This window comes from Callorhinus ursinus, unplaced genomic scaffold (genome assembly GCF_003265705.2).
Source record: "Callorhinus ursinus isolate GAN/ISIS: 27379988/994484 unplaced genomic scaffold, GSC_fseal_2.0 scaffold7, whole genome shotgun sequence".
Classification (NCBI taxonomy): Eukaryota; Metazoa; Chordata; class Mammalia; order Carnivora; family Otariidae; genus Callorhinus; species Callorhinus ursinus.
The window spans coordinates 76,103,996-76,169,386 of record NW_027397069.1 but is presented as its reverse complement, the minus strand read 5'-3'; the positions used below and the strand labels follow the sequence as shown (position 1 = coordinate 76,169,386).

Here is a 65,391-nt window from a genome sequence, read left to right as displayed (position 1 = left end):
ACACTTGACAAAAGCAGCAAGACACCTTGTTTAGAACCTACTCACTGACAGGAACCTACAATAAAGAGAATAGGGTTCAAGACTCATGTTGGGACAGTTGTAAACTCAGTAACTTCAGAGTCAGAAGGGCTCTCAGTTTTTGCTCTAGAACTGCTCCTCTTTCCCAAAATGTTGTTTCCATTAGATTACTCTCATCCTCAAGGTCTCCCTAAGGCACATTGATAAAGTCCAGCTCCTGCACAGTCCCACCTTGAGAGCTGGACCACCTGCTACTCTGAGAGAACCTGTCTTCTCCGGCTACTAGGCTCCTTTCTCTCCCTGGAATACTGCCATTTTCATTCCCATCCCTTCAGTCATTGCAGGAGTCATAAACTTCTTTCCTCCTCTCCTACAGCATGCATCGCCCTACTCCTCCCTAGTTGTCTCAGGTTACACAGCCTTCAAAATCCACTTGCACTTGCCCCCTTCAAGAATCACCCATTATTCCACTGTCTAGAGCTCACTTCTTCCTTGGCTCCTCTGGAATTCTGGTGTCTGTCCACTGACTCAGGGCTGGACCAGATGTAGCCTTTTTTTTTTTTAAAGATCTTATTTATTTGTCAGGGTAGAGCACAAGCAGAAGGAGCAGCAGGCAGAGGGAGAAGCAGGCTCCCCACTGAGCAGGGAGCCTAACACAGGTCTCTATCCCAGGACCTGGGATCATGACCTGAGCTGAAGGCAGATGCTTAACCCACTGAGCCAGCCAGGTATTGTCCTTCAGGTATAGCCTTTGACGTGTCTTTATATTAATATTCTAACCCAGGGTGATGTATCTTACCTCCTTAATCAAGTCAAAAGCTCTTTCAGAGGAAGGCCCTAGTATGGCCCTACACATTTATCACAGGCCTCCAGTAAATATTTCAGAATAAATAAATATTGGAGTATCTGCTTTTGTCTCCCTACCTCTGAAGAATGTGGAAGCTGGTGACCAAGAGAGTATCACCTCGCTCATGAGAGGCAAATTCCTGCAAAGTTAGCTGAGCTTATTTGTATGAATAATATCCTTCATGTCATATGTGTTATATGTCATATATGTTACACACATATATATGGTTTAACTTCCACGATAAAGGTGAAGATGATTCAAATGGGAAGAATCTGTTTCACCCTGAGATTCAAAAACAAATTTAAGAACTTCAGAATGCAGTCAATTTTTTTCAATCATCTAATAAAAGGAAAATGATAATTTTTTGTAAAAGGATCTTAGTACCCAAAATAAGTCACAGAGAATAAATGTTGTAGTAACCTAACATTTGGGGGAGCTACGTTCACAAGGGGAGAAAGCATGCCCTGTGGCATGACCCCACCTAAGCCCCATGCAGGCCTTTTATCTACTTCTGGAATCACCCCTGTTCACTCTGGTCATGATCTTTAACAGCCTCAAGCGGGGCCATTATCGTGGTATTGGTGCTTATTTCTTTTTTTTTTTAAGATTTTATTTATTTGTTTGAGAGAGAGAGAATGAGAGGTAGAGAGCACGAGAGGGAAGAGGTTCAGAGGGAGAAGCAGACTCCCTGCTGAGCAGGGAGCCCGATGTGGGACTCGATCCCGGGACTCCAGGATCATGACCTGAGCCGAAGGCAGTCACTTAACCAACTGAGCCACCCAGGCACCCCGGTGCTTATTTCTGAAAGCAGGTTTCCTTTCTGCACGTTGTTCATCTGCCAATCTCAGGGTATCTTATACGTGAAGAAACAAGGAAACAGCGTAGCGGTGTGCTTGGTTGCAGTTTTGTTTTGTTTTGTTTTGCATCTTCACTCCAGGCGCCCTTGTTGGTGGAGAAATGCAGCCTAGTCAGAGCCTGGCACGATGAGTGAGCACAGGTGTGTGGGGACTGCCCGTGTGCGTGGGACAGGAATCCAGGAGAGGAAGAAGACAGTGGGTAACAGTGGCACCAGCTGATCCAGATGTGAGGCAGGAAGCAAAACTTCCTCTTCCCATTGGCACCTGGATCCCCTTCTCTGGAGTACTGAATCTTCACACTCACACTCTTGAGCCGGCTGGTGGATGTCCCTTCACCCAGGACTCTGCAGCAGGACAGGGGCCTTCAGGGCAGCAAGAGTGATCCATAAACAGAAGGCCCTAACTCTGCCACTCTCTCTGCCTCTCTCCCACCTTTCATGGAGAGTGGAAAGAGATAGGGAAAAATCTGAATAATTAATTCTAAGAAATAAAAATCTTGCCTTTAAACTTTTAAAGCACTCAGGGCCTATACGACTTAGCGCTAAATTCTTTTCTGGCTTGGGTCATTTACTATCGTCTATTCGTTAATTTTGCCTCTCCAACTCATTTGTTAATTTTGCCTCTCCAACTCAAGTGTAGCTTTCTTGAGGGCAGAGAATGACACAATTTTAGCACCATTTCTCCCCAACAGCCCCTATGTCTAGTACAGTTTCACATACATTGTGTGCATTAATCGATTAAAATGAGCTAGGAGTAGTTACAGATGTAATGACAGCCTATCCCAAATATGTAATATTTACCGATGCAAACAGTCCCAGAAGAGATTCTTGGCATGGATAGGCTTTTTTTGAAAGACAGGAAAACCTAGCTTTAAGCAGAAGCTGCTACTAGAGTTTTTGGGCTGAGAAGGTGTCCCTAGTTGTACCCTGGTCTTTATGGCCAGTTCAAGAGAGGTCATAGAATTGGGTGGAATTCAGGGTACACTGCCCAGAATAGGATGGGTGATAGTTCCTGGGGCCAAGAAGAGGTGAGTCTGTGTTTCTGAGGGGAAATTCAGTCCGTAGTTCTATCAGGTGAGGACCACTCCAGGTACCTGCCTCACAGATACCTGGAGGACATTCTCCTCAAGAAATATTGGGATGTCTGGACTCTGGGGCAAGAGGACCAGCAACAGCAAAGCAGTAACTGGAGTTAGGGTGGGTGTGTGTGGAGTGGCCCCATTTGTCCTCTTTGGTAGAAGTCGCAGTCCAGGATACCTGATGGCATCAGAAGCTGCCACGTGGGCCACAGCAGTAGTTGCCAAGACTGGCCCCTGGCAGGAACCAGAAACTCTGCAGGACCAGAGAGGTGCTAGAGTATCTGACAGTGTTCTCTTTTGTCCAATTTGGTAGTAACTAACACTTTCCCAAACTTGACACCAACAAGAATAAACAGCAATCTTCTCTAGCAGGAGTTGTTACAATTTGCTGACTTTAAAATCTGCTATCACCTCTCCATTAGCCCATTCCTTTCCCTATATCACTCTCTCCTATTCCCCTAAATAAGTAAGTGTGAATCTGAGTTTGCTTTTGAAGCTTGAACTAGACTTGAGTTCAGGGTCATTTCTCTAGCCATCCTGCTTCTCTATTCTCTCTGTCCAAAAAGGTAGAGCAGGAGCTCGAAGAGGGGAAGGTGAGCAAGCAGCTACTTGTCCCTGCAAAATCCCTTCTCTTGGATTCCAGCAAACAGTGGGAACATCAGTTGCACGCAAATTTTTTCTCCTTAGCCCTGTCTTCAAATTTTCCTTTGAAGAGCATTCTCCAGGGGAGAAGGAGAGGGAAGAACACAACACAGACTTAGCCAGGGGTCCGCTGTTGCTTAAGTCTGGATTAGAATTTAATGTCCCCTCCAACTCCAAAGAACCTGTGATCTGTATCTGCAAACCAAATGTCACCCGGAATTTCCCTGTCCCTTACCGTTTAGTTAACGAGTAACTCACTGGTGTTGCCCAGCCCCACAGTGGGTGGGTGGGTGGGTGTGTGTGTTGGGGGGAGGTCTGACTTCAAATTCTGCCATTTTGGAAAGAAAAGAAGAAAGGAAGGGCGGAGGACGGAAGGCAAGAAGAAAGGAAGGAAGGGATTTATAGCATTGGCAGGAGATGTCCATCCCATTTAGGGGATGAGGGTGTTTATCCGACCCCAGCCTACAGCTACGGTTCTGCCCACGAGGCAGCCTCATTCCTGAGTCCTCTGACTGCACAGCTTCCTCCCATCTCTCCTCTCCACTCTCCCCCTCCACAATTGTTTCAGAGCTCCAATTTTTATCCGGATCCTGTAAGGTAATTCAGCTACTCCTCAGAGTTCTCTCGGTAATTCCCAAATTCACTCTGACACCACATTGGCCTGTGGAAATCCATCCTCCGATAATAAGGTTGCCTTTTATGGCCAGGACACCTTAGAGAGCAGTTGCTGGTAGGAGCCGCAATTTTCCCGCTCTGCTTTGTACTTTTACGAATTCCTTTATTACCAAAGCAAATTTTAAAAGCAAAGCGGGTGAGGGTCCCACCAAAGCTGGGGTGAGGGCGTGCGATCGTCGGGGGCTCGCCCAGAGGCAGGCTGCGGCGGTTCGCCGGCGCTGCTCTTGGGGACCCCCACGCCCCCGGCCGGGGCCCGAGCCGCGCCCGGCTCCCTGGATGGAGGCCCCGCCGCGGGCTTCCGCGCCCGGGTCCGCGCCTGCGGGATTCCCGCCTCCCGGGGCGTCGTGAGGCCGGGCAACCTGCTCGCGGGTAGGTACGTGGGCGGGGCAGGCGGCATTTAAGTCGGGCACCGCCTCCGCGGGTCAGCGGCTGGAGCTCGGCCGCGGGAGGTGCGCGTGAGGCTCGCGCCGCCGCCGCTCGCCACCGCCGCCCGACCGGACCCCCGCCCCGCGCGCGCCGCCACCCAGAGCCTGGACCCCGAGCCCTCCTGCCGGCCGCACCACCACCGGCGCCATGACCAAGGTGCGTGCGGGCCCCCGGCGCCGACCGGGACCCGTGCGGAGCGGGTGGAAGGCGAGGGGAAAGAGGAACGACTGGCCGTCTTGATTCTGCGCTCCTGACCTCTGCACGGCTCCTCTCCCTTCGCGGAGCTGGCTGGGGTGAAGTCCCGAATCCGGACGCTGTGGGAAGGGGCCCCAGGGGTCCTAGGCCAGCTCCGATGTGGCGCGTGGCGCCGGGCTGGGGGTTATGGCCGCCCTGCCCGGGACTGAGATTCGGTGGGCACGTCCCACCCAAGAAGCGGGACACACGCCGTGTGTCCTGAGGGGAGCAAGGTACTAGGGAGACCCTGGGGCTTGGAGGGGTCTTGTCTCGAGTTGGAGGAGGTAACTTCCCACCTTCCCCAACCCCAGGGTGGGGTCACCCTGAGGAGATGCCGGCAGGGCTGTGCTACCCAGCCTTCCCTCTACGCTAGAGGGGAAGAAAGGAGAGAAAGGGCCTGGGAGTTGCTGTTTGAAGGTGGGGAAGAGAGAACCTCTCCACATCGTGCGACTTACTCTCTCTAGAGGAGAGAATGAAGGGGACTCCCTTCCCTGTAGGTCCCTGACCCACAGAGAGAAACGCTCGACACCTCTTCAGAAAACCCATCTTGGACCAATATTGTACCTCTGCTTTCCTTTCAGAAAACCCTAGAAATTTACTCTGTGGAGCTCAGTGGAACGAAAAACATCGAACAAACAGACAAGGGGAACGGCAAGGAGAAGTACAGAGGCCTGAAGAACTGCCTCGAGCCCAAAAAGAATCACCGTAAGGAGGAGCTTACGAAAGAACTGGATCTGGTCAGTTGATTTGGTCCTTAAGCCAAATGTGTCCACTGCCTTTCCCCCTTGAGAACTTGGAACTTACCTCTTAACAAAAGGAAGATCAATCTCAAGGATTTGAAAATCCCCATGAGATTTGTTTCCTAGTTTAAAATAAATGGTGTGATAATATCTGCCCAGGGGTCAGGCCTTCTGCAGAATTCCTGCATTCTGGTTGTAGGCACTCCCAGGGAGAACTCTGAGTTCCCTCTGATTCCAGTCCCCACAGGCACAGCCCAGACCTCTCTCCTTCCTGGCAGTTTCACTGAGATACCCCTAACCAACTGCCAGTTTTTAGCTGATAAGGGAAAACTATTGGAGCTGGAACCATGCAGGAAGAAAACAAGACCACTAAACCTTGCTAGATTTCTGGCTATGTATGCCCCATGAAAAAGAATAATTTCACTGGTAAGAATATTGGGCTTGGATTCAAAGGACCTTAGGCTCAATTGAGTTCCACTTCAGTGATTGGTAATTGGGAGCAAACTACCTAGCTTCAGTGAAGCTCCATTTTCTTTATGTAAAGTGGGAAATAAACAATTTGCATGGATGAGGGGAAAAGTGAGAAAAGAGTAAGAATATTTTGTAATTTATGCAATTTATAATTAAATTATAATTTATAATTAGTAATTTTGTTATTTATGGAAGCATAATATTATTCCTGTTAAGGAAGAACTTTGGAGTTATTAAAGCTGGCCACCATGGGCAAGATCTGCCTCAGAACTGAAACGTGACAGGTTATGTTTCAGGAATGTCAGGGGGGAAACTTCTACAACAAGCTTTAAGTCTTACTAGATCATCCCTGCAGTTCATTGCAGACTTTAAAACTTATTGTTCGAGCGGACAGTAGTGGTGTGAGTTCGTGTGGGCTAGAGAGCCCATTGTTAAATATTCAGGAATTTGGCAAGTTGATTGATGCTGGGTTAGCATCTTGGAACTTAGTTATGGTGAAAAAATCGGTAAATGCTACAAATCAGAGTTTTTTATTTATTTTACCTGGAGAGCTTGTTAAACATTTAGCAGCACACCACTAGGCATTTGCCCATGTATGTTCTGACAGACATTTAAGAACACAGCCCTGAAATAGGACTGACCTGAATTCAGATCCCAGTTTCATTGACATTCAGTTCCTATTTCAAAAAATGGGAAGTAAAGACAGTGCCTACCTGTTGGAGTTGTTAAAAAGGTTAAATGAAATAAAACTGGAGAAAGACTTAGCACAGAACCAGATAATAATCGTTCTTATTTCCTACGTATCTCTAGCATTTAGGATTGAAGACACATCTAGTCTTCCTTGAAATTGTTACTTATAACATAAATATATCTCCATTCTATCATATGCCTGTTTATTATCAAGAGAATCTCCCTTCTTTGAGCATTTTGTGAAGATGTATAATATAGAAAGATAATTTTCATAGTGTTAGCTAGTGTTCCCCTGCTTCCTGGCTGAGAGAGGACCATGTTTCCTTCTTCTTTCCCAACATTCTCACAAGAATCCTATAATCTGATTTGTGACCGCATACTGGGATGCCCTCTGGCACATTAGAACTTTGACAAGAATGAAAGGATCCCTGGCTGCTGAATGAACAGGCTGATAATGTCCAAAGCCTGAGCCACAGGATGCTGCCCTGAGCTATTCTAGGGCTGGCCAGCAGAGTGCGCCACAGGCACCCACCATACCTCCTGCCCCAGGCTCTCATCCCCAAAGCCAGGGCTGAAGAAGGAAAGATAGTCAGCCTCCTCCTGCCTCACGTACAGGCCCCTTAAAGTCTGAGGTCCAGCCATGCAATCTAATCACCTGTTACTTGTATCTGACCAGAATTTAGCACACTGCACAAAACCGTGTCTTAATCCTTTGAATCCCCAGCCATATCTTTTGATCAATATTGGTACAATGACTAAATGAATAAAGCAGAATCTGGCTGAGGAGAGGACAAAATAATTTTTTAATTGGAAAATCTAATCTCTTAACACAACAGGTAACTTTTTTGCATATACTTAAGAAAAGAGATGGTTCTAGTACCCATCACAGTATAAATCTTTGTTTCAGATGATCAGAGCTTGAAGAATCCTGAGTGCTAGGTTTTCTAGGTGGGGCAAAGAAGGCTTTACTCACCCCTGGGTTTTCAGAGACAGGAAGAGGCTTCTAATCCTGTAGCCCAGTGGCTCTCAAGGGACAGGATAGGAGGTATTTGCCCCCCATGGGACATTTAGTGAGGTATGGAGACATTTCTGCTTATCACTACTCCAGGGAGGGTGCTAGTAGGTGGCATATAGTGGATGGAAGCCCGCCCCCCCCAACAAAGAGTTATTGGCCCAAATGTCAACAATGCCAAGGTTGAGAAACTCTGCTTTAGTCTAATGATTCTATAACAAAATTAGCAAGTGTGGCCCATACTGGTATTTATTTGGCAGTTTTAAATCTGCCAGGGCTTCTCTAACAAGTGAACTCCCTGAGTCTCAAGTACTTGATTAAGGAAAGACTTGCTTCTCTCTACCGGAGACTACCTGCCCAATGAGGGCTCCATGGGTAAGGAGTTGTCAGATGGGTCTGGTCTGGTTTGGTATTGCTCATCACCCTCAACTAATCCCAGAACTCAGGTCTGAACTAAGTATCCAGATCACTAGCACCCGGACAGCAGGCAGGTATGCTAGAACATGCACGTGCCGGAGATCAGATTGAGATGAAATGCATTGCTTTGTTCGTGAGAACTAAAGACAGCTAATATGTAGTAAATGACAAATTAAGTCTGAACTCAAGGGATGGCCAGAAAATGCCCTGGCCGGTAAATCAGAAGAGTAAGCTTCTCCTGTAGCAAGACTCTCTCTTCCCTCAATGCAATAACCACCTGGCACAGAGGGTTTTCTCATTCTCTCCCTCACTCTCTGGCCCCCTCCTATCATCAGTGCTTCTCTCAGTTTTCATGGGCTGGGCAAAGCCTAGGGTTTGAGTATTTTGGAATTATTAATGAACTTTCTTCTTCCTTTCATGGACTTCAGGATGACCACAAACTCAGCATTAAGGAACTGGAAAAGAAATATGGTACAAACATCATTACAGTAAGTCATCAAGGGATTGGGGATTGGGAAGAGAAGCCCTGGACTATGCAAAGGACTGTACAAAGCCACGTGCTTAGGGTGTATGGAAAAGTCGATGGCATCTTTAGGATGAAGCAGCAACTTTGAGGATGCCAGTCACCCACATGCCCAGCATGTGAGAGAGGGCTGGTTGACCTCAAAAGCTGGCATGTCTGAACTAAAGCCTGGAGTCAAGCCCCTCTGCTGAGCTGGACACCTGGCTATAAACATTTCTTTTGATTGTAACTGCAGGAAAGCTGTGGTATCCCCAGAAAGGCTCGGACACTTCCTTATGGTCATGGTCAGAGGTTGCTTTAGATCCCCATGTCCAGGAAGTATAATGGTCTTATCAAAGAGTGGGGAAAACCAATGTTAAAAAGCAACCATCCAGAGTGACAGTCTTATAACCCTGCTGTCCATCTCTTCCTCTGAGAAGGAACAATGACTCCAGGACACACTGGTGTGCTCTCAGGCGTCTGACAAATTCCCCCACCACAGGATTGCTTCCTTGTGTGAATTCAAACTCAAATTAAGTTTCAAAAGTTTTGGTGTTTTGACATCAGGAGATTTGGATACATCTGTTCAAGTCAACAAAAAGACCTACTGTGTGCAACACACAAGACTGGCAGTGAGAGGGCCAAAGAGGGGCAGATGATCCCTGGTCTTAAGGAGTAAGAATTTCAGCAGGGGAGGCAGGGATATAAGAGGAATATAACCTCCAGCCTGTTTGACTTAGATGGCAAAGAGAGGTCTAAATGGTGTGCTGAGTGAGTGACAGATTCTGACCAGAGGAGCCAGAATGGGATCCCTAGATCATGCAGTGTTTGAATCAGGACATAAGAGGAGGATTTGGGTTTAAGTTAGCAGAGTACCCAGGAGACCGGAGAGGACAATCTGGGGTTTCTGGGAGCTAATGTGTGTGGAAAGGGGAGGGAGGGGATAGAAAATGAGACTGAGGAGAGGTAATTTGAGTGAAACCATCAAACACTTCCATATTAAACTAAGGAATAAGGACTATATTAGTTATACACAATTTCTAAGCAGGGAAGTGATTTAAATAAGATTGGCTTTCAAAAGGTATTTCTATAAGAAGATATATACAGATACAGGTAGGTAGGTGGATGGATTTTTTTTTAAGTGGGAGATGGAAAGGTCTAGAAGAATGAGACAACCCAGGAATATAAAATGAGGAACTGAAACAAGGCAGCGGCAGTAAGATGGGAAGGGAAGGGGACAAGGTTTCAGAGAAATAATTGGTAGGACTTTGTTTCACTGGGGTATTTGAACAAATCCCTGATCCCAGTTACCAAGGTAGAGAAGCAAGAAGAGGTGATTTGGTCAGGTGGTCAAGAGGGCCATAGCGGGACACGGGGCTGAGAGATTAGAGAAAACAGCAGGAAGGAGATGGTGATGAATTTTATTTTGACGACAAGTTAGTGACTTCAAATCCAGTTATTCAGCAAATATTTGAGCCTGTATTACAGAACAAGCAGGACACCCTATAAAGGACACGAAAATCAACAAGGATAAACTCTTTTTTTAAAAAAATATTTATTCATTTGTCAGAGACAGAGGGAGAGAGAGCACGAGCAGAGGGAGGGGCAGGCAGAGGGAAAAGCAGACTCCCCACTGAGCAAGGAGCCCGATGCGGGACTTGACCCCAGGACCCTGGGATCATGACCTGAGCCAAAGCAGCCACTTAACCAACTGAGCCACCCAGGCGTCCCAGAGTCTTTTTTTTTTTTTTAATTAAAGATTTATTTTACTTACTTTAGAGACAACGCATGAGTGGGGGGAGGGGCAGAGGGAAAGTGTCGCAAGCTGACTCCACACTGAACGTGGAGCCCAACACAGGGGTCGATCTCACGATCTCAAACAACCATAAAGTAAGGCCTGAGATCATGACCTGACCTGAAATCAAGAGTAGGAAGCTTAACCAACTGAGCCACCCAGGCACCCCAAGGATATAGTCTTTAAGCTGTCCTTTAAGTAGCTTACAACATGATTAGGAAGAAAAAGTAATGACAAGACTTTCTCCATAAAGGATAGTTTGTGGGGAAAAAACCTTATGAGTTACAATACAGGATTTCAAGGGGGGTGGAGGGGCCTCTGTACCCCTGTGGAAGCCATGCTTACCAGGGAGGGCTTCTGGCAAGAAGTGACCACACATGGGCTTCAGAGTTTGGTAGAATTTATAACTCTTAAGATGAACAAGAACTTAGAACTTGGGGTGGATATAGAGAAAAGCAGAAAGACACCAGACTTAAGGATGAAAAATTAGCCAGTGCAATATGTAGAAGTTCCAGAACAGAATATTTTCTAGATAGTTACCACATTGCCCTTAACCTTGGCGATTAGCTTTTGTGTTTCGAATCCTCCTTAGCCAAGTTACTCCTATCTCTAGATGAATCTCCAAGAAACTAAAATGCCTTAGCAGAGTCTAATATAGTGGCTCTGGAGCCAGATTGCCTGGTCCCATTTAGTAAATGGATGATTTAACCTCCATGTGCCTCAAATTTCACATCTGTAAGATGAGGATAATAATTGCACCTTCTTCAAAGGGTTATTTTGAAGAGTAATTAAGCAAATATACAGAGTACATTGCCTGGCTGATATTAAGCATTAATATTAAATATTCTTTTTAAAAAAGTGCGAGTTGGGGGAGGTGAGGCATCATCCACTTTTCCCAGGCCCTTCTTGGGCATGGTAACTCCTACCCACAATCTGCAGAAAAATGACATCCAATCTGAGGGAATAGAAATGTCTAATTCCTGTTTGTTTTTGTCTGGCTTTCTCAGGGTCTCTCTAGCACCCAAGCTGCTGAGCTCCTGGCCCAGAATGGGCCCAATGCCCTCACTCCTCCCAAGGAAACACCGGAGATTATCAAGTTCCTCAAGCAGATGGTGGGGGGGTTCTCCATCCTTCTGTGGATAGGAGCCATCCTGTGCTGGATTGCATTTGGGATCCAGTACTCCATGAATACAACCTCATCCCTAGACAATGTAAGGGGGCCTCCTTCCAGGGTTTGCTAAACTAGTAATGGGAAAACAACCATAAAGTAAGGCCATTAGTGGGCAGAGCAGTGGGCTGTAATCAGGAGTCTACACTGATCAATTACTGTGCAGGTTTGGGAAAATCAGTAATTTCACCAGCTGTAGAATACAAATCATAGCTGACTTTCTGATGTCCCAGAGGCAGCATGAGCATGAATTTTAGAGGGAGAGAGAGACACACTATAAGTTCCTGAGGGGACAAAAAAGATCTATATCCATGTGAAATATTTTGGGTTTCTCTCTCCTCAAAGCTAATTGTGTCCCTTTAACATGGGGAGCATCTATGCCTGCTGATACCAGTACCAAAACCAAAAAACTGACCTGGCCAGCATGATGCTGAGAGAAAGAAGCCAGATGCAAAAGGCCACATACTGTATGATTCCATTGATAAGAAATGTCCAGAACAGGCACACCCTAGAGACAGAAAGATCAGAGGCGGTTAGGGCTGGGGGCAGGGGTGGGGAATGACAGCCACTGGGCAGTAGCCGTCTTATTGGGATGACGGAAATGTCCTAAAACTGGCTTGTAGTGATTGTTGCAAAATTGTGTAAATTCATCAAAAATCATTGAATTATACACTTTAAGTGGGTAAATTTTGTGACCTGTAAATGACACCAGAATACCACTGCCATGTCTCTCACCTTCCCGTGGAGAGCTCAAGCCCTAGGACCTGGCTCATTCCTGATGCCTGTTCTTCTGATAGATGCTTCTTCTCCTTACCCAGGTATACTTGGGCTGCGTGCTTGCCTTGGTCGTTATTTTAACAGGTATCTTTGCTTACTACCAAGAGGCAAAAAGCACCAACGTCATGGCCACCTTCAATAAGATGATCCCACAGGTGAGTGGCAGCCATCTCTCTCTGGTCTCCACATGACTTCAGATGAGGAAGCATCAGATAACGAGGAGAATGGGGCGGGCAGAGGGTCAGTGCTCCACCCATTGCTGTCTGAGAAGTCTTAGGCAATCTTTCTGAAGCCCCATTTCCTCACAGAGTTTTGAGATAATCAGGGAAGTAAGATACAGGAATATGCTTAGTCAAGAGCAAAACAGGACAGAAACATCAGTCATCACACAACATCTTCTATTACTCCTCTTGAGCTTTGGTGAACTGTTCAAACAAAAGTAATTCAGGTGCATCCAAAAGTGAGTTGTAGAAGTTTGGGAGTAGTCCCTGGTAGCCAAGGAGGTCAACCTACAATTCTTTATCTGTGACCATTTTTACACCCATTTTGGAGTCTCTCTGCATGTTGCCCCAAACTACTGTCAGTGAGGGATGCCCACTGCTCCTGTCCTCCCACAGGACCCCACGTTAGGAGTTCTCTAGGGAGACCACACACCACTGTCAGCACAGTGGGAAAACCACACTGCCCCTGGCCCACAGAGCTGCCAGCTGGAGAAGGTTCTGGATGGAATCGTCCATGCTAAGAAGTGGGAGATCTGCCTTCCACTCTGTAAAGTCTTCCTGACCTGAGCAAGAGTATTAAACCCTTTGGCTCAGCCATCGGGGTTCTTCCTGGACATCCCAGCCAAGATCATTCATCCTTAATTGTCCCTCTCTCTGTCATGCTTGGGGCTGTCAGTTTGCTATATCTGCCCACAGCAGCGTTTTCTCGTTCCAAGAATATCTCTAAGAGTTCCTCCTCAAGAAAAGATAGTTCTTAGTGTCTTCAGGCCCCAAGTAAAAGTCTTTTGTTGCATTTTTGCCATTCTGACAGCTGTGTCTTCCAGTGCCTCCATTCTGGAGATGTGGGGAGATGAGGATGGAGGAGAGTTGGCATCATTCCAGGATCTGAGGCATCTGTCACTGTTTTCTTTTGCAGCAAGCTCTTGTCATTCGAGATTCAGAGAAGAAGACAATCCCTGCAGAGCAGCTGGTGGTGGGAGACATAGTGGAGATTAAAGGAGGAGACCGGATCCCTGCAGACATCAGGTTGTTGTCTGTTCAGGGCTGTAAGGTAAGTGCCACAGGGCACCCCAAATATCATACTGATAACTAGCTGCCATTCTGTTGTCTTTCTAGATCTCAGTGTGACTGGGGCAGGGAACAAGATGCCTAGTCTTGAACTTTTTCCAAAATTTCTTCTAGGTAGATAACTCATCTCTCACTGGAGAATCTGAACCCCAGCCCCGCTCCTCTGAGTTTACCCATGATAGTCCCCTGGAAACAAAGAACATTGGCTTCTATTCTACAACCTGTCTGGAAGGTAAGTCTGCCTGGTTCCCATGACTACATGCACCACCCGTATCACCTCTCCCCCACAGGCTTAATGTTCGAATCTCTTTACCATCTCTTGCTACAAAGCTTTTCAAGGACAAAACATGGAACTGAAGAGCCCAGAGAACTTTGTAATGTTGTGTGCTAATTGATCATGTAAACCAGCAAAGAGAAGACTATAAGCAGGCTATGGTCCCTTCATAGCTGAGGATCCCCAGAATAAAATGTGTACTTCACCTGTAGGCACAGCGACTGGCATGGTCATCAACACAGGTGACCGCACCGTCATTGGTCAGATCGCCTCCCTGGCTTCAGGAGTCGGAAATGAGAAGACACCCATTGCCATTGAGATCCAGCACTTTGTTCATATTGTGGCAGGAGTGGCCGTCTCCATTGGCATCCTTTTCTTCATCATCGCAGTGTCCCTGAAGTATCAGGTCCTGGACTCCATCATCTTCCTCATTGGCATCATTGTGGCCAATGTGCCTGAGGGTCTCCTGGCCACTGTCACTGTGAGTCCATGCTGCTAGGTGGCCTGTCCCCTGACCCCATTAACACATGGCATTCTGCTGTGCTGGGTGTGCGCCCACCATAAACTGCGAGTCTCCTCCATCTTCAGAACAACACTCCCTCCCTGTCAGGGGACACCATGGGACATTCTTTTTTTTTTTTTTAAAGATTTTATTTATTTATTTGACAGAGAGAGATACAGCGAGAGAGGGAACACAAGCAGGGGAGTGGGAGAGGGAGAAGCAGGCTTCCCCGCGGAGCAGGGAGCCCGATGCGGGGCTCGATCCCAGGACCCTGGGATCATGACCTGAGCCGAAGGCACACACTTAACGACTGAGCCACCCAGGTGCCCCTACCATGGGACATTCTGAGGAAACTGTTTTTTAGAGAGACAAATGGAATTGTGATATTGTTAACATTTTTAACACTGTCCTAGGAAACTTTATATTTTCATTTTTAGGAGCTCTATCTGCAAGTTCATATTATCTTTCTCCTTAAGAGCTCGATAAGATAAAAAAAAAAAAGATCTAGATAAGATGCAAACCACCACTTACAGATTTTCAGGAAGGCTGACACCTTCTCTACATTTTCATATTTCTTAAAAAGAAAAAAGAATCCTTGGCAATTTCTACAACTGAGGAACTTGGGCACATTGTTCACCTCCTACATTTAATAGAAGGATTATGGCATATATATATAGGGCTTTATGTGGTTTATCAGCCACTGGGTCAGCTTTACCGCATCTGTAACTCTACCTCTGTCCTGAAATCAGTCCGGCTCCAGCTGCTTCTATGTTATGGAGCCTGAGTTCAAAATGATGATTTTTCTCAAAGCTTCTTCCTCTCTCTCTCTCTCCTGTCCAGGTGACTCTGTCTCTGACAGCTAAACGGCTGGCCAAGAAGAACTGCTTGGTGAAGAACCTGGAAGCAGTGGAGACCCTCGGCTCCACCTCTATCATTTGCTCGGACAAGACTGGGACTCTGACCCAGAACAGGATGACTGTGGCTCATTTGTGGTTCGACAATCAGATCTTCATAGCTGACACCAGTGAAGACCATTCAAGTAAGTCTTCTGGAACATTCAGGGTGGCCCGAAGCTATGGACTCGAGCAGAGGGGGCTGAGCAGAACATGGCAGCACTGGTGTGCCAACCAATCAGAGGATTGGTTGACTAGTATGGATATTAGGTCCAGGACCCATAGCATCCACTGTTCTGTTTTCCAGACCAAGTCTTTGATCAAAGCTCTGGAACCTGGGCCTCCTTATCAAAGATAATAACATTGTGTAACAGAGCTGAGTTCAGACCAGGACAAGAAAGCGTCCCCATCATGAAGGTAAAGCTTCAGTATATACTCGGTCTTAAATCATAGCCAGTTTGAAGTCACTTCCTCTGTTCTGATTTGGTACTTGATTTAAATCTCTCCAACTGAGTGAAGTTTGTACTAGTAAGAGCAAGTCTGATTCACAAGACCTGCAGAAAATTTTCTTCACCCTAACTTGCTTTGAGAAATCACCGAGATGTCTAAAAGTCCTCACAACAGTGATTTAGGTCTATTGAGAATTCTGTCTCATTCCTGAAAATGAATGTACCTTTAAGTTACTTTCCTTTACAAGCAAGTAGATATAATCAAAGTTCCTTTATTACATAAATGCCATTCACTGAAGTTTAAAATATAATTGGAAGGAAATAGAAGGCTTGACCTTAGAACGTATTCCTCTTGGCAGCAGATGCGGTGCTAAGGGGCCCTGGAATGTTAGCATATACAAAAACAAACTTTCCTTTCTCCCCCTCCCTCCTCCCCTTCCTCTCTCTTCTCCCCCTGTCCTCTCCTTCTGAGTGAGTCACTCAGTCTATCTTCTCCTGGCTTTTCTATTTGCCATCTGTTTCCTTCATTGACTCTTTCTTTCTTATACTTTTTGTTTGGTTGCTTTTCTTTGTCAGACAGCTCATCAATTCTCTTCTTGGCCCATCAGTTCTCTGTCCATATCTTTCAAATCCTTATCTCCAGTTCTGATTTTTCACCCAAACTCCATGGATCTCCGATTAGCTGTGTGCTCCCACTTGAAAGTTTTGCCATGTTAGACTCTGAACAAATTACACTTGCCACCTTCCACTTGTACCCAACCTGGCTCTAAATCACTATCTTGTCCCTTTTCTATTTTTCTATGACATAACCATTTTAATTTATCATCCAGTCCAAAATTTTTGGAAGTCATCTTTAACTTTCTTCGTTCCCAATATCTAGTGAATCACCAAATCCTGTTATTCTTGCTTCAAATAAATATATAATTTTACTTTTCTGTTATCGTCAGTACCTTACATCTAATTAATTATACCAACCTCTTGATTGGCCTCCATGATTCCAGTTTATCCCTCCCCCCAGTCTTTCTTGCATACCAGTAATTTTCCTTAAATACTTCTTTAGATGAACTGCTTCACCTAACTTTGCTCAAAAACTTTCCATGCATCTGTTTTCTGCTGCTTGAGTTTTGGACCTTGCCTGACTTTCAGGGCCCTCTGAATCTGTCTGCATCCTCCATATCCACCTGTACACTCAGCACTTACAATGGAACTCTTCCACTTCATGCCTTCATTCATGGCAGTCTGATTTCCAGAAGGCTTTCTTTTGTTCCTTTGTCTGCCAGTTATCCACCCGTCTTTCAAGACTAGTTCATAGCTGGTTTTTTCATGGAACCCTCCAGGTCTCACAGAGCTCAAACTGTTTTGAATTTCCCTAATGCCAGTAAGCAGCACCATTCAGTTTAACACCTCCACCATGGTTCAGTCAGTGGCTCATTGTGATGCAATCGTTTATTAGATACTGAGCTTAGTCAGGTCGTCTGCTGGCTCATTGAAAATAAGCACAAAAGAACCAGATTATGTGCTACAAATATTTGTTTTCTCTTGATTCTCAGAGAGTTGTGGTTGGAGATGCCTCAGAAACTGCTCTTTTGAAGTTCTCAGAGGTCATTTTGGGTGATGTGATGGAAATTAGAAAAAGAAACCACAAAGTAGCTGAAATCCCTTTTAACTCGACCAATAAATTTCAGGTGAGTTTTTCCTCACAACTAAATCTTTGTTATCATAGGAATGGCATTTCTACCTGTAAGTGTCCTTTGGTTAGTATGTATTTTGAATGATATTTGACTTCAAAAATAGCCTTCAGGGATGGAGGGCCTGGGCATCTGGTAAGCCCAGAACAGGTTTTCCTTGCTGGCCTCTTTCCTTTGCCAGAAATAGGTAGAGAAAAAAGAAAAGTGAAGATCTTGTTAGGGCCTGGCTGTCCCTATGAATGATTGATCTATATTATACCCACCCCCCGACACACATATGCCACCTCCACCCCCACCCGGTAACTTGCACAGGTCAGGGGCAAAAGCCACATCCTACAGGATAAATGAAAAGTGGGGGATGAGGGAAAACTAACATTTACTGCTCCCTTAGTGTGTATCTGGTTCTTTCATTTAATCCTCACGATAAGCCTGAGGTAGGATTAATTAATCTCAATTTCTAGGTGAGGAAGCAGGTCCCTAGGAAATGTTGATGTGACCAGAGTTCCCAAGCACCTAAGTGGCACAACCAATTTTCACATATATTTTCAACTCCCAAGGCCATGCTTTTTCTACCACCACACAGAACAGTTTAGTTTGGGCCTTGTGAGTAAACCTTGCCCTTTGTGAACACCAATGAATAGTTTCTCAGATGACTGTTACCAGCCACAGTGCTTTCCAGTTCTGCCCCATATGCAGTTGACAGGGACCTCCTTTCTACCCATTGCTCAGGAAGAAAATGGCCACCATTGCCTATCTGTCTTCCCTCATTCCAGGCTGGCCAATGGTCAACTAGTTCCATCCTCCTCAGGGTGGGACAAATGACAATTTGTAGCCCAGTTTACTGCTGCAGGTGGCACTTCCCATAGACTCCAAAGCCCTGAGAGCAGGGCCTTGTGACTTGGTCTTTGCATAACAGGAAAGTATATAAATAAGATAACCATGTTTGTGTAAAAGTTTCTGGTGTTTACCCACACATTTTGTTTGGATGGCATTTAGGATTGGGAAATAACTGTGTTGCAAACATCTCTGTGGATAACAAGCCAATGAAGAATTGTAGTTAGCCAAATAGACAACTAAAAAATGTATGAAGTAAAATATTAAAGCCAGTAAATCAGGTCTCTTGTTCAAAACAGACGTGAAAATAGAATGAGTAATGATCCTAAAATAACAATAGTAATGATAGTTATTATATGCTAATTTCTACATGTATAGAATCACTCAATTCTCTCAACTCTACAAGGTAGGGAATGAGGAAATTGAGGTACAGGGCATTATCGCACAGCTAGTAAGGGCCAGAGCCAGGATTCAAGCAGACCCAGGGAGTCTGTGCTCTTAAGGAGTAGATCCAATTGTCTTCTAATCAGGAACAAGACTCAGAATCCTGCTGCGGCCCCATCTACTCTAGTAAAGACTTTCCTCATCATGTGAGAAATGAGAAGAAGCAGGTTCCATGAGGCCTCATATACTAAATGTTGAAGGGGAAACTAGGCTACCCAGAGTTGGGACTAGACAAGAGGACCTGTGTGGGTTCCTGCAGAAGAGGTCAAAGGGCCTCTTTGGAGGCTGTTAGTGCCATTTTATATCTACACATGAGCAACACTCAAAAAAGAGTCTTTGATGTTGTGACCTTGGAAGGTCTCTGGGGTATCATTCAACCAAAGGAAACAAAGTAGAAAGTCTATGTCTTACTGATTTTAGAATAGCAATTCCCCAAACTGAGACCAGCCCATAAAAATATTTCCAATAGTTTGTGGCAAACTGGAAAATTAGGACAGTATTTTATAAAGTTCTATATAAGGATGAATGTATTTAATTTAAAAGATTATCCTTTGTATGCTACCTGACTAAGGCAGGGACTCTGGAGCCTACTAGCCTGAATTCAAATCCCAGCTCAGCCACCTATTAGGGCACAACCTTGTTCTTGCCAGTTAACCCCTCTGTGCCTCAGTTTCCTTCCTTGTAAAAGGTGATAATAATAGTACCCATAGCCGTAGGGTAGTTTCGAGAATTAAATGAGTCAATGTGTGAAGCACTTAGAAGAGTACAGAGTATAAAAGTGTTTATTGTTTCTACTTTTTAAATGTTAAAATATCCTATCTTCGAGAAGAGGATAGTGATAATAGATGGGAGGTTTTACTTTGGTTTTGGTTAGTTAGTTGGGTTTTTTTTAATGTGTTTACTTGGCCATTAAAAACAATAACAACAACAACAACAAAACTATGCTTGCCCTCTACTTTTTTATTTTTTATTGTGCTCCTCTCTGGTATCCAGAAGGCTAAGAACTACTGATTTAGAATCAACTGATAGGCCCAAAATGGTAGGGTTTTGTTTTTGGGGTTTTTTTTTTTGTAACTTACTCATTCTCTTTCAAACACTCCAGCTTCCTGAAATTCCTTTCGAAGGCTTAGGAGAATACCTGGTATATAACAGCTTCCATAAGACTTAGACATTTTATGTAACTGGTTTTTTTTTTTCAGATTTTTTCTGATTACCTTATTAGGATGAATCTGGAAATAGAATCAGTAGGTGAGAGAATGTTGATATTAAAATTGTGTTACTTAACTGTCCTGAAAGCCTGTACGTGAGAGTGTCTACTTCCTCCACCCCTACCATTTTCCTTCACCTCCAGGCAGTAAAACTGGATTAATTTGGAGCTGAAGAGGCATAGAAACTCCTGCTGCCCTCATGCCTGCCTGAGTTCAGAATAGCTGGGGACCCAAAGTCTGCTACCCATGATAGGGAGGTAGAGACAAGAAGCAAGAAGAGGTGGCTCACAGTCCCCTGACCCCTATGGGTACCACCGGAGATCTGGTTCAATACACAAGACTTCACAGGGCAACAACCACATCTGGCCTCCCTAAAGCAACTAGTTTCTGTTTGAAAGATGAGATCTACTTATTTTGGATTCAAATTCAGGGTGCCGCTCTGAGCAGGACCAAGTCTAGATCTCTGCATGTTACTTGACCACAAAATAAAAAGGATAGAACATGCCTGTAGTGAACACTCCTTTTCATGCTAAGGATAAATAGCCTAATGAGAGAAAGGGATGTCTTTAATCTTCTTGTCATGTTGCTACTTAAGAGATCTGTCCAGTTCAGGCCCTTATAAGTAAAGATGGTGTCATTATTCAATGGCAGGGAATACATAACACACTCAATTCCTTCCCTCCCAGCTCTCCATACACAAAACGGATGACCCCAATGACAAGCGCTTCCTCATGGTGATGAAAGGGGCCCCTGAGAGGATCTTAGAGAAGTGCAGCACCATCATGGTCAACGGCCAGGAGCAGCCTCTGGACAAGAACACAGCCGAGGCCTTCCACACAGCATACATGGAGTTGGGAGGCCTGGGGGAGCGCGTGCTGGGTGAGCTCTTGGTGGCAGAACCCTTACCTGTCACCTGTTGGGTGTGAGGCTCTATGCCAGGTCAAGGCACAAGAGGAGACAGGCTTATTATTTAGTTGAGTAGCTATGCATCTACATGAATCATAGAAAGAAGAAAATGATAAACATACGAGAATATTATATGGTAGTACTGAGGAAGGTGGGGTAGCTTCCAGATAAAGAAAATCTGGGAAGATTTTATGGAAGGAGTTACATTTTAAACTGGGCCTTGCACAACAATTCTTGAAGGGAGGTGAGGTAAAATATTTGAAGTAGAGGGAACAACATAGGCCAAAGCACAGAGTTAGAAATGGTTGGGGTGTGTGCCCACATTATGAGTGAGCCAGTCTGTGTAGAGTGTTGCAGATGGATAAGATGGCATAGTCCTAGGGGATGGGTAGGAAAGATAGATTGGAGGGCATGATATAGAGTGCCTTATGTGGGTGAGAAACTGGGGTTTCATTCCACAATCAGAGAGAGTCACAGAAGGCTTTGGGATGAGTGAACCAATCAGAATTAGAGTTTAATTCTTGGCAGGAGCAGGAAGAGGAGAGGCATGGGTCTCAGGAGGAGGTGGCTGCCCTTGTTCAGGTAAAAGAGGGTGGGAATTTGATCCAAGGCACTAGGAAGGTGATGGAGGGGGCAGACACAAGAGACTTCATGGAGGCAGAACTGGTAAGACTTAGCAACTAGTTAGAGGAGAAAAATAAGTTTAAAATAATGTTGAAGTTTCTCACTTGTTTATCAGGGAGAAAACACTGCCAGTAATAGAGACAGGGGTTGTCAGAGGTGGAAGGAACCATAGAAATAGAACAACTGGTAGGAACCTAATTGGGGTAACTTAAGTGGTATCACAGGGTATATTCTGTCCTGAGAATCTGGGTTGACAGAATGGCACCTGTGAACTATAGACTATGAATTCAAGGTAACAGAAGTTCACAGTTGATGATAAGGCTCATTAAACGTCATAAAAGTTCTTGCCAATAGAGATGGAATCTGTGGAATGTGTGTTTCTAAAGGATATTTGAGCTTGTAAAGCAAATGAAATAATTAAATGAGGTGATAATGCTATAAGCATGCCTTAAATAGCCCACAGCACCAGGTAGTGTTTCCAATGCAGGATTGATACCCATCTGACAAGAATCGCTCTAGGAACCTTGTGTTTGACCTCTCAGACCCTGTGCTTTACTGAAATGTGTGAGGCATTGGGGCATGCTGAGAATAAATTTGATATAAAAGCTGATGAGAAAGTCACATGATCTTAGGAGTCCCACCAGACACAGGAATCCCTTCTACCTTAACCTGTGAGAAGCAGATGCCTTCTGAGTACAAAAGGTTCTCCATTCCTAATGGCCTTTCTCTCACACTTACCTTGATTAAAGACCGAGCTTCATACCATTCCCCTGGTGCCCCAGATTCTTTCCCCAGTTTATGCAGTAGCATGTGCTGTTTTCTCTGCCTCAAATGGCCATCCCATCCCTAACCCTCCCTTCTCCCTGGAAAACTTCTAACTCCTCTCTCAAGAGTCAACGCACATGTGACCTCCTTGGGGGAGTCTTTCCTAATTCCCCAGGTGGCTGTTCTCTATAACACTCGCTATGGTGTGTTTGTTTGTTTGTTTGTTGTTTTTTAAAGATTTTATTTATTTATTTGACAGATAGAGACACAGTGAGAGAGGGAACACAAGCAGAGGGTGTGGGAGATGGAGAAGCAGGCTCCCCGCTGAGCAGGGAGCCTGATGTGTGGCTTGATCCCAGAACCCTGGGATCATGACCTGAGCGGAAGGCAGACGCTTAACGACTGAGTCACCCAGGCACCCTCACTATGCTTTTTTATGCTTTACCTCTTTATGTCTCTGCCCCCACACTAAACTGAGACATCTTCAGAAGCAAAGGCCACCCCCTCTTGGTTTCTGTATCCCTAAAACATACCAGAAAATCCAGTGGGCACACAGTAAATTACTTTTGGATGAAATATGTCCTTCCTAATTACAGCATGCATTTTGGAATTGAAAGAATAAAATGATTCTGGTATACTCTCAAGTATTAGTAAAATAGTAAAGGAGTGTGTGAAAATGTTCCTCCTTTTCTTTTGTTATTTCTTATCCTAATTTCATTGACTCCCAAATTCATGTGCATTCCAGGTTTCTGTCATCTCTACCTGCCAGCAGACGAGTTTCCAGAAACTTATACATTTGATGTAGACACCATGAACTTTCCCACATCTAACCTCTGTTTTGTGGGGCTCTTATCTATGATCGATCCCCCTCGCTCCACTGTACCTGACGCAGTCACCAAATGTCGGAGTGCAGGGATCAAGGTGGGACCTATTTTCCTGACTTAAGAAGTCCTCCATTTATGTTGTCTAAGAATGTTTGCCATCAGAGATAGTATTTAAGTCTCAAAATAAATATCATAATCCCCCACTCCCTTTTTATCTCAACTTTCACTATACTAAGATTCTAGTAACTGTCCCAATCAAGGCAAAATGTTGTGTCAGTGTGGAGCAAACCACAATAGTGACTGCAGTGAGAAGGCCATGAATTGACTTTATCTTGCCCTAGATTATGATGGACAATAAAAGTTTTTATTACTTAATCTTAAGGTTCAGCCTCCAAAATCCATTTATCTTCATATTATCAAAGCCAAAATATTAGTTCCATTACCATGTTAATATCAAGACTGTTGAAGCAACATGAGGCTGTCTCAAGTACACATCCCCTAGCCCTTTCACAAGTTAAGGTAACATCCAAGGGAAAGGGCCTCCTCTAATGTCAGAGAAGGAAAAGTAAGAAGCTCAGAAGCAAGGATAGATCCAATGAGATCAGTGTGTTCTTCAGAGACAGTTTTGTCTTTGATCTAAAGATCAAGAACTGCCCATAAGGGCAAACCACTATAATCACTAATCACATTCTACTAGGTCATGGTAGAGTAGGTGATACTGTCTGGCCAGCCGAGTTTCTCATTGTCCACATGCCTTTCTCATTGTTTGTGTTCTAGGTTATTATGGTTACAGGTGATCATCCAATCACAGCCAAAGCTATTGCCAAGAGTGTGGGTATCATTTCAGCCAACAGTGAGACAGTGGAAGACATTGCAAAACGCCTCCACATTGCTGTGGAGCAAGTTAACAAGCGGTAAGCACAGAACCAATGTAGCCAAAACTCAAGTTCTTACCCAAGTCCTTATCCTTGTTAGTTCTAAAGAGCTGTGCTATCTGGAGCAAATCCCCTTTTTGCCAGACACTCTATCAGGGTAATGCTAGGCTGTATTGGCACCATGAAAATTACCCGTGATGTATTCCTTACATGAAATTTAAAAACCCAGTGGAGTAGATCTGAAAACTTCAGTGCCACATCTAGAGTGAGAAAAACTGAAACAAAATTTATATGAATTTACTTACCATTGATCCAGTTGTATAATCAGGAATATTAAGAACCCTCTGTGTCTGGTGCACTCCCTTAGTGCTTATTTTGAGTATTTATTCAGATGCTTCATAACGCGTAGCTACGTGGACATATGGTAGCAAATAGAATGAAAGCTTCCTAACGAAAGATTTAGTTTTTCCTTCTGTCTCCTAATTCTTGTAATCATGACTGTCCTTTAGTCCATCACCCATTCATTCACTCATGTATTAACTCTTTCAACAATTGTTTTTTTTCTTGTTGTTTTAAAGATTTTATTTATTCATTTATTTATTTATTTGAGAGAGAGAGAGAGTGAGCACAAGCAGAGGGACAGGAAGAAGCAGACTCTCTGCTGAGCAGGGAACCCGATGTGGGGCTCAATCCCAGAACCCTGGGATCATGGCCTGAGCTGAAGGCAGACACTTAACCAACTGAGTCACACCAGTGCCCCTCAACAATTAATTGTTGAGTGCCAACAATATACCAGGCACTGTCCTAGACACTGGAACTGTAGTAGCAAACAGACTAGACACTATCCCTGCCCTTGGGGAGCTTTCCATCTAGGGCAGAGGGAGAGAAAATTAAAGTTCCTTGTGATGTGGTAAGTACAGTGATGTGATAAGTACAGTGAAGGACACACAGAGGACAAGGGTTCAAGCAGTGGGAGGAGTCCAGAGTCACCTGGACTGTTGACAATTTAAATGATCAAAGACTCCAGAGTCTCAGTGTAAAAATAAATGTCACTGGCTTTATTATAATTTCATATTATAATAATGGGGAAGGGAGAGACCAGTGAACCTCTTCTAGTTTACCCAAGCATTTATACCTTTTAGAATACAGAGCTGTCAGTTAATAAATTATTACCTGGGCAACAATTACCAGTTAAGACTACCACAAAGAATTGTAGCCTCTGGGCACAATAACAATATCTGAAGTCTAAGAGTATTCCACCATTCCTTTGTGTAAACAGCATTCATCCGACAAAAGCTTTTTGGAGCTTTTCTTAATTTGTTTTATTTATTTATTTATTTAAATTCAATTAGCCAATATAGTACATCATCAGGTTTTGATATAATGTTCAATGATTCATTAGTTGTGTATAACAGCCAGTGCTCATCACATCACACGCCCTCCTTAATGCCAAAAATAATAGGATTATACATGTCCATGCAACTCTCCTCACTGAACAGGAGATGGGATAAATTTGTTAATGCTTTTAGCTATCCACTTTATCAACTGTACCTTTATGATCATACAGTAACTGTACTTTTGCAGCTGTAGGGAGAAAGGACAAACCCTTTTCTTTTTATCTTACTTTTATATATATATATTTTTTTTTACCAGAACATAAGAACACCTATAGTTTGAGTCAAGTGCTAGGATTCTGGTATTTAGCACCAACAGGAAAACACAGACCTAAAAAAGCTCAAAACAAACATGTATAGAAAAAGGCCTGCAGTGTTTTGTGAGTAGGGGTATAAGCTATGATTTGAAAGCTAAAATGTGGAGTGTTAGCCAAGGGAAGGTGAGGTGAGAGATGCCTGTTCCTGGCAAAGGGGAAAGACGGGTGAAGGCCCAAGGGCACTGGAGGAGGTGGGAGGCTCAGGGCTGGGAGTCCCACGGGCTGCAGGGGGAGAGCCAAAGGGGAGGTGAAGCTGCAGCTGGCCTTGCAGACCAGGTGAGGGGCTCTGGGGTCTGCTTCAAGCGCACTGGAAAGCCTCTGAAATGTTTTAGCAGGGAACAACACAATCAGATCTGCATCATTAATAGTTTCTAGAACCTTACTTTCATCAGCAGCAGACAATAGTTTTCCTCAAAGAGGACCTCAATAAATTGTTCTCCCTACACGGCTCATTGCGCAGTAGACACTATAAATCTGAAATAAGCAACAACACAGAATTGTTACCCATGTGTGTTGGCATAAGCTGAATTCAAGGACCCAAAACATTTGAACAGGAAGTTTTTTTACCCTCTTTTTACTCCTTAAGTAAAACATTGCCCCACAGGTGTTCCCACCCATTCCTACAAGCAAAAGGCTATTTGGCTTATTACTATTGTATGATATCAGAAAATGGGCCTTACTGTTTTGCCTCAGTTTACTCTCTTGAAATGGAGACCAAAGTGTCCCCAGAACTTATAACCCCTATCATCCCACTAGAGTATTAATATCAAGGACATTGGGTTCCTGGTAAAGTCAAAGAGGTGTCAGCCCACTTCCTGCCCAGAGCAGTGTTTCAGCCTAAGATCCCACCTTTGGCCTCACTCAGTTCCTTCTTGCCATTCTAGGGACGCTAAAGCTGCGGTGGTGACTGGCATGGAGCTGAAGGACATGAGCCCAGAACAGCTGGATGAGCTTTTAACCAACTACCCAGAGATTGTCTTTGCCCGGACATCCCCCCAGCAGAAGCTGATCATCGTGGAGGGCTGTCAAAGGCAGGTGGGTGGACAGCAGCACCCAGAGAAACTTCCAGGTCTGTCACCGTCCTGTGGGGAAATGCAGGGCTCAGATCTGGATCCCAGATCAGGGCTATGATACTTTTTAAACCTCTTCAGAGACAATTCTTCATCACTTTACATTTCTACCCTCTCAGGGGGCTGACCCTCCACCCTCCTTTGAGATCTTCCTGCATGCAGGGCTTTCTGACAATGAAACATTTGGTCCTGTGGTAGGTGTGCAAATAGAAAGATTTGAAAATGTAAGATACAGAAGAAAAAATGTAAAGACACAAGATATAAAAGATCCACTTTAGCCTGCCACACACAATGGTTTTAATTACGGAACACATCTTGTTTGGAGTTTGCTGTTCTTGCTTCTGGGATTTCCGGGCTTTATCTTTTCCCCAAAACAGACCGTTCATTTCAGCTCCAGTTGGTCCTACATTCTCCAGAAGAAAGGAGACTATGTTGATTTTGTCCTACCTGTGACCCCTTAGATCTGCTGACGCCCATTTTCTCATGTGTTCCCATAGAATGCAGTTGTCGCTGTGACAGGGGATGGTGTTAACGACTCTCCAGCTCTAAAGAAGGCAGATATTGGGATTGCCATGGGGATAGCAGGTTCTGACGCAGCCAAAAATGCAGCTGACATGATCTTGCTGGATGACAACTTTGCATCCATAGTCACAGGGGTGGAGGAAGGTGAGTGAGGTCTCAAGTGGCCTTACCAAGACAGCAGTCACCTGGGGGATCAAAAGCAAGTCCTATGAGAGCAACATCTTTGCCTAGGTCGCCTGATCTTCGACAACCTAAAGAAGACTATCGCTTACACCCTGACCAAGAACATTGCTGAGCTGTGCCCCTTTCTGATCTACATCATTGTTGGGCTTCCCCTGCCCATTGGCACCATTACTATCTTGTTCATCGACTTGGGCACAGACATAGTAAGTAGCACTAAAGGGAACAGGATCTGATAACTGCCCCAAGTGATGGCAACTTCAGGGGCATTACCTGCAAGGGCAAGGAGATGGACTAAATCAGTGCTCCTCAAACTTTGATGTGATGGGGCCAGAAGGTCTACATTTCTAACATGCTCTTAAGTGATACCAATTCTGCTGGTCCACCAGCTGCACTTCAAAGCAAAGGACTAAAGAGATCTGTCAAATGTTTGGAAGTTAAAACCACTTCATTTCCTATAAGAGCTTTTCAAGACATGAGCTCTTTACCCTCCCCCCAAAATAGGCCATTGGTCAGTTTCAGCTCATATGCCTCCCTTCCCTCTTAAGAAGATAGAGCTATCACTAAATAGCCCCTGTAATGCCGGGGCCCAGTGTCCAATGTGATAACCCATAACTGCTCCTTGTCAAGTAAAAGAATCTGATCTGGAAGCGCCTCACCTACACGCAGTTAGAAGTAGCAGGTATTAACACGTGATCAAGCCTCACATTGACCTACAATAATGTCACGTAAACCCTCCCCTCTTCTGGTATGTGTCCATTTAAGAAATTATGACAGTTACCCACATGGCTCCAGCTTACATAGGCAAAGGGGGAAAAAGGCAACGGAGCAAGCTGAATTCACAATGAGAATGCAGCAAATGGCGCCTCCTACCCTCTTGTTTGGTACAATACCCAGGCAGTCAACACATTGCGGAAAGACTAAAGATATCTTTGCCTTAGAGGGGAACCAGGCTCCTCATGCTTTACAGTCAGATCATTTTCCAGGCTCTTTCAATTCACTTCTTTTTCTCCACTGCAGTGCTTCTTGCATCACCTGGGAACTTGTTAGAAACGAAGATTCTCTGGCCCCAGCTCAGACCTTGGGAGAGACTGGAGGTGGGAGGTGGGGCCCAGAGATCTGACCTTTAACAGGCCTTCCAGATGGGAGGACCTGTGAGAGAACCGCTGTGATCCAATGGCATGCCTAAGGAGGAGAGGATGGTAGGGAAAATCTGCCCCAGAGGAGAAAAGTTTTTATAGCTAGCATCTTTAGAACTGCCAGCACATGGTGATAAAAAAGCAGACTGATTTTAAAGTCAACCGTTTTTAAATTCTCTAGAAACAATGAACCCCCATTGCCTACACCCTGGACAGACCGGTTCCACAACCCTACCACCACCGCAGACTGCCAGCCCCACTGCCCACTCTGAGGCCCCCTGGCGCCATTATCACTCTCTTGGTATGGCACAGTGTTTCAGGGCTAGGCCTCACGGACTGTCTCCCCTTCTAGATCCCCTCCATTGCCTTGGCTTATGAGAAAGCTGAAAGTGACATTATGAACAGGAAGCCTCGCCACAAGAAGAAGGACAGACTGGTGAACCAGCAGCTTGCCATGTACTCTTACCTGCACATTGGTACGACGAAGGCATCGCTGACCTGTCAGACAAGTGACCACCCTGAGAATTAATTCCAGTCAGGAACTGTTTTTCCTTGTGGGGCAGGCTTGGAATGGGAGGAGGAACCGAAAGGAAAGTGAGCACAGGCGCAATTCCAAAGTCATGTATAGAACCCCTGCCCTTATTTCTTTTGTGCTTTTAGGCCTCATGCAAGCTGTGGGAGCTTTCGTTGTGTATTTCACTGTGTATGCACAGGAGGGCTTTAAACCCAGCGTTCTCATTAACATCCGGGTGGAATGGGAAAATAGCAATGTGAATGACTTGGAAGACAGCTATGGACAACAGTGGGTAAGGAAAGGAGTCCTGCAAAGTCCGGCTTCTCCCCTCCTTTCACTCTCTTGCCCAGACTGATGCAGAACTTTCATTTCCCTGGACAGCCTTCATGAGACAGAGAAGGTGAAAGTTTTCTCAGTTAATAGGGCCTGTGGGCCCCTTTGTAACATTGGTTTGGCCTTTGCCAGGACTCAGCCTCCTCTCTTGAATTAGATACCTTGAGCTCGCTTTCTTACATTGGCTTTGCAATTGGTATGGAAGAATAACCAGTCCAACAATACCCACAGTGGAGCCAAATCAATTAAGTTAGCATCTTTCCCTCCTCAACCGAGTAAAGAAAACAAAGTTTCTTTCCAAACACAAGGAGGTGATCCTCTGTCAATCTTGGTGAGGTGGGAAGAGAGTAAAACTTTACAGAACTACGTTGATATTGTCCTAAAGTTTTCCCTCTGGGGTTTCATGGTCTCCTTTTTGTCTGTTGACAGACATTGTACCAGAGGAAATACTTAGAATGGATGGGCTATACGGCTTTTTTTGTTGGCATCATGGTCCAGCAAATAGCAGATCTAATCATCAGGAAAACCCGGAGGAACTCCATCTTCCAACAGGGTCTCTTCAGGTACTGCCCACATCCAACCTCATAGTTCAACCCTGGGCCTTCGATGCAGGAATGATGAGGGTTAGGCCTATAATACATGAGGGCCTTGACTCCACTGGATGTGTGGTCCTGTAGCCATGTGAATTCAGAATCTGTTTGCTTTTATGTTTCTTGCAGAAATAAAGTCATCTGGGTGGGGATTGCCTCACAGATTATCATTGCATTAATCCTCTCCTATGGGCTTGGAAGTGTCACAGCCCTGAGTTTCACAATGCTCCGGTGAGTTCCCCTTCAACAGTGGACAGGAAAGAGCCAGCCGTGTTCTGAGCTGTCACAACCTAAGTAAACATTTAGAATTCCAGCGGGTTCTTTCCCCTCCAGGCTTTCAAATGAGACAAAACCAAATCAGTTCTATCTTAGTCTGTCTTAGATTTTGACCTGCTAATTTTCCCAGAAGAGGAAATGGGTTTTCTAAACTTCACCATCCCATCTCCACCTTTAGCCAATAGGCCACTTCAAAGGCAGATGTTGCTTCTACCAGTCGCAGTCCAGTTTAAATAAGAAGCTTTCCAGTTTTATGTTGTATGACACAATGGATGTGTTGTTCTTTCCAGTAGGGCAGAGAAAACGACCAAGAAGCTCTTTGCCCATTGGCAGGGGGCTTGGCCCTTTCTTTGGATGCATTCAGACTTACCTTCCTCCCTTCTGCTTCCAGGCCTCAGTATTGGTTTGTGGCTGTGCCATTTGCCATTCTAATTTGGGTGTATGATGAGGTGCGGAAACTTTTCATCAGACTCTACCCTGGAAGTAAGTAGTAATATGATTTTTGAGACTCTGTTTATCTACTTCAACAGACTCCTGATTTCTCAGTAACTTTTTTCTACCTCTACAGGCTGGTGGGATAAGAACATGTATTATTAAGACCACCCGACTTCCCAAGCCTCCCAGTTGCACATTGGGGATGTTCTTCATCTTCTGGCTGCATCTGGGAGACTGCTGCAGTAGGGACTTACCAAAATGCAGAAAGAGAAGGCAGAAAACAGTATGAAAGATACCCACCGGGGTTTTGTACTTTCAAGCAGATATTCAACTGTTTATATATGATTTGCTTCTCTATATCCATCTCCATGTTCAAAAATATGTGAATTTCAAGGGAAGAATGACATGTTTATATGTATATAAAGTTCACTCACATTAAATAGTCTTAGGTAATCCGGCCACCTGCTCAGATCTTCCTGCTAGATAAGATGGCTCAAACCTCCATTCCATACCCTATTAAAAGTCCAATGACCTTCCTAGATTCTGTGAATTCCCAGAGAGCTTATAATTTCATAGTCACCTTGCTTAAAAAAGGTTAATTCAGCTGAAGGTTTGCAAGAGATAGAAGTGATGGCAGGTTTACATCACAGCAACATGGACAACCTCAGTTTTGACTCTCAAATATCCTTCTTAACGGTCCCCAGTCATGCAGCTGCATCCCTGCTCACCCCACCCCTCACCACCTCACCAGTCCTTTGGCGCCCTCCCTCCTCCCAGCTGGACTCCTCCCTCCCTCCCACGTTGCTCTCCACCCCGCCACCAACTCCCAAAACTGAGCTCCACGTTGATTTTGCACATTCCAGCTCCAGATGCTCTCCCATCCCAAAGAGGTTTTCATTTACCAGGATTCAGCCTCAATAGAGAAGCATTGGGGTTTAAAACAATAATATTTATTTCATGTAAAATGGTTGCAAAGCACTCTCCGGCTCTAATTTTATGCCAGTTATGTTTCATGCTTTAACTTCGCTTTATTCACATGTGACACATACATCCATGTTGACAGCCCCTAGGGGACCTCACTTGTAAGTAAAAGATGTTTTATAAAACCCAGTCTAATTGTTGTATTTTAATTTGAGTTTTTCTAGAATGCAGAGCATAGGGCACAAAAAAATGAGATGTGATTTCAATTTTTTTTTTTTTTTTGCTTCTTTCAGTCATTTTGCTTTATGGAAGGTCTAAAGATAAAGGATTTACCTTCTGAACTCCCCTCACCAACACCCCTGCTCTGTATCCTGAATCTGATGTGCCTACATTTTTAAGTTAGTATTTCTGGGGGAGGATACACCTTTCACCAGCAGCACTGAGGAAAGCAGTTTTCATAGCAGTTGACTTGACAGAACCTAAAAATTGTATTTGGTTAAATTTTCCCATTCTCTGGTCTACCCTATCACCTCTCCTCCACTGTGTCTTTAGACAAGGACATTCTGCTGCTGATGGCTCTAGGCTGGTGTCTCTGGGACAGGAAGAGGGAGCCACAGAGTCACAGTTCTGTGGCATTTTCTCAGGGGTCACACTGAGAAGCATGAAAGAGGTCAGGGGCCACCATTGTAACTTTATGTGAATAGATTATGATGTACAATGTGTACTGTATGTGTGTATTTAAGTGAACCGTATTGGGTCCTCAAGGTCTTGCATCTCTATTTTCAACCACAATTATCACTGGGCTAATCTCACATCAGTAGTAGCAATGAACTGGAAACCCTTTCCAGGCAGCAACATCATGGCCTTCTCATTCCAGTCTTGACAAGGCAGCTAATGCTTTCTAAACTTCAACTAAGAATAATTTGTCCTCACTCTGTTTCCTGCCAGGCTGTCTGAGTGCTCCTGGCTGTGACGGTTGGTAGCTCTTGGTCCTGCCACAGCCACCCAGGAAGAGCTATAAATATAACACAAACCTCTATGGGACTTAACTTGAGGTTGAAAGGAGTAATATTTGAAATAGAAGTCTCCTCACAGAAGGAGTCCTGTCTGGAATAACTCTCATATTGTACATACCTACTCTTATAAAAGTTGACACTCAAATATAGTAAAATGAACACATAACTAATTTAAGGAATCCCAGAAATGAGACTCATATATCAAGCAGCTTTATTAAATTGTAGACAGAATAAGGCAATAAAGTGCCATATCAGAGAAATGTGTTTTTTGGAGGGACTACTTCATTGACCTGCTAAGGAAGGTCTAGATACGTTTTAGAAACAATAATAAAGTTAACTTTAATTGGTGTGGCACAGTAACCCAGGGATATGAGGATGAGGCTGGATTTACTGAGTCTTTATTTTCATATTTCTGTTTTGTTTTTTTTTAAAGATTTATTTACTTGAGAGAGAGAGAGCATGAGCAGCGGGAGAGGGAGAAGTAGGCTCCCCCATGAGCAGAGAGCCCAATGCGGGGCTTGATCCCAGGACCCTGGGATCATGACGTGAGCCAAAGGCAGATGCTTAACCAACTGAGCCACCCAGGTGTCCCAAGTCTTTATTTTTTTAAATAATCTATGTTTGGAGCATTTTTAAGCCTCTTGATACACATAACCAAGTTTATTTTCAGATAAGCTGTATCAATTTACATTCCTGCTAGCAATAATAAAGTGAGTATTTATTTTGCCTGTCATAAAAGATATGAAGGATCAGTCAACTACAAGAGATTTTTATTCATTCAGCGAAGATGTATGGAGTGTCTGTCATGCAGTCTGATCATACAGCAGAGAACGAGACAGAATCATGAAGCTGATGCTCCAATGGAGGGGCAGAAAAAAATATAAATGGCAAAAAGGCTTTAAAAGACATAATGAAGCTTAGATAGTAACCTGTAGGATGGGGAGGTGTGGTGAGCCTACTTTAAATAAGTGGTCAGGAAAATCCTTTCTGAGGAGGTGAGTGAGAAGCAGCAGTCACTGTCACCAGCAGAGAGAAGAAAATCCCAGAAGAGGGGGCACAGTGAGGTGTGACAGGGACAGGGACAGCAACAGGAAGACTGGTTCATCAGGGAAGAATGGATGCAAGAAGATGAGTTAGGCAAGGAAAGCTATGATTTAGACTAGGCAGGTAGTGACAGGTATGAGAACACCTGAATGTGAAGCACCTGGCTCCTGTGAGTGTGTGTGTACCTTTAAGTAGATAAACAGACCTCCATGGAAGAATTTTGTAAGGGAGGTTACCTGTAGATGCTCCAAATCAGGCCACTAGAAAGGCCACCAACTTCCCTGGCTGACTCCATGATTATCAAGATGGGGGAAAGGAAAGATATTGAGGCAAGGATCTTCCTCCCAGGAGACTTCTTAAGCAGAACAAGATACACATTTAAATGCACATATGCTAGCAATGTCCACAATAGCCAAACTGTGGAAAGAGCCAAGATGTCCATCGACAGATGAATGAATAAAGAAGAGGTGTATATATACACAATGGAATATTATGCAGCCATCAAAAGGAATGAGATCTTGCCATTTGCAACGACGTGGATGGAACTGGAGGGTGTTATGCTGAGTGAAATAAGTCAATCAGAGAAAGACATGTATCATATGACCTCACTGATATGAGGAATTCTTAATCTCAGGAAAACAAACTGAGGGTTGCTAGAGTGGTAGGGGGTAGGAGGGATGGGGTGGCTGGGTGATAGACATTGGGGAGGGTATGTGCTATGGCGAGTGCTATGAATTGTGCAAGACTGTTGAATCACAGATCTGTACCTCTGAAACAAATAATGCAATATATGTTAAAAAAAAAAAAAAGATAGCAGGAAGGGAAGAATGAAGGGGGGGGAATCAGAGGGGGAGACGAACCATGAGAGACGATGTACATATGCTAGTTTCTCCTGACTCTACCTTTATAAAGAGTATAAGGTCTCCACATTCATTCATTCTGCCATCATCACTCTACTTGTGGAGTTTAATGTTGCTTAACAGGACAATAACAACCGCTGAAATTTATTAAATATCTATTATGTCTGGGCACTGTGATATCTTCCTAAAAGCATTATCTTATTAATGGTCGTGACGACCAGACCAGTGAATAGTGCCAACTTCACATTACAAACAAGGCAACGGAGACTCAGGTTAAGTGACTTGCCCAGCACTGTGATTTCTTCTGTTCTACTAAGTAGCTCAATTTTAGAATCTGAAGTGATGGAGGGAGAATTTGTGCTTCCATGGAAAACACCCTTGAGGTGTTATCTGAAGTTATCAAGAACTGACAGCAATTCAAAATATTCCTTGTCTATAGATATGTAAATGAATCCCATCCCATGAGGGACAGTCCTGCTTCCTCTGGAAAAGCCAGGTTTATTCCTTTTGCATAATCTTCTGACATTCCTTGACTACAAATAAACGTGTTTTTTTGTCCTTTGAACCAGTTCTAAAAACCAGTCCCCTCATCTAAATAATGGGCCAATAAAATCTTTAACCCTTGTTCATTCTATAGTTGTGGAAGAGCCATGATTTTACCTTTTCTTTGAAAAATACCCTTTCACAATGAAAAGAGAGGAAGAAAGCCACCATTCACTCCTCTCAGGGGCTTGTAGCCTTGGTGCAGTTCACATCTACCAACTGCAGGTGGGCTAATCTCACCCAGCCAGCTACCTACCCAAACAAGCTCCAGGGCCTGTCTTCCGTTTTCCACTTTCCCTTCACTGATGCTGTTTTTTCTGCTTCAGACCAGATCTCTGGGCAGGCTCCTTCCTCCCCTCTGACATACCAGAACCAACTCGGGATTTTATCTTCTTGGTCTAGAGGCTCTAAGATAAAGTTCAGTGGAAATTTAAGACAAAAGCGATTCATTTTAAAGGGATAGAAGCTCCCCTCTACAGAGTTGTTATAAAGATAAATTGAGATACTGTGGAGAAAAGCACTCTGTAAGCCTGAAAGTACAAGAATTTTTTAGGGTTTTTTTCCCTTTTTTGCATTTTATAGTTATACCATGGAATTTCTCCCTCTTGCTTTCATTTTTCAACAAAATCAAGCACCTGCTAGGTAGACAGCGGCAGGCTAAACGAAGTGAGGAGACTGGGATTGATCAGTGTGGTGCTAGCCTCAGAGGAGCGCTTACTACAGCAGGAAGGGCGTGTCCGTATATAAGCTGTGGCTCGAGGGCAGGGTTTGGCGCAGGCCCCAGAGGTGCGGTGTTGTAAGTGTCAGGAGACTGCCCTCAGCAGGCCCACTGAGTCAGGAGGTGGGATTTCAATGGCAGAAATGAGGGAAAGCACCACAGCAAGGGAAAGGAGGGGGCAGGGGCAAGAGATGTGTCCCAGTGTGTCACAATGTGTCCCGGAAGCCGACTCCCTTGAAGGTAGGTTTTAAGCTACCTGAGTGTAGTAACGGGAGGGTGAAGAGACACCTATCTCCTGGCCCCTGTGAGCCTGGGTCCAGTATTCAACCTGACCACACCCCTGGGGGACTGCAGTATCTGTGACCAAACCCCCAAGAGACAGAAATAAGATTGCCTATGAGAGTAAAACTCAAATGATTTAACACATCCAGAGCCAAAACAGAGATGGCAGAATTACCCTAAATAAGACCCGTGCCAAAGACTGTCAGTCAGAAAGCAGCTGTCCACAACAGAGATAAAGAAAAGGAACACTGAAGCCTAGTTGATATGTCCACTCGTGCCTGTCAAGGGGAAAGAGCCTGGTTCCACTGAGCCATGTGATGGCATCCCTGGCAGGTCTAGTCCTAACATGGGGCCGGGCATGTCAGACCCACATCAGGTCACAAAGCCACATCCGCTTCCTCTAATTCCATTTTCACCTGTTGACATTCTGACTTGTGATGCAACCAGAGGAGGAAGGCCTGCCTGGGGAATATGAAGACCTCATGCCCCAGGCAGTTATTTCATAATGTAAATTCATTAAACCAGCACCTGGTTTATATACTTGAGCCTCTAGGATATCAGTCATGGTGGAATGAGATTCTGAAGCCATCAACTCCCCAGAGAAGTCTAAAGGGCCATTGCCCCTGACAGATCTCTGATCATCCCCTTTAATGTCTAGTGTGGGAAAGCCTGGGCTGGTCCTAGAGGAGAGTAGAAGGTAAGTCAGGTAGGCAGACTGTGGAGCCCTTGAGTGCCTAGCTCAGCAGTCAGGACTTCATTCAACAGGCAATGAAGGATGAAGAAGGCTGAGCTCTTGGGGGTCATAAGGATTAAATAAGCCCATCCATGTAAAGCACCTAGAAGAGTTCCTAGCACCTACTAGCAGCTCAAATGGTATTGGTTATTCTCATTAGAACTTCACAAGTCCTTATTGGTCTACAAGGCCCTATGCAGTGTGCCTTTGACCTCTATGTTGTGAGCTGTTCATTAGGCCTTGATCTGGCCCCATCAGGATGCCAAATGGTCACCCAGCTCAGAGCCTTTGTGCTAGCTGCTCACTCTACTGGAAATGCCTTCTCCCAAACACCCCGAGGCTTCTTTCCCTCCCACCCTCTGAGATCTGCCTGATGACTATAAACAGCCCAACACTCCTCTCCCCTTTCCATGCTTCATCTTTCTCCATAGCAGTCCTCAGCATCTGACATGCTCCATGTTTCATATGCTGATCTGTTTGATTGCCTGTCTCCCCATGGACAAGCCCTGGGATATAACCTCCTGGAGGGCTGGAACTTGGTCTCCTTGGTTTGCTGCTAAGGCCTAGAAGAGTGCCTGGCACATAGTACATGCTTAATAAATATTTGATGAATGGATGATTGGAGGAGCTTGGAACAGACTATCAACAAGGGAATAAGTCAAGAAAACAGACTTAGAAACAGAAGCATGAAAAGACCTATATTCAGGGGCGCCTGGGTGGCTCAGTTGGTTAAGCAACTGCCTTCGGCTCAGGTCATGATCCTGGAGTCCCAGGATCGAGTCCCGCATCGGGCTCCCTGCTCAGCAGGGAGTCTGCTTCTCCCTCTGACCCTCTTCCCTCTCATGCTCCCTCTCATGCTCTCTCTCATGCTCCCTCTCTCAAATAAATAAATAAAATCTTAAAAAAAAAAAAGAAAAGAAAAGACCTATATTCAGAAGGTAGGGAAAAAAGGAGAGGGACTCAGAAGGTAGGGAGAAAGGGGATTGTTCATAGTGGAAAAGCATCCCTGGCTATGGAGTCAGATAGAGCTAGTATAGATACTCCCTGCCATTTATTACATTACTGTGGCATTCTCTGAGTCTTCATTTGTCATCTCTAGAATAGGGATGATACCTGCCTCATGGGGCACGATACCTATGAGGCCCTCAATATCTTTCAGTTGCTGTTCTTCCCTTTTTCACTTTACAGTCACCATATGTAGATCTATTTTTTCATTAACATTCACATACATATGGGGCGCCTGGGTGGCTCAGTCAGTTAAGCATCTGCCTTCGGCTCAGGTCATGATCCCAGGGTCCTGGGATCGAGCCCCACGTCCGGCTCCCTGCTCCTCGGGGAGCCCACTTCTCCCTCTCCCTCTGCCTGCGGCTCCTGCTTGTGTTCTCTGTGTGTGTGTGTGTGTGTGTGTGTCAAACAAAATCTTTAAAAAAAACGCTCACATACATATATAATTTTAATAAATGGGGTCATATGTATATTATATTTTTATATGTAATCTTTTTTCTTTTTCTCATCTTAACCATTTTTTTTAATATAGTTGACACACGATGTTACATAGTTTCAGGTGTACAACTTAGTGATTTGACAAGTTTATTCATTTTGCTATGTTCACCACAAGTATAGCTACCCTCTGCCCCATTACATGATTATTACATCATTGACCATATTCATTATGCTCTGCTTTTTATTCCTGTGACTTACTTATTCCATAACTGGAGGCCTGTATCTCCCACTCTCCTTTACTCATCTTGCCCAACCCCTTTCCCCCCTACCCTCTGGCAACCATCAGTTTGTTCTCTGTATTTATAGTTCCGATTCTTCTTTTTGTTTATTCACTTTTTTAGATTCCATTTATGAGTGGTTACATGGTATTTGTCTTTCTCGGTCTGACTTATTTCACTTAGCATAATACCCTCTAGGTCCATCCATGTTGTCTCATATGGCAAGATCTCATCATTTTTATGGCCGTGTAATATTCTATTGTGTATATATACCACATTTTCTTTATCCATTTCTCTATTGAAAGACACTTAGGTTGTTTCCATGTCTTTGCTATTGTACATAATGCTGCAATAAACATAGGGTGCATTTATCTTTTTGAATTAGTGTTTTCATTTTCCCTGGGTACCCAGTAGTGGAATTATTGGATCATATGGCATTTCTGTTTTTAATTTTTTAAGTACCTCCATACTGTTCTCCACAGTGGCTGCACCAATTCCCATGCCCACCAACTGTGCACAAGGGTTCCTTTTTTTCCACATCCTCACCAATACTTGTTGTTTCATGTGTTTTTTATTTTAACCACTATAACAGGCATAAGGTGATTTCTCATTGTTGTTTTGATTTCATTTCCCTGATAATTAGTGATGTTGAGCATCCTTTCATGTATCTGTTGGTCATCTGTAAGTGTCTTCTTTGGAAAAATGTCTACTCAGGTCCTCTGCCCTGAGTAGATCAACAATCAGATTGTTTCGGGTTTTTGGTGTTGAATTGTATAGTTCTTTATGTATTTTAGATACTAACCCCTTATCAGCTATGTCATTGCAAATATCTTCTCCCATTCAGTAGGTTGTCTTTTTGTTTTTGATGGTTTCCTTTGCTGTGTAAAAGTTTATTTTTGCTTTCATTCCCCTTCCCTTAGGAGACATATCCTAAAAAATGTTGCTATGGTTGATGTCAGAGAAATTACTGTCTGTGTTTTCTTCTAGGATTTTTATGGTTTCAGGTCTCACATTTAGGTCTTTAATCCATTTGAGTCTATTTTTGCATATTTTGTATATTGTATGCAATCTTTTTTCTTTTTTGCTTACTTCTCCCTTCCCCCCACTCCAGGTAGCCTATATTACCAAAATGGTATGCAGTCTTCCTTACTTTTATCCATGCTTATATAACCATAAATAAAAGGTAGTAATAATACATTAACTTGAAAGCACTCAGAATGGAGTAAAAGTTAACTTTGCAAATTTGTAGAAAGTAGCAAATAGAGGTAATGCCCTAATTTCTGCATTCACTCAAATTCTTGGCCTTTGAGAAAATCCTCCTGTAGGCTATCCCAGGGGTGGCAGTCTGCACATGCTTTCCTTCAAGAGAACAGAAAACAGGTTGATCCAACTGCTCAACCAGTAGGGATAGTGTCTTCAAGTTCTTTTGGGGGGGGGGGGGTAAGGGGAGAGGTAATTAACATACATTGTTACATTAGTGTCAGATGTACTGTCCTCTAGTTCTTTTATATTCCTCATAGAGCTTATTCTACTTTTAGACAAATAACAGGCTCTCAAAACTCATCAAATAGTGAACAAATCAGAAAAGGAACTGACTGAGCCCAGGCTGGGGTGTGTTAATTGATTGATAGAGTAATAAGTAGTCATTAATGGCCATTATAGTTTGTAAGTTGAGCACACAGAGAAATAATCTCTCTCTTCCTCATTCTCAAACTTTATGTAAAAAGTAGTCTCCCTTAGAAGGATATAAACTCCAAAATTTTACTTCCAGGTAAGACCCCTTTTTTTCCCTTCAGAGAAAGTATTCATAATATATCCTTTCATTTATAGTTTTATGAAAGTTTCCATTGAACATGTAAAGAAAGTGGAAAAATTCTAAGTTGCTATGAATGTTTGGTATTTTTCCCACTCTGTTAAAAATCTACTTTCTCTTCCAAGTGAAATGGAAGAAGGAAGGCAGTTTGTAATAGAGCTAATAGATATAGGCCCTGGAGTCAACCTACTTGGGCATCATCAAAGCCTACCAACCAAAGAGCATCAGGAACACACCTTCAGGCAAACAAGCAAGGTTGAGTCAACTTGCTGCTTCAAAGGAAAGAGCACACCAAGAAAATCATGGGGCTCCCAGTGGAGTAGTACTTGGAGGGTATCATTTTAGGATCTGGTTCATCCTGGGAGATTCTGAGGAAGATCTGGGGGAGCAAGAGTCAGTTTTGATTGGGTGCCATCAAGAAGCAAGGGCAAACTGGTGTTTGGGTATCTTGGTAATTTTTATCTAGGAGATGGGAGAATTAAAGAGGGCTAAAGCCATCATGAATAAAGAAACTCACATTAGCTGGAAGAAAGGAATATTTAGTTCTTTCTAGTTGCAGAGCATCCTTGTCTCTTTCTAGGATCAGACATGAACCAAGTAGTTGTATTTCCATCCTGTTCCACCCTAGCCACAGAGTGGATGTATCTGAGTCTTGCTTAGAGTCTGTGAAAATTGTTCATGCTTAGTTGGGAACATTGTGGCCTAGCTGTCAGCTGCCAGGACTGTTTCCTTACCTGAATTGATTTAGCTGTAAAGGCTTGTACAAATAACTTTCTCTCTCTGTACTTTGGTTTTCTCCTCTGTAAAATTTATCTTACCAAATATTGTCGTAAAATTGGAAGAGTTAATACACATTAAGTGATAAGTGTTGTTCATTATACATAGTAAGCACTCAAGAATTGGTAGCTACTATTATCAATGTCATTCTCATGATGATCATTACAACTTTCCATTAGCTTAGAGATGACTTTTCTGAAGGAAAATGTTTCCAAGCTGGCATGCTCACTCATGTGAGCATGCACATACACACACACACAACTAGAGGTAGGATTTTTCCAATGCTGCTTTCTCAAGAAGCTGCTAAAAAGACAGTGTTGGTTTAGATCTGTTAAAAAAAAGTCCTTCAGCAACCTTGACAAGAGTTACATTAAACATAAAGTTCAACCCTGAAGCAAGGGGAAGAAGGCCAGGGAGGCCTTTCTGGACCCTGAAATCCTCTAATGATCTTTGCAAAGTACAAGTTTCCCCAAATTAACATGATCTGAATCTAATAAGAACAATAATAAGCACTAATGCAAATCACTACAGACTTAGTCACCTAAAAATATCCTACGATCTTCTGTATTAGGAGGGTAACCATAAAATTTATCACTCAAACTGGGACACTTATGAAAATAAAATGAGGCACTATTAATAATTGTGCTAAGATAAGAGGCATAAACCAGGATGTCCTCAGCTAACTGGGATACATGGTCACCCTGTGCATTAGGTGGTGTGACCTGGCAGAGAAAGCACAGGTCTAGGGTCAGACCCTCCATCCAAACATATTCATGGACAACTCATTTAACCATTCTATACTGCAATTCTTTCAAATGTAAGGGAGCAATGATGATAATCTCTCTTCATCTCAAAAGGAAAGAGATATTAATATTTATTTAAACCATATCTCATCAAGTGTGTGATAATGTGTTTCTAGTGTTATTAAACATTTTCTATAGGGGGTCTGAGAATCTAGCCTCTTAAATTCTTGAAAACAAGGACTTACGCTCAGAACCAGCAACCTTGCCCTCCTTAGCAGTTGGGGTCAAATAAGGACAGAATGTAGGGTTTTCTCAGGAGAAAGGACCTCCTCTAACCACCAAATGTTCAAACAGCTTCCATGGGGGCAAGTCCAGAAAGCTGCTCCAATCTTCAGATACTAAAACCAAATACTCAGACTATCTCCAGAATGGTTAGGTCCTCAATATGTGTCCTGTTTTCACCACCTAAAAGCGACAGCTTTGAGACAACAGGGCAAATTTGTACTGTCTAGCCTTTTTTTTTTTTCTAAGATTTATTTATTTGAGAGAGAGAAATAGAGCACAAGCAGGGGGAGGAGCAGAGGGAGAGAGACAAGACTCTGAGCTGAGTGCAAGCCTAATGCAGAGCTCACTCTCACAACCCTGAGATCAGAACCTAAGCTGAAATCAAGAGCTGAAATCAACTGACTGAGCCACCCAGGTGCCCCGATCTTGCCCTTTTGATTCATCTGATTCTCCAGAAAGTAGCAGCCATTCTATTTATATATTATTCAGTTAGATCTTTCATAAGCAGTAATTGACTATTTCACATAGTGCATTATTAGAGAGAGTGTGTTGCAGCCACTCTGATTAAACAGAATGGACCCCACCCAAAATTTGGTGATATCAAATTACACACACGAAGAGGGTATGGAAAGGTTTATTACTCACATAATGAGACTTTCTGTTCCCAAGCAGGTCCACAATGGCTGTGAGAGCAGAGAAAGGAAAGTGTCTTGGGCTTGTACTGTGGTACGGGTGGGGATGGGTTGAGGATTCCAAAAGAGAGACTATCCAGGCTTTCTTATTATCTTTTTCAAATCTGGGACAGAAAGAAGAGAGATAAGTGATGCTTAAAAGCTGTCAGCAAACATCAAAAAGGAGTCTGACTCCTTACTACAGGGGATATGTCTGAGTCAAGTCAGCTCAGTGGGACAAGGAGGACAAGCATAAAGGAACAACAGGGACTCATCGGATCAAGGACTCTTACCCAAGTAAACAAAGAACTCTTAAAACTCAACAATAAGAAAGCAATGTAATTTAAAAAATGGGCCAAAGACCTTGACAGAAGGACGCCTGGGTGGCTCTGTCAGTTAAGCATCTGCCTTCAGCTCAGGTCATGAGCCCATGGTCCTGGGATCAAGTCCCACATCGGGCTCCTTGCTCAGCAGGGACCCTGCTTCTCCCTCTGCCTGCCTGCCACTCTCCCTGCTTGTGCTGTCTTTCTCGCTCTCTCTTTCTCTCTCTCTCTCTCCCTTTCTCTGACAAATAAATAAAATCTTTTTAAAAAAGACTTTGATTCATTGTTTTTGTATAACACCCAGTGCTCCGTGCAGTACATGCCCTCCTTATCACTACATCAAAAACTAATGATGTATTGTATGGTGACTAACATAACATAATTAAATTAAATTAAATTTTAAAAAAAGACCTTAACAGACACCTCACCAAAGAAGATACACAGATGGCAAATAAACATATGAAAAGATGCTCCATATAACATGTCATTAGGGAAATGCAAATTAAAACAACAATAAGATAACCACTATGTACCTATTAGAATTGCTAAATTCCAAAACACTGACAACACCAAATCCTAGTGAGGATTTGAGCAACAGGAACTCTAATTCATTGCTGGTGGGAATGCAAAATGTTACAGCCACTTTGGAAGACAGTTTGGCAGTTTCTCAAAAATTAAACATACCCTTACTATATGATTCAGCAATCATGCTCTTTGGTATTTACCCAAAGAAGGTAAAAACTTACGTCCACACAAAAACCTGCATATGTCTATTTATAGCAACTTTATTCATAATTGCCAAAATTTGGAAATAACCAAGATGTCCTTCAGTAGATGAATGGATAAATAAACTGTGGTACCTTCAGACAATTGAATATTATTCAGTGGTAATAAAAAATGAGCTATCAACCTCAGCCACAGCATGTAGACATGTCGCCAAAGGCAAGGGAAACAAAGGCAAAAATGAACTATGGGGACTTCATCAAGATAAAAAGCTTTTGCACAGCAAAGCAAACAGTCAACAAAACCAAAAGACAACCAACAGAATGGGAGAAGATATTTGCAAATGACATATCAGATAAAGGGCTAGTATCCAAAATCTATAAAGAACTTACCAAACTCAACACTCAAAGAACAAATAATCCAATCAAGAAATGGGCAGAAGACATGGACAGACATTTCTCCAAAGAAGACATCCAAATGGCCAACAAACACATGAAAAAATGCTCAACATCACCCAGGATCAGGGAAATACAAATCAAAACCACAATGAGATACCACCTTACACCAGTCAGAATGGCTAAAATTAAAACAAGTCAGGAAACAGATGTTGGTGAGGATGCAGAGAAAGGAGAACCCTCCTACACTGTTGGTGGGAATGCAAGCTGGTGCAGCCACTCCAGAAAACAGTATGGAGCTTCCTCAAAAAGCTAAAAATAGAGCTACCCTACAACCCAGCAATTGCACTACTGGGTGTTTATCCCAAAGATACAAATGTAGTGATCCGAAGGGGTCCCTGTACCCCAATGTTTAAACAGTGTTGTCCAAAATAGCCAAACTATGGAAAGAGCCCAGATGTCCATTGACAGATGAACGGATAAAGAAGATGTAGTATATACATATATACAATGGAATACTATTCTGTCATTAAAAAAAATGACATCTTGCCATTTGCAGTGATGTGGCTGGAACTAGAGGGTATTATCCTAAATGAAATAAGTCAATCAGAGAAAGACAATTATCATATGATCTCACTCCTATGTGGAATTTAAGAAACAAAACAGAGGATCATAGGGGAAGAGAGGAAAAAATAAAACAAGACAAAACTAGAGAAGGAGACAAACCGTAAGAGACTCTTAATCATAGGAAACAAACTGAGGGTTGCTGGAGGGGAGCAGTGTGGGGGGAAGGGGTAACTGGGTGATAGACATTAAGGAGGGCACGTGATGTAATGAGCATTGAGTATTATATAAAACTGATGAATCACTGACCTCTACCTCTGAAACTAATAATACATTATATGTTAACTAATTGAATTTAAATTTTAAGAAGTATATTAAAAAAAAGAATACCAGGAGTTCTAAAAAAGAAAGAGATGAGCTATCAAGCCATGAAGAGATAGAAGAAACTTAAGTACATATTACTAAGTGAAAGAAGCCAATCTGAGATTACATACTGTATGATTCCAACCGTATGACATTCTGGAAAAGGCAAAACTATGGAGACAGTTAAATGATCCATGGTTGCTAGTGAATGAGGAGGGGGAAGAGATGAATAGGCAAAGTGCAGAGAATTTTTAAGGACAGTGAAAATATTCTATGATATAATGATGGATATATATCATTGTCCATTTGTCCAAACCCATTGAATATATAACATCGAGAGTAAATCCTATGGTTAACTATGGACTTTGCATGATAGTAATGTGTCAATGTAGGTTCATTCTTGGTTAAAAAGAAAAAAATGTACCATTCTGGTGAATGATGTTGATAATGGAGGAAGCTATGCATGTGCGGGAGGAGGTTGTATATGGGGTATCTTTCTCTTTCTCTCAATTTGATTGTAAGCCTAAACCTACTTTCAAAAAGAAAAGGAAAGAAGCAATATTGGAGACAACACAGTTGTAGAAGCCCTACATGGTGCTGAAAACTGTGCTAGGCACTGACTACAGGACTTTATTTAGTGCTTATTGTCTGTCAGACACTGTTCTAAGCACTTTTATATATGTTAACTCAATTAATCCTAACAACAATCTTGAGAGGGAGGTACTATTATCATCCCACTTTGTAGAAGGGAAAACTGAAGCAGAGAGAGTAAGTACATTGCCCAGGTACACATAATTAGCTTTAAGTAGCAGAGCCAAGAATCAGACCCAATCAGTCTGACTCCACAGTTTGTGCTCTTAGCCACTGTGTGATACTGTCTCTCATAAATGAGGGATCAGTCAATGTCTGTGAAACCCAAAGATATTTATTTCAGTTCCTTCTACTTGAAGCGAATACTTTCCATAGTGATTTTTTTTTAAAGATTTTATTTATTTATTTGAGAGAGAGAGAGAGAATGAGAGATAGAGAGCACGAGAGGGAAGAGGGTCAGAGGGAGAAGCAGACTTCCTGCTGAGCAGGGAGCCCGATGCGGGACTCGATCCCAGGACTCCAGGATCATGACCTGAGCTGAAGGCAGTCGCTTAACCAACTGAGCCACCCAGGTGCCCAGTCATTTTTATGTATTAACATAAAAAATAAAACCTCAAAAATACGTGACTAGTCCTACATAATTTTTACAATTCCATTTAGTTTTGTAGCATCAGTGGGAATTAAATGGGAGGCGTAGGTTTACTACTATATTTCTATTTTGTAGGAAGGAAAACCATGGTTCTGAGAAGTTAGGTCTAGACTACATATAAAGCACTGCAGCCAGACCTCTCCAGGACCCTTTGTGCTTCACCTGGACCAACCTCTGAAAGGTAATTTCAGGTTCATCGAAAGAGCAGAACTGGCAAACTTATGAATTGATGGAGAGCCCATTTGCCATGTCTCACTCATGCGATGTGAATACTAATACAGTCTGGCCGTGGGATTTTAGGAAATGAAGTGTAATGAGAAGCCTGCTGTAGTATCCAACACACATTCATCTTTACAAGTGAATGCCACCCTTGGTCACAGCCCTGGATTCTTTCCACTCCTGAACATCTCTAGGAACATGGAAGGTCAAGTGTTATTTAAGAAGAGCATTAATATCTGATGCTTGTTAATAGTGAACTGTCTACAAAGCCCTTTCACACTTAACTCTCATCATAAGTCTGAGAAATGATCTGGGCATTTTACAGGTGAAGGGAGTGAATCTCAAAAAGATTCCCTTGCCTAATGTCGCAAAGATAATCAAGGACAGAACTGAGTTTATCTGCCTTCTGGCATGGAATAGTTCTCAGGACCCTAGTGAAATCCTCATTCAAAATTCTTGAAAGTTGGAGGAACTAAAACAGAAACTCTGAGCAGGTTGGGAGTCAATGAGAGTCCATCTTAGTTCGTATGCCTACTGGATCCCTCTGTGTGTAAGGCACTGTGGGAGCCTTCTGCATGCATTATCTTGGTGAACCCTGTAAGCAGCTCTACATTGTAGGGACTATTATCATGTCCATTTTGCAGATGAGGAAAAAGAGGCTTGGAAAGGTAACATAACTTGCTCCAAGATCACATGGATAATAAGTGTCCATAGCGGTGGGGTGGGCCAAGATGGCAGAGGAGCAGGAGACCTGGATTTCGTCCGGGCCTGGAATTCAGCTAGATAGGGATCAAACCATTCTGAACACCTACGAACTCAACAGGAGATCAAAGAAAAGAATAGCAGCAACTCTCTGAACAGAAAAGCGACCACTTTCTGGAAGGTAGGATGTACGGAGAAGTAAATCCTAGGCGATATTCAGGAAGATAGGCAGCGGGGGAGGGGGCCTCCATCAGCTGCTTCTGGCAAGTGATAGAGCCATGGAGCACAAAACTGGCACTTTTAGAAGTCAGCTCCACTGAGGGACGTCGTTCCAGTGGCTAAGTGGGGGGTGGAACCTCGCTGGGACAGTGTGGTCTCAGGACGCTCAGGGTCACAGAATGACTGGGGGGTGCCTGAGTGAGGCAGAGCTCCCAGGTATTGGAGCAGGGAAGCCAGCTGCAGAGACGGAGCTGAGGCGCGGGCTCTCAGCTCGGGGTTGCCATAAACCATGATCCACGGCACAGTCGGGCCACTGCTCCTCCAGCAGGGACCCAACAAGCAGCAGATCCGGGGAGACTTCCCTTCCTCCCCCAGGAGGAGTGGCACGGGAGCGCACCACAGGGATCTGCTGGGTTTGGAGACTCCACGGGGTCAGGTGCCAGAGATAGAAATGCTCGGTCACAGGCCAGGTGAGCTCGGAGTGCGGCTGGAGACGGGGAGACAGGAGTGATTAACTGCTTTTCTCTGGGGGTGCACTGAGGAATGGGGCCCCAAATTCTCAGCTCCTACGGAGCGGAGATTGGGAGGTCGCCATTTTCACTCTCGTCCTCCACAGCTTGCAGGGAACAAAATCTCCGGAGAGCAAACCCGAGCAGATTACTTAGCCTGGACCCGGCAAGGGTGGGGCAATTCCGCCTCCAGCAAAGACATTTGGGAATCATGGCAACAGGCCCCTCCCCCAGAAGATCAGCAAGAAAAGCCCGCCAAGACCAAGTTTACCGATCAATGAGAATGGCAGAACTCCAGCGCTAGGGGAATATTGCACATAGAATTCATGGCTTTTTTACCACGATACTTTAGTCTTTCAAAGTTAATTTTTTTTTGAATTTTTCTTTTTCCCTTTTTCAACCAACATCTTATCAATCCCTTTTTTAAAACATATTTTTTATTTTTTATTTTTAGAGTCATGTTCTATCCCTTCATAGTAGTTACCCTTATTTTTGGCATATATATATATATATATATATATATAAAGTTGTTCTCTCTTTAACATTTTGAGATACAGTTTCTTCTAACAGATCAAAATATACCCTAAATCTCTAGTGTATGGCTTTGTTCTAGTCTTCTGCCTGATCACATTCTCTCCCTTTTTTTTTTAAACCCTCTTCTTTCTTTTTTCAACCAACTTCTTATCTTATCAATTCCTTTTATAAAATCTTTTATAATTTTCATCTTTACACTCATAGTCCATCCCTTCATCGTATTAACCCTTATTTTTGTACATATATAACTTTTTCTTTCTTTAAAATTTTGGGAGGCACTTTCTTCTAACGGACCAAAATACACCCAAAATGTAGTGTGTGGAACTGATCTATGCACCAGCCTGATCATATTTGATCATATTCTGGGTTTTTTGTTTTGTTTTTGTTTGTTTTATCTTTTTCTTTTTCTTTTTTCTTTCTTTCCCTTTCTTTTCCCCCGGTTTCAGGTCTTTTCTGATTTGTTTAGTGTATATTTTCTGGGGATGTTGTTACCCTGTTAGCATTTTGATCTCTCATTCATCTATTCTTTTTTTTTAAAGATTTTTATTTATTTATTTGTCAGAGAGAGAGAGAGAGAGAGAGAGCACAAGCGGAGGAGCTGTAGAGGGAGAGGGAGAAGCAGGCTCCTCACTGAGAAAGGAGCCTGATGTGGGACTCGATCCCAGGACCCTGGGATCATGACCTGAGCTGAAGGTAGACGCTTAACGACTGAGCCACCCAGGCGTCCCTCTCATTCATCTATTCTCCTCTGGACAAAATGACAAGACGGAAAAAATCACCTCAACAAAAAGAACAAGAGGCAGTACCGACTGCCAGGGACCTAATCAATACAGACATTAGTAAGATGTCAGAACTAGAGTTCAGAATGATGATTTTAAAGATACTAGCTGGGCTTGAAAAAAGCATGGAAGGTATTACAGAAATCCTTTCTGGAGAAATAAAAGAACGAAAATCTAACCAAGTCGAAATCAAAAAGGCTATTAATGAGGTGCAATAAAAAATGGAGGCTCTAACTGCTAGGATAAATGAAGCAGAAGAGAGAATTATAGATATAGAAGACCAAATGATGGAAAATAAAGAAGCTGAGAAAAAGAGATAAACAACTCCTGGATCACGAGAGCAGAATTCGAGAGATAAGTACTTGATACCATAAGATGAAACAACATTAGAATAATTGGGATCCCAGAAGAAGAAGAAAGAGAGCTACAGGCAGAAGGTATATTGGAGCAAATTATAGCAGAGAACTTCCCTAATATGGGGAAGGAAACAGGCATCAAAATCCAGGAGGCACAGAGAATCCATCTCAAAATCAATAAAAATAGGTCAATACCCCAACATCTAATAGTAAAACATACAAGTCTCAGAGACAAAGAGAAAATCCTGAAAGCAGCTCGGGAGAAGAGATATGTAACCTACAATGGTAGAAACATTAGATGGGCAACAGACCTATCCACAGAGACCTGGCAGGCCAGAAAGGACTGGCATGATATATTCAGAGCACTAAACGAGAAAAATGTGCAGCCAAGAATACTATATCCAGCTAGGCTGTCACTGAAAATAGAAGGAGAGATAAAAAGCTTCCAGGACAAACAAAAACTAAAGGAATTTGCGAACATGAAACCAGCCTTACAAGAAATATTGAAAGGGGTCCTCTAAGCAAAGAGAGAGCCTAAAAGCAAAATAGACCTGAAAGGAACACAGACAATATACAGTAACAGTCACCTTACAGGCAATACAATGACACTAAATTCCTATCTTTCAATAGTTACCCTGAATGTAAATGGGCTATATGCCCCAATCAAAAGACACAGGCTATCAGGTTGGATAAAAAAACAAGACCCATTGATATGCTGTCTGCAAGAGACTCATTTCAGACTCAAAGACACTCCAGATTGAAAGTGAGGGGGTGGAAAATCACTTACCATGCTAATGGACACCAAAAGAAAGCTGGGGTGGCAATCCTTATATCAGACACATTAGATTTTAAACCAAAGACTGTAATAAGAGATGAGGAAGGACACTATATCCTACTTAAAGGGTCTATCCAACAAGAAAATCTAACAGTTATAAATATCTAGGCCCCTAGCATGGGAGCAGGCAATTATATAAGCCAATTAATAACAAAAGCAAAGAAACACATCGACAACAGTACAATAATAGTGGGGGACTTTAACACCCCCCTCACTGAAATGGACAGATCATCTAAGCAAAAGATCAATAAGGAAATAAAGACTTTAAATGACACACTGGACCAAATGGACTTCACAGACATATTCAGAACATTCCATCCCAAAGCAATGGAATACACATTCTTCTCTAGTGCCCATGGAACATCCTCCAAAATAGATCATATCCTAGGTCACAAATCAGGTCTCAACCGGTACCAAAAGATTGAGATCATTCCCTGCATATTTTCAGATGACAATGCTATGAAACTAGAATTCAATCACAAGAGGAAAGTTGGAAAGAACTCAAGTACATGGAGGCTAAAGAGCATGCTACTAAAGAATGAATGGGTCAACCAGGAAATTAAAGAAGAATTAAACAAATTCATGGAAACAAATGAAAATGAAAACACAACTGTTCAAAATCTTTGGCATGCAGCATAGGCAGTCCTAAGAGGAAAGTATATAGCAATACAAGCCTTTCTCAAGAAACAAGAAAGGTCTCAAATACACAACCTAACCCTACACCTAAAGGAGCTGGAGAAAGAACAGCAAATAAAGCCTAAACCCAGCAGGAGAAGAGAAATCATAAAGATCAGAGCAGAAATCAATGAACTAGAAACCAAAAGAACAGTAGAACAGATCAACGAAACTAGGAGCTGGTTCTTTGAAAGAATTAACAAGATTGATAAACCCCTGGCCAGACTTATCAAGAAGAAAAGAGAAATGACCCAAATCAACAAAATCATGAATGAAAGAGGAGAGATCACAACCAACACCAAAGAAATACAAACAATTATAAGAACATATTATGAGCAACTCTATGCCAGCAAATTAGATAATCTGGAAGAAATGGATGCTTTCCTAGAGATGTATCAACTACCAAAACTGAGCCAGGAAGAAATAAAAAACCTGAACAGACCTATAACCACTAAGGAAATTGAAGCAGTCATCAAAAATCTCCCAACAAACAAAAGCCCAGGGCCAGATGGCTTCCCAGGGGAATTCTACCAAACATTTAAAGAAGAATTAATACCTATTCTTCTGAAACTGTTCCAAAAAATAGAAATGGAAGGAAAACTTCCAAACTCGTTTTATGAGGCCACCATTACCTTGATCCCAAAACCAGACAAAGACCCCATTAAAAAGGAGAATTACAGACCAATATCCTTGATGAACATGGATGCAAAAATTCTCACCAAAATATTAGCCAATAGGATACAACAGTACATTAAAAGGATTATTCACCATGACCAAGTGAGATTTATCCCTGCTCTGCAAGGTTGGTTCAAACCGCAAATGAATCAATGTGATAGAATGCATTAATAAAAGAAAGAACAAGAATCAGATGATCCTCTCAATAGATGCAGAAAAAGCATTTGACAAAGTACAGCATCCTTTCTTGATTAAAACTCTTCAGAGTATAGGGATAGAAGGTACATACCTCAATATCATAAAAGCCATCTATGCAAAACCCACAGCAAATATCATTCTCATTGGGGAAAAACTGAGAGCTTTCTCCCTAAGGTCAGGAACACGGCAGGGATGTCCACTATCACCACTGCTATTCAACATAGTGTTAGAAGTCCTAGCCACAGTAATCAGACAACAAAAAGAAATCAAAGGCATCCAAATCGGCAAAGAGGAAGTCAAACTCTCACTCTTTGCAGATGATAATACTTTATGTGGAAAACCCAAAAGACTCCACCCCAAAACTGCTAGAACTCATACAGGAATTCAGTAAAGTGGCAGGATATAAAATCAATGCACAGAAATCAGTGGCATTCCTATACACCAACAACAAGACAGAAGAGAGATAAATTAAGGAGTCGATCCCATTTACAATTGCACCCAAAACCATAAGATACCTAGGACTAAATCTAACCAAAGAGGCAAAGAGTCTGTACTCAGAAAACTATAAACTATTCATGAAAGAAATTGAGGAAGACACAAAGAAATGGAAAAACGTTCCATGCTTATGGATTGGAAGAGCAAATATTGTGAAGATGTCAATGCTACCTAGAGCAATCTACACATTCAATGCAATCCCCATCAAAATACCATCCACTTTTTTCAAAGAAATGGAATCCTAAAATTTGTATGGAACCAGAAAAGACCCCGAATAGCCAGAGGAGTGTTGAAAAAGAAAAGCAAAATGGCAGCATCACAATTCCAGACGTCAAGCTCTATTACAAAGCTGTCATCATCAAGACAGTATGGTACTGGCACAAAAACAGACACATAGATCAATGGAACAGAATAGAGAGCCCCGAAATGGACCCTCAACTCTATGGTCAACTAGTCTTTGACAAGGCAGGAAAGAATGTCCAATGGAAAAAAGACAGTCTCTTCAACAAATGGTGTTGGGAATATTGGACAGCCACATGCAGAAGAATGAAACTGGACCATTTCCTTCCACCACACACAAAAATAGACTCAAAATGGTTGAAAGACCTCAATGTGAGACAGGAGTCCATCAAAATCCTAAAGGAGAACACAGGCAGCAACCTCTGTGACCTCAGCCACAGCAACTTCTTCCTAGAAACATCACCAAAGGCAAAGGAAGCAAGGGCAAAAATGAACTATTGGGACCTCATCAAGATAAAAACCTTTTGCACAGCAAAAGAAACAGTCAACAAAACCAAAAGACAACTGACAGAATGGGAGAAGATATTTGCAAATGACATATCAGATAAAGGGCTAGTATCCAAAATCTATAAAGAACTTCTTAAACTCAACACCCAAAGAACAGATGATCCAATCAAGAAATGGGCAGAAAACATGAACAGACATTTTTTCCAAGAAGACATCCAAATGGCCACAGACACAGGAAAAAGTGCTCAGCATCGCTCGGCATCAGGGAAATCCAAATCAAAACCTCAATGAGATACCACCTCACACCAGTCAGAATGGCTAAAATGAACAAGTCAGGAAATGACAGATGTTGGCGGGGATGTGGAACCCGCCTAGACTGTTGGTGGGAATGCAAGCTGGGGCAGCCACTCTGGAAAACAGTATGGAGGTTCCTCAAAAAGTTGAAAATAGAGCTACCATATGATCCAGCAATCGCACTACTGGGTATTTACCCCAAAGATACAAATGTAGGGATCCAAAGGGGTACGTGCACCCCAATGTTTATAGCAGCAATGTCCACAATAGCCGAACTGTGGAAAGAGCCAAGATGTCCATCGGATGAATGGATAAAGAAGATGTGGTGTATATATATACAATATAATATTATGCAGCCATCAAAAGGAATGAATTCTTGCCATTTGCAATGACGTGGATGGAACTGGAGGGTGTTATGCTGAGCGAAATAAGTCAATCAGAGAAAGACATGTATCATATGACCTCACTGATATGAGGAATTCTTAATCAGGAAACAAACTGAGGGTTGCTGGAGTGGCGGTGGGTGGGATGGGGTGGCTGGGTGATAGACATTGGGGAGTGTATGTGCTATGGTGAACGCTGTGAATTGTGTAAGACTGTTGAATCACAGATCTGTACCTCTGAAATAAATAATACATTATATGTTAAAAATATATATATAGCAGGAGGGGAAGAATGAAGGGGGGGAATTCGGCGAGGGAAACAAACCATGAGAGAGTATGGACTCTGAAAAACAAACTGAGGGTTCTAGAGGGGAGGGAGGTGGGGGGATGGGTTAGCCTGGTGATGGGTTAAAGAGGGCACATTCTGCAAGGAGCACTGGGTGTTATATGCAAACAATGAATCATGGAACACTACATCAAAAATCAATGATGTAATGTATGGTGATTAACATAACATAATAATAATAAAAAAAATAAGTGTCCATAGAGTCCTTTGGCCAACTTAAGCCTTCCTACTATACTGCTCTGCCTGTGTGGTATAACAGGCCCATTTCCTTGGTAAGTAATATCCTGGGTAGAAGAATCCCCAGGCTATGAGCATAATAGCTCCTTATTCTGGAGCTAAAAATAAGAACTGAAGCTCTTCTACCCATTGCTACCAACTCCTCCCCACAACATAAAAGAGAGAGAAAGCAGTTGGATCCTATCATTCTCCTGCTTAACAAAATTCATAGTTTTAGCATAGCCTACAACGCTGTAACTGATCTGCCTTTGTCCACCTCTCCAGCTTCATTTTGTACCATCTTCCTCACCTACCACCGCTAACAGGAAGGGTGTCAACAGCACCTTGCAGGGGATAATAAGGGGACCATCTTTAGGAAAATGCAATCTGCCTCAGAAAAGCAAGACTAGGGGCACCTAGGTGGCTCAGTCGGTTAAGCATCTGCCTTCGGTTCAGGTCATGATCTCAGGGTCCTGAGATGGAGCCCTCAGCAGGCTCCCTGCTCAGCAGGGAGCCTGCTTCTCCCTCTGCCTGCCACTCCCCCTGCTTGTGCTCTCTCTCTTTCTCTGTCAAAGAAATAAATAAAATCCTTAAAAAAAAAAAAGGCATACATGCACCCTGATGTTCATAGCAGCATTATTTACAATACCCAAATTATGGAAGCAGCCCAAGTGTTTATTGACTGATGAATGCATAAAGAAGATGTGGTATACATGTATATAATGGAATATTATTCAGCCATAAAAAAAGAATGAAATCTTGCCATCTGCAACAACATGGATGGAGCTAGAGAGTATAACGCTAAGCAAAATCAGTCAGCCAGAGAAAGACAAATACCATATGATATCACTCATATGTAGAATTTAAGAAACAAAACAAATGAGCAAAAGAAAAAAAAGACAAGGCAGGAGACAGACTCTTAACTATAGATAACAAATTGATGGTTACCAGAGAGGAGATGGGTGGGGGATGGGTTAAATAGGTGATGGGGATTAAGAAGTACACTTGTTGTTAAGCATCTGCCTTCGGCTCAGGTCATGATCCTAGGGTCCTGGGATCGAGCCCCGCATCAGGCTCCCTGCTCAGCGGGAAGCCTACTTCTCCCTCTCCCACTCTCCTGCTTGTGTTCCCTCTCTTGCTGTATCTCTCTCTATCAAATAAATAAAATCTTAAAAAAAAAATACACTTGTTGTGATGAGCACCAGGTGATGTATGGAATTGTTGAATCATATTGTACACCTGAAACTAATATAACAACACTACAGAGATCTTGGTGATGGTAGGAATCCACCCTCTGGATTCAGCCCTGGTGGGGAATGTTTGAAGGAAGCATTGAGGATTTGAGAGCAGCTTTATGTAAAAACACAATGGATGAATTATGACATTTAATATACTGTTTTCACTAAAATGAGATAGACCAGTGATCTGGCCTATAGGAATGAGTCCACTGGTTTCCAAAAACTTCTGTCAATTCTGATGTTTTATTTGCCCTTAAGACAAAAGGTGGGGGCAGGCACCTGGGTGGCTCAGTCGTTAAGCATCTGCCTTCGGCTCAGGTCATGATCCCAGGGTCCTGGGATAGAGCTCCGCATCAGGCTCCCTGCTCGGCGGGAAGCCTGCTTCTCCCTCTCCCACTCCCCTTGCTTGTGTTCCCTTTCTCACTGTCTCACTGTCTCTCTCTCTCTCTCTGTCAAACAAATAAATAAAATCTTAAAAAAAAAAAAGATAAAAGGTGAGGGGGTTAGAGGAGATAAAAGGAGGACCTCTAAGAGGAAACAGGAGAATTAAATTTCCTGGCAAGAAAAGGGTGATAAATGTGACCATATTGTGACTCAGGCTATACCACCACACACCCCCCCACTGCCATTCTTCCATAATTCTATAATCCTCCTTTACCACAGTGAGCTTAAACACACCCTCATTTATTTCTTCATCTCCTCTCTGAAGCCATCATCGAAACAGATGCCATGTGTTAGAATCATACCCAGTGTTGTGAACCACATTAAAGATATATCTGACTCAAGTACAGGGAGTAAGGATGGCATTTAGAACACAAAATGGCAGACATAAAATACCACAACAAGACAACATGAGACTGAAGAAGTGTCTCTGCTTCTAGAGCTTTGTATGAAATGTTTTTATTCTTGTATATTATCTGAGAGGAGGGATGGAGAGCCTTCCATCCATGAGAAATGGACAGGTGAGGGTTTGGAAAGGTGGAGAACAGAGGCTGCAGAAGTGTGCCTACCCACCCCTCTGGCCAGGGCTCCTGAGGAAAGGTTCAAGGGGCAAGATTGCCTTAGAGCTAACAGTATAGCATACACAATCAGCAACTATTAGGGTCTGAAACAACAGGTCATATTTTCTATTGAAAGTTATCTGCAAATGCAGTTCCCTTCATCTACTTCACCACAGAGTAGACGCAGAGTCTGAGCTTGGACTGACCGTCCCTTGGAGATTTTCTAATCGTAACAATTTGCATCAATGTAAACAAACAAAATCACTGTGAACATGGGTGTTGCTACTCCCTCAGTGTCTATAGCTTTATGTTTCCAAGAGAGAAAAAAAACAGATGTAGATAGCAGGCAATGTAGGTTTTGGAATGGAAGGAACTAGGGAAATGTACATAAACCACTGAGGAGTCAGAAGAAATTTCAGCTATATAAAGCGGTCTATCTCTCAGTGAGCTTCACCTAGACCTCCTAAATCAGAACCTCTAGGGCTTGGGCCTCTGCATTCCCATAATCTCTCCAAAGGATTCTTAAGCAAAGTCTGAGAATTACCAGATAACCTCTGCAGTGTCTAGCCCACACCCAACTCAGTCAGAAAAGCAGTCACTTGCCCTGACAAATGCAGATGGAGAATTCTCCCAATTAATGAGTCCTGAATAGAGCATAGGAGAAACAATGGCAGATACTAACACCCTGCTGCCCTATAAGAAGGTTTACAGGGGTACATTTCCTCAGGCCCTGCAGGTTACTCTCCCAACTTTTAGGACCCCAGAGCTCTTCTTGGAGTTATTTCTGCAGTTCCCATCTTGTCCACTAACAGCCAAGTTGAAGTTTGCTGATCCCTACAAAAGGTCCCCAAATCTGGCCTGGAGCAGCAACTGTTATCTCTCCATTAATCCAAAATTTCCTCTCCATCCAAGCCATCTCTGTTACAATTCCCCAAAGTAAAGTCTTCTGGAAGTAGATATGGAATTTGGTATAATAAAATATAGGAGCATAGTCCAGAAATCAGAACACCAGGACTCTAACTCTACCCAAGAAAGTCAGGGCGGTTCTGAGCCTTGGCTTCCCCATCCCAAATGAGGAGGGGTCTGCAGCAATTTCTAAAGGTCATTCCTGGGCGCCTGGGTGGCTCAGTTGGTTGGGCGACTGCCTTCGGCTCAGGTCATGATTCCGGAGTCCCAGGATTGAGTCCCACATCGGGCTCCCTGCTCAGCGGGGGGTCTGCTTCTCCCTCTGACCCTCTTCCCTCTCGTGCTCTCTATCTCTCATTCTCTCTCTCTCAAATAAATAAATAAAATCTATAAAAAAAAAAAAAAAAAAAAAGGTCAATCCTGCTCCCCTGCCCTGAACTTTATAAGAAAAAAGCCAGTCACTTCCTGGAAAAAATACCCAAAGTCAGCTGGGTATTCTGCCTCCTTCAAACAACGTATAGAAGACAACTTATACATTTTCACTGTCCGCCTCTGCTAGCAGTGTTTTAGAACAGAAAAGTCAGTGGCAACATAGCAGAAGACCTGAAAACTACCTCCAAAAAGTAAGGAAGGAAACAAATTGCGAATACTGTTTGTTATGGGCCTGGCGCCATCTAGTGCATTTTGAGATTATGTCAAGCTGGTTATTGCTATGTTGGTGCATTCTCCCTGCAAACATCTTGTGTTCTGACACCACGTAAGCATTTACTACTATATTTCTATTGAGCACATATTTGTGTTTGACGCTCTGTGAATGTTGTATAATAAATTATTATTATTTTAAAGAATTTATTTATTTGAGAGAGAAAGCACCAACGGGGGGGTAGTAGAGGGAGAGGGAGAAGCAGACTCCCCGCTGAGCAGGGAGCCCAATGTAGGACTTGATCTCAGGACCCTGGGATCATGACCTGAGCTAGAGATGGATGCCAGCCAGGCCAGGCACTTTTTTTTTTTTTTGGTGCAGCAAAGCAAAGTTTATTGAGTGATAGTAAAGTGATAGTACAAAGCTCCCAAAGAGGGAGGGGACCCACGAGGGTTGCCCAAATGTTTTATAATGAATTATTTTAATGACTATCTGATACTTTCAGATAGTCTAGAAGAAAAATGTTAAATCCAATGTTTTAATGAAACAAAAGTAGAGTCAAAGTCAAAATATACTTGATAATTATAAAAATCATAATAAAATGTGGAATATCTATCTCTATATCTGTGTTCTGAGATGGCACTATACCAATGGTGTATTCGTAGAGATACACATGTAAAGAGTAAATCAAGGTTCATGACCCTGCCCATCCAAATTACTGGGATCTCGGGCACTTGAATGGCTCAGTCGGTTAAACGACTGCCTTCAGCTCAGGTAATGATCCCAGGGTCCTGGGATCGAGTCCCACATCAGGCTCCTTGCTCAGCAGGGAGCTTGCTTCTTCCTCTCCCTCTGCTACTCCCCCTACTTGTGCTCTCTTGCTCTCTCTCTGTCAAATAAATAAAAATAAAATCTTAAAAAAAACAAATTACTGGGATCTCATGTTTCCTTTGCATCTCATTTTCTCCCATTCCTATGCAAATACCAACAACAAAGCTGAATTTTAAAATAGAAGAGAAGGTAATAAAGCTTATGGAAGATAATGAATAAAATGAATGTTTAGCTTGAGGAAAGATTTTTAAATAATACTCAAAATTGCATATCTTAATGGACATTTCATAGTAAAATAAGACACTTTTGGACAATAAGAGATATCATACACGCAAACAATGAATCATGGAACACTACATCAAAAACTAATGATGTGGGGCGCCTGGGTGGCTCAGTCGGTTAAGCGTCTGCCTTCGGCTCAGGTCATAATCTCAGGGTCCTGGGATCGAGCCCCGCATTGGGCTCCCTGCTCAGCGGGAAGCCTGCTTCTCCCTCTCCGACTCCCCCTGCTTGTGTTCCCTCTCTGTCTCTGTCAAATAAATAAATAAAATCTTAAAAAAAAAACTAATGATGTAACGTATGGTGATTAACATAATAAAATAAAATTTAAAAAAAGAGAGATATCATAGAGTAAAAACAAAACAAAACAATAACAACAAAAAATAAAACAAGTCATAACCTAGAAAAGGATATTTGCTTTGGAATCTAGAATAAAGAATTGCTAGAAATCAATTAAGAGACAACCCAAAAGGCAAAAAAAGAATATGAAAGTCTAAATGACCTACACATGAAAACTCATTACTCACTAGTCATTAGAGAAATGTAAATTAAGGCTACAAAAAGATATCGTGCTACAGCCATTGAATTAGCAAAAAAATAAAACAGCTGCTAATCCAAGCATTTACACAGTAGGTTCATACTTTGATGGTGGGAATGAACAGGTAGGCTAAAAGACAAAGAATTTTGTTTATCTTGTATACCTTTGGGTGGAGAAACTATATCCCCAGGTTACCTAGAATACATATGTGCTTTCAGGTAGGCATGGGATTAGAAATGTGCTATCAGAGTAGTCTAGGAAGCCAACACATTAAATTAAAGTGGTCCTAGATTCATCGTGCCTTGGGATGCCTAAAGGAAGCAAAAATGAAATGTGAAGAAATGTATCCTTAATACAGGCCTCACAAGATTCTCACAGATAAACACTTTCAAACATGAGCTTAAAATCCAAAATTACAAAACACATGAAGAAACACATCACCATGAATAAGAATCAGTAAAAATAAATTGCATATTTATATCCCTCAAGAATATCAGGTAAAGGAATTCTGGGGTTATATGACAAAATAATTGTGCTTAAAATATTGAAGTAATAAAAGATGGAATGAAAAAACATGAGAAAGGAACACAATACTATCCAAAAAGATCAGGGATATTTTGAAATTAAAAACAAAAAGAATATCTAGAATTGAACTAAATAGGCACTAAAATTTAGAACTCAGCAGTCATGTTAAATAGCAGATTAGATTCAGCTGAAGAGAGAATTGATTAGCTGGGATAGATATATGAAAAAAGTTCCCAGAATGCAGCACAGAGAGATAAAGAAATGGAAAATATGAAAGAGAAGTTAAGAAAGGTATAGAATGAAAAGACCCTATTTACTATCTAATAGGAGTTCCAAAAAAAAAAAAAAAATAACAAGGAAGAACTAATATACAAAGAGTTTATAAATGGTCAAAAATTTTCCAGGCCAGTAAGATAAGAATACTTAGACTGAGGAATTGCAATCAATCCCAAGCAGAGTAAATATATATCTACACTTTGATATTATAATAAATATATAAAATGTCAGAGGCACCTAGAGGGCTCAGTCAGTTGAGCATCCAACTCTTGATTTCAACACAGGTCATAATCTCAGGGTCGTGTAATTGAGCCCAGCATCTGGCTCCATGCTTGGCAGGGAGTCTGCTTGAGATTCTCGACCTCTGCACCACCCCCCTGCCTGCCCCGACTTGCATGCTCTCTCTCTTGCTCTCTCTAAAATAAATGAATAGGTCTTTACTAAAAATAAATACAAATAAACATAAATATATAGAATGCCAAAGAAAAACAACTTACCCATAAAAAATGATAGATTTAGAGAAAACTTCTCAATAGCAACAATAGGAGTCAGAAATCAGTATGTTATCTCCAAAGACTGAGAAAAAATAACTGGCAACTTAGGATTTTATGTTACTAAATAACATTCAAGAATAAAGATGAAATAAAAATATATTTTCATCCAAATAAAAACTGAAAGCATTTGCCAGTAACATATCCCCACTATAGACATTTCTTCAGGGTGTCCTTGAAGAAGAAAAATTATCCTAGAAGGAAAGTATGAAGAAGAAGAATTAAAGAATTGACCAAATGTGAAAAAATGGCCAAAATAACGTGATAAAACTAGATTATTTGGATAAAATCAGATTGTTAAAGTGGTTGGAGGATACATGGACATTCATAATTTTATTCTTTATTCCTTTTTGTGGGACTAAAATATTTTATAACAATTTTTTTAATAGTTAAGGGTAGAGAGTTCCAGGTGAAGGTCCTGTGAGTGCAGAGTTTGACCTACTTATAGAACTGAAAAAGGCCAATGTATCTGGGACATAGTGAGAAGTGGTACAAAATGAAGCTAGAGAGGCAAGCAGAAGCCAAATCACAAAGGCCTCAGAGGCCATGTTAAGGATTTGTCATAGTCAATGAGAAGCCATTAAAGGAATCCAAACAAAGGATTAATCTAAATTAAATGTTAAAAAAATAATTCTGCCTGCTGTATTTGAGAGGTCATGGTAAGTACTAAGACCTAAACATATATCATTGTATTTCTCACTGGTCCTGATTTACCCAAAATTTATTCAACTTCTGAGATTACCAAAGGCAAAATTTTCTCCAGCACATCTGGTAACATTCAGAGATGATTCCTCTGTACTACACCATGTTAGATTCATAGTATGACTCATTAAGAACCCCTATGCAATGAGATTATTATTATTCAAATTACAGTACAGATATCCATAGTGGAAAAGAAGATTGTTGTTACATGCTAGAGTAGTACTGAATGCAAAGAGAAATGTAAAGGTTTCAGGGAGAAGCAGGTGGTTCTAAAGACCACTCATGGAGGATAAGAATATAAGTCAACAAAGAAGCAGGAGTATTCCAGATGAGGGGGATATGGAATACTATTCACAAAATGGTATAAGAATCAGCAGTGTTCCGGGGCACCTGGGTGGCTCAGCCAGTTAAATGCCCAATTCTTGATTTCCACTCTGGTCATGATCTCCAGATTGGGGGATCCAGCCCCCCCTCAGGCGCCACGCTCAATGGGGAGTCTGCTTGAGATTCTCTCCATCTCCTTCTGCCCCTCCCTCTGGCTCTGGTGCCCATGCTCCATCTCTTTCTCAAATAAGTAAATAAATCTTAAAAAAAAAGATGCAAACAATGAATCATGGAACACTACATCAAAAACTAATGATGTAATGTATGGTGACTAACATAACATAATAAAATAACATTAAAAAAATAAAAATAAAAAAATAAAAAAAGAATCAGCATGTTCCATGGAAATACTGGTTTGATCAGTACTTCAAATTCCATTCTGGAATAGTAGTAGAAACCATTGGATGAATAGCATGAGGAAGATTAAGAAATTAGTACTTTCTCCTGAAGGCAACAAAGTATAAACATTTTTGAGCAGCGATGAGCTTTTGAACATAATATTTCTGTTTGTATTTTTTTAAATGTAGAGGGAAAATAAGGAATATATGCAGGCTTTTATTCTTAACATCTGAAGGCACCCTGCCATCCCAAAGTGCTTCCTCCACAACATACCTACCACATTGCTACCAGATTACTGCAGCCCTTGCTCATACAACTTCACCAGCATTCTACTTCTTAAAGGGTGAAGTCCAAACTCCTTAGTACAACGTTCAAGACTCTCCAAAATTCGATCCCAACATACCTCTCCAAAAAGCTCACTTTAAGGAAATTAATACTCTGACCAAATGGCCGACAAAATAAATTCTGAAGAGACCACTGTATCTCCCAGCTACTTCCCTTTGCTTATGCCATTCTTTCTCCCCGGAATGCCCGATTTCCTGTTTACTACTTAGTCCTATCCAGTTTTTAAGTTCTAATGCAAACCCCTATATCTTCTAGGAAGGCTTTTCATACCGCTGTAGGGTCATACTGACATCTCTTAGAATTCAGTAATTCTTATTGTCTCTAACCCTCCTCTGGTACTGAACACAAGCTACCCAACCAAAAGTTAACGTTTTAGGTAGAGGGCTACATACCTCTCACGCAGGAACCTGTTAATCAATTCTTACCATCCCCAACTGCTCCCAGCAGTGCCTTGTTTACCATTTTGCACAACTGTTAAAGATGACCAGGCCTTAGTTTGAAATTACTAACGGACTCTCCCCACAGGCAGCTTTTGATAGGTTCTCCACTAAGGTCACTGTTAGCCAAACCTTCACATTCCTAGCACACCGGTTTAGGCTTCTGGCCCTGACACACTTAGGGAAGATGGATTACTTCAATATAAAAGACTGTTTGCTACCTGTAAAGTCAACAACAATGTCAGTAATAATATGCGAGATCTGAATTTGAATGCAGTAAGAGTGCTAAGGTGGTGGGCTTTGGGTAAAGATTTGAAAATTAAAAGTTCCCCACCCCGTCCTTTCTCGGAATGGACCCGCCCAGAGCAACCGCAAACAGCCACGCAGCACCTGGAAAGCGCAAGCTGAGGAGGCGGGCTTTAATCTCTTTGATTGGCTGTCTGGAGACGCCTGCCTCTGATGATTGGTAGCTACCGCGAAGGACGCCGGGAATGGCACGTGGTACCGGTCTTCGGAGCCAAAAGCGGGCAGAGATGGCGGCGGAAGCTTCCACAGCTCGGTTCACCCTGTCTTCCTTTCAACAGATGGGGAGGAAGAGTCGGCCCTGGGGTACTGCCGAGATTCAGTGTACTCAGTGTGGAAGAAGGGTGTCCAGAGTTTCTGGTGAGGAGATTGAGGGTGAGCCCCCGAGGGCCCTGCTCTGCCTTGGCCACCTGCCCTTCAAGGGCTCCATCCTAATCAGGCTGCTGGGTGTGGAGACCTGAGAGCGAGGCCCATCCGGAGGTCTGAGAGCCAAGGGAGCTGGCAGTGTCGGGGGCTGTTCAGTCGCAGCAAGATGGACGGGGAAAACTGCCCCCACGGGTCTCCCCGATTGCCAGGAGCCCACTCTCAGGGCAGCAGAGACACCCACTGTGGTCGATTGAGGGTCGTTTCTTACCTCTCCAAACCTTTCTCCGCTTTGCTCCTGCTTCTCACCGTTTTTTCACTGATTCTCTTAGGGGATGGTGTGTGAGCCCTCTTGAGCACTATTTCGAAAACTTCCCCAGGTTCATAGGTTCATGAAAGAGTAGATGTAAAAATTTAGCCCATGGTCTTGTGATTCAGAAGTAATGATATTTGATTTTCTTATGTAGTTTGCTGTGGGAGTAACAAGTAGACCACTTAAAAATGTTCCTGGATTAAAAAACAGGTGTTTGGGATCCGAAGGGAGGTATTATTAATCAGTTTGCCTTAGGGCATTGTTTGGGAAACAGTTTGTTCCTGTTGATCTTGTGTTTTTCTTTGTACGTCAAGGGGAAAAATCCACTGCACTCCTATTGATCTAATTTAGACTCTACTCAAGTGAAAACACTTTCAAGTTACTTTAATTTAAAATGCCTTAGAGTGCTGTGTCTCTGACTGAGAGTTGTTGAATTTCAAACTGCAGCTGCTGAATGAAGTCTTACCACCCCCATAACTGTTTAATGTTTATACTTTAAAAGTGAAAGTCGTTAATTTTCTCAGTCCTTCAAGATGGACTCCGTTTAATAGACATGGACCTTTGTAGAGAAAGTTGGTTGTGTTTTAGGGTGGAGAGCCAAGTTTCTCCTACTGTTTTTTTTAATCACTGCTGTTACATAGAAAATTTCTATTGTTTGAAAGAAATAAGTTGTTTAGAACACGACCTTTTAAAATCACTCGTTTTTCCATATGTTTGTATTACAATGCTCAGAAATAGTGTAGATGGTGTTTATGGATATAAAATTGTGAAAGTGCTTTGTAAGCTATGATGAACCACAAATTAGA

At 42.7% G+C, this 65,391-nt stretch overlaps 2 protein-coding genes and 1 long non-coding RNA gene across 8 annotated transcripts in view; 2 read left to right on the top strand and 1 right to left on the bottom strand.

Moving 5' to 3' along the window:
- Positions 1 to 4,690: 4,690 nt before the first annotated feature.
- ATP12A (ATPase H+/K+ transporting non-gastric alpha2 subunit) lies at positions 4,691 to 31,791 on the top strand. Its single transcript, XM_025874518.2, is given in 24 exon segments — positions 4,691 to 4,743; positions 5,315 to 5,342; positions 5,344 to 5,514; positions 8,536 to 8,595; positions 11,412 to 11,615; positions 12,391 to 12,504; positions 13,487 to 13,621; positions 13,753 to 13,870; positions 14,125 to 14,393; positions 15,255 to 15,453; positions 15,615 to 15,724; positions 17,307 to 17,441; positions 20,617 to 20,809; positions 22,971 to 23,146; positions 23,827 to 23,963; positions 26,520 to 26,670; positions 27,203 to 27,371; positions 27,459 to 27,613; positions 28,899 to 29,022; positions 29,207 to 29,352; positions 29,823 to 29,956; positions 30,113 to 30,214; positions 30,651 to 30,742; positions 30,828 to 31,791. Coding segments are annotated over 24 exon segments (3,204 nt in total). The 3' UTR covers positions 30,857 to 31,791.
- An 8,034-nt stretch (positions 31,792 to 39,825) lies between these two features.
- Positions 39,826 to 63,812, bottom strand: LOC141373140 (uncharacterized). The gene is made up of 4 exons (XR_012378844.1): positions 63,562 to 63,812; positions 42,796 to 42,946; positions 40,582 to 40,724; positions 39,826 to 39,891 (listed from the first exon to the last, which is right to left on the bottom strand). It is a non-coding gene; the product is annotated as an uncharacterized lncRNA (long non-coding RNA).
- A 318-nt stretch (positions 63,813 to 64,130) lies between these two features.
- The window catches only part of RNF17 (ring finger protein 17), a 140,709-nt gene continuing 139,448 nt past the window's right edge, over positions 64,131 to 65,391 (top strand). For all 6 annotated transcript variants that reach the window (XM_073894821.1, XM_025875238.2, XM_073894818.1 and 3 more), the window contains exon 1: positions 64,131 to 64,269. In XM_073894821.1, the coding sequence (XP_073750922.1) occupies positions 64,140 to 64,269 (130 nt within the window). In that variant the 5' untranslated portion in view covers positions 64,131 to 64,139. The remainder of the gene's footprint in view (positions 64,270 to 65,391) is intronic.